At 43.7% G+C, this 72,089-nt stretch overlaps 1 non-coding gene across 1 annotated transcript; it reads right to left on the minus strand.

The window, feature by feature from the left end:
* Positions 1–43,600: 43,600 nt before the first annotated feature.
* Trnaf-gaa lies at positions 43,601–43,673 on the minus strand. Its single transcript has one exon. It is a non-coding gene; the product is annotated as a tRNA-Phe (tRNA).
* Between the last annotated feature and the right edge of the window lie 28,416 nt (positions 43,674–72,089).

Here is a 72,089-nt window from a genome sequence, read left to right on the forward strand (position 1 = left end):
GCTTAGATTTCCAATGGCCCTACTATCGCGGACACTGCTGGGTGTCACCCGCGATCGGTAGCTGTTTCGAAATTCTAGGTTTGCGCATTCGCGGGACTGGGAAGTCAATCACGCACGCGCACGATGGCGGTCTTGCTCTCTTCTAGAGTTTCAGTCACACTGCTCTAAGATCGCAGAAAACACTACGTTCCCTGTAGAAATGATGACAGACTGATCTGCGGATATGACTCGGGCATGTTCGAACAATGTCTGCTTCATATATATGCACATGCTACCAACATGTTTGCAGGCATTGTTTGCAGGACCAGTGTGAAAAGACCACGTACGAGGAAGAGACGCACACTGTCTTTTGTATGATGCATTAGCAGTGTGGCTGCGGCCTAAATTACAAACATCGCAACCACAAGACCAGAATGAGAGAAGACTGATAAACAACCGCACGGATTTATAGCTAAACTTATTGGTGCCGAAACTGGGTATAAATACTTCACATGTAAAAACCAAAAAAGTCAGGAAAAGAAAACGCAGGGAATATAGACGCAATATATACCTTAAGTCACTTGCGCGTGGTGTCCTTATCCGATCTACGATCAACATTTCTTACCCAAGAGTGATAGTGAAGGGACGCTGACGCATTCCGGGTCTAGCTGCCCGATCTCACGTGCTTCTAAGCAGGCGATATAGGGCAAAATTTGGGAAGGAGGCAACTATGCTTCGTTTCAACCTTAAGTCCAGACACAACCGACGCTACGACCTAATGGGAAAAATCGGGCAGCTTCAGAAACGCGAGTCACTGGGCATTTTGTGTTAATTACTTCTTCAGCGACAATAGAGCATGTAATGAAGCATGATGAATGCCGTGGTGGTGCGCTTTTCACGCTGTTCTAATGTTCAAATCAGCTTGTAGCGTCGCTCACATCTTGACTTCAGGAAAATCGAAGTATCGCTCTCCCAGTTAGCGACCGCACCCCCATCTGTTTTCTCCTTGGCGCAAAGCAGACAACGTCAAAGCGCTTGCCGTTGCTATAGCCAGCTGTGTGAACGACAGTGTCACTACATTATGCATTGTTATAGACCAACAGGTCATTTACGAAAAAACCCGCCTTCACCCACACCAGGTGTGCGCACTGCACGTGCACTGAAACCAGATACGCGTGGGACAAATCGTCTGCGCGTACACAATGCTGACCGCAGAGCCACCACACTGGCGTGACGTCATAGACTTGAGTTGGTGTATACCTCTCTGCGGATACCTATAGTAACGAAGAAATGTGGTCGGCGCAATTCCCGATATCAGAGGGCGGATTGGCGTTTCCTGGGGGTTGCCCTCCTTCCGACGAACGTCGGCTTTTCGTCTCCCTCTCAGCCACACTTGAGTGTCTACGCCACTCGCCCTCCGCAGTGCCTTATCGTTCACAACTGAGATGGGAAAGTGCTCAGAAACGAGTTCCGAGAAAACTGGTGTAGCCGGTGAAAGGCGAAGAAACTCTTTAACCCGGTCACCGAAGTAAACTGCAAAAGGGGCTGGCTGACGCGTTCCACCTGACGCAACACGGGGCACTGCCACTTGGGATCTAGCATTGAGCGTGCGTCATCACCGGGGAGGTGGAGAACTGATCAGTGCACAGTTTGATTATCTGGTGCTATTTTGCGACTTACAGTCAATGAGGTACAGCAACAAAGATGACGCAAAGACGACGCTCATGACGCACCAGCTGTGACGGCCTGAGATGGTTTAAATAAAGATTTCATATACGATAATTTAGAGCGTAGTCAAAGCGAGAATTCTTTAATACACCGACATGTCTACGAAATGTGCAAGGTTGTGGTGCATTCACTGTGCTTGATTGGACAGCCGACGACAGCATACACGCAGAAAAATAACGAACGCCGCAATATTACGCTCCTGACGCTGCTTCTTGATCCCATTCCTTTGCAGGGTCGGTTGCGCACTGAATGAAGCTGAAACTTAGTAACATAAATAGTGCTGCTTGAGATGTTTACATGCACGAGCACTTTTTGGGGGCTGCGCTGGCTTGATGGTTCAGGCTTTGGAAAGTAAGTTTAGGTGGGCATAGAGCAATTTCTTTATGTGGGAAATTGATAAAAAGATAAGTTATTACAACCTGGAGCTAATAAAAATAATATTGAAGCGATTACCGCAGCAGCAGGCAAGAGCAACCGCCAACTTGGCCCAAGTTGTCAATCTTAGGGTCTAACTTGGGTATAATAAGGTTTTCCTTCGAGGTGTTAATTAATATCAGAGGACATAATTCTTTTATATAATCCAATGTTTTTTTTGTTTTTTTTTCTGGTTTACCAAATAATTGCCAAAGTGACAGACACGAGACAAAGATGCCACCTATGGGTAGAACGAGCAGTGAAATCTAATTCTGTCACTCGTCTGTCAATTTAAGCCCTAGAATGAAAAAAAGAAAAGAAAACGAGCAAGCAGAGATGGAGCCTAATTCTGGCATTTACTCGTGAAGTAAAACCGAAAAGAGCAAAGTGGCAAGCAAAGAACCAGACAGTAAAGTCTACCTCTAAAGCTTATCTGGCAATTGGAGTCAAGATGGCCATACTCTGTCAAAAAAAGCAATATCATGTTGGGTTACACCCTGCCTTCCTGGGAATTCGTGGCCCTCAGGTGCGAGACAGAAATAAATGTTTGGTGCAAATGGCTCAGCTTCCTTAATCAAATAGGACGAGTTATATTTCCGGCTAAAATGTAAACGCCTTCTAGTGACCGATTGGTGATAGAAAAAAAACGCGATTTAAACCGAATACTGAAACTTCTGCTATTCAGGAATGTGACGATCAGGCAGATAAGGTTTATATTAGCAGAATGAACTTGAAGACGCTATGCACTGACTAGCACACAACAGGAACAGACAATCGCCAATGTTCGTTGAGATCTTAATTCGAGTGATGTCGTCTAAGACAGTAGTGTAGACTAATGTGGTAAAACTGGGCTCTAGTTTAAACAGAAACATTCGGTCTCAGCAGAAAATGTGAACAAGCGTAGTGTTCTTGCCCTTCGGCAAGAATTGTATTCCTCGACGGTTGTCTGAATAAAATTTTGATTTTATTTGATTTGATTTGTATCACGCAGTGTGGGTTTCACCGCAATGTGCTTCCTCATTCCTACAACTGCCATTACTTAGTAAATAACGGTGTACACTGTGAAACAATCAATAAACTTCGGTTTGAGTAGGCTTTGGCACTTTCATTTGGTGATATACTCTGGCATATATGGCGAATAACATGTAAATAACATGTATGACGAAGAGAATTCGTCAAGTTTCCTTGACGTTTTTCAGTATGCTGTGATTATATAAGCCGCCACCTCCTTTTTAAAGTCTGCGCTTTCGTATATCTGTGTGTGTAAAAAGCACTCCGCCCGTCCGAGATCTTCATGTTTGGAAGCTGTTTCGAATAGAGGTAATGTGTAGTTAACAGTGAAATAAAAAGCTAGTAAGCCTTTTGAGTATGTTTCTAGAAGTCAGCCCCGACGGGTGTCTTATTTTTCCGCTATAGACGAGAAATTTGACCGGACACCACCACAGCTAGCCTGGGGTTTTTAACGTGCGTCATGCAGAAGTGATGCACGTGTAAAGCATGTGCTGCAATGCAATAAATGTATGTTGTAACGATATTGAGTTTGACCCTGTTTCACATTCCATGAGCTTAGTAGCATTATGAGGACCCTTATATACTGGCACGCCTAGTCACTGATCAAATAAATTTCTTTTTGGTTGGGTGTGATTTGAAGGGTAGAAGCAATCGTTCTTTACTTAAAATTTTCCTTCGCAAAACAGGACGAAGCAGCTCGGCGGTCGCAGTGTTGGCATATTCACCCGACTGACAATATTTCAATGCGACTCAATTATACTGAGCATTGATTGAGCACTTGATTTGGGATGTCAATAATCAATAGCTGGACAAGAGTTTTTTAGTAGTTCTTGTCGAATCGCAGCAATGACGACAACAGCCGGCCCCTAAATATGTCTTGAATTGATCCCGTGTCATTTGCTTTGCCAACCCAAGAGCACGGCCATGATAAACATTGACCGAATCTGTAATGAGCTCCAGATCTCGTGGCCGTTTATTCTGTTTGCGAGTTGAGTTGCTGAACGCTGCCCATTTCTTTAAATATTTTTCTGCGACTACCAGTGCGTGAGGAGCATACCAATGAGTGGTTCATAGGTTATAAACGTGAGGGGTCAGTCTAAGCGGTATTTGCGCATAGAACAAAATAGTTGCATCACCCCTTTATCACATTAGTCAACTGATCTCCCCTTCTCATGTGACAACGTGTGACGACGAGTGATACACAACACGCGGGCCTCCCTATAGTTTGCTGGCCTGGCATTGCGGAAGGGGAACGTCTTCCCTCCTCTGTGCGTCTTAACCTTTCCTGTCAGCAAAATGGTGTAACTGTGCAACAGATGCTAGAATCCCGGCCGTAGTTTTATGATTTTTATGTCCCCCACTGGAGGCCAGCACGGAGCGTGGATGGGAGAAAAGTGGTTAGTCAGCGTTCGGTTGGGGCTCGACCTCAATCACTGATAACACGAACCCTATCAAAACAATGACGCAGCACTCGTGTTTCCCATGCTGGCGCGAAAACAAATGAGTATAACGGCTTTCTGACCAAGATTATGTTGATCTGCTCCTTCAATCTGGAGTCTGTCCAATCATCATACACCCTGCCGTTTCTTATATCCTATTTTAAGTGGCCTTTTAAAATCCGCCGTGATCTTTTCACCAATTCGTAGAGCGTCTTCCGCAACCTTGCTACTGCCTTCACATTTGACTGATAATATGAAACATAAAAAAAAATAAAGTATTTATTTTCCTAACGGCTTTGCCCTTACTGTCTTGCGTGAAAACAGAAACGTTTACTTATTTATTTTTTCAGCACTAAGCTAGTGGTACATCGTGGTATTCGGAAATTCGCTTGCATTCAACAAAGTCAAAGCCAATGTGATTTTATTTAACACCGACTTTTGATATACAGCGTATATCCAAGGGGGAGATGTTTTCAGAAAAAAAGGAATATTTAATGAATCCTGCTGTTATGTAGAAGCGAAGAGGAGTTTACAAGAAACTTCAATAGGAACGATAAATATTTTGAAAATATCAATGAAAACGGGAGAGGTATTGAGATATAGCGTTACTTAACTGATTGTCATTCACCTGCATAATAGCGCTGGATTTTCGGTATACTTTAAAACGGAACGCTCTCATTGGTCTCATATTATATCGTACCTTCCACACATGCACTGCCACGGGGCATGCAGGGACAGACAAATATCTGGGAGTTCGAACTTCCGTTATAAAGCATTCCATCCTCCTAAAAGTGTGATCTCTCCCTGCATGAAGGGGTTGCGACTGAGGAAAAGACGTGACTCAGACGGGTATTGGAAAGACTGCACGTGCCAGACTTCTCAGGACTATAGAAGGTGAAAGATGTACATTCATATTCAACCGGCGTTTATAAACGCACGGGTAGTGCTCATTTGGTTTCTGAACAGGAATAGGTCGTGGAAGAAAGCACGTCATAACCAAGCTATTGGTCAGGCGCGTTTCACAGGTCACGACAAGTTTATTTACCGCCAGCGCACGGAGGGCACCTGACCGTACGCAAATGGAATGTTGTTTTTCTGCGATAAAATTGTATTTGACGCATTGTTAATGAAGTGCGCACTAGGAGCAGGTAATCCACGTGCTGACGCAAAGTACACATGTGGTATACGTAGACACTTTCAAGGTTACTCAACTGACATACTGCCCCCAATGCAACGTGAGATTTGCTGGTGGCTAAGAAGGCTAAACATCATCGTTAGAAGCCAATTGAATGCAAAATATATATTTATATATACGCTAATTACAAAAAAATATGTTGGGGTAGAAGCTCGCCAGAGCTTCCCGTTGCATTTCCGAATGTCCAAGCCATTCTGTATCGCGCCGCTTGATGATTCCTGCGCGCCACACTATACAAACCACACTTCGTGATTTGAAGCGTGCTCTAACGGGGACGCCAGATCATCAATACTCCTGCCCGGTTTAAAGCCGAGTTTGCGTTTGCTCGTAATTCCAGTGAAGAGATATTCGTGAAATTCGGCAAACTGTTACCAAGTTCCGCGTACCGCACTACTGGAGCATTTAAAGCATGATTTGAAGCGCGCTCCATGGTGATACAGTCACCGCGGGGCGCGCGTTTAAAAGCATGCTTCGAAGGCTAGGGTAGTGCGGTGCGCGAAACACGGTAACGGTTCCCTAAAAGTCAATATTATCACTGAAACCCCGAGTGCAAAGTAGAGAGTCTTAACACGGTGTCTACAGAGCTAGAGTTCCTGTTTCGTTATGAACCCAAGTTATCCAACAGATACTCCACCTGGATTGCAAGTGTTCTGCGTCTAATAATGCTTGTTTGCACATACCCCGAGTGCAAAGTAGGGAGTCTTAACACGGTGTCTACAGAGCTAGAGTTCCTGTTTCGTTATGAACCCAAGTTATCCAACAGATACTCCACCTGGATTGCAAGTGTTCTGCGTCTAATAATGCTTGTTTGCACGTGTGGTCAAACCCTGGCGCAATGCCACGAGCGCTAGGAGACTTTACCATGTTCTTAACCCTTCGCCAACTATTAGCGACTTTGGCAAAACGGACTGCATGAAGCGAGAAAGTCACTGAACTGGCTCAACCAGATAATGGCCTCTAAATTTTTTCGAGCGCTCCACACCGGCCTCTTCAGACAGTCGACTGCCTAGCACAAAAAAAAAAAAAAAAAAAAGCGAGCCGGGGTAGTTCCTTAGATCCTCGCAAGCGGCGCTTATAACCAAACCAGAAACGGGCACGGAGTCGCCTCAGAGCACGCTGTCAAGTGTGCTTTTATTTTTCTCATCTGCCGAATAGACACAGGTATGTCGATCTGTGTTGATCCGTAATTTTATTCGCAGCTCCGGTTTTTGCGCTGTTTCGCTGGATGAAACTTGAGAATGCAATCTTTAGTGCCAGTCTAAATTTCTCTCCTGCGGATACTCTGTAGCCCGGCGGAACAGAAATAAACATATGTGTTTCGTTGTGCGTGAGAACAGCTTTCTGAATTTAACTTACGTGCACGGACATTTGTTTTACATAGGGATGGGCAGTATTTCAAAGACAAGTATTTGAAATACATATTTAAAATACTTTGTGTATTTTGCATTTGTATTTAATCACCAATTGGGTATTGTATTTGACGTGTGTATTTAGATACTAAAACGTGAGTATTTCAAATACAATTCTAATTAAATACAATTTTGTGGGCAAAAATACATCCCTCAAATTTATTGTCACTATCTAGAGCAGGAAGAGAAGTACGTTTTGTACCCAATGCAGTGTCTCTCAATCAAGCACAAGCGTTTAGTGACTGTGATTACGGTGCTAATCCAGGGCAAGAATAGTGACGAAATCGACGTTCACAGTGAGACTGGATAAAGAAGTGCCTGTGACAACTTGTAATGCTTTCCAGCCTGATTTTCATTCATATTTTTGCCTAGAACATTCTAAATGCGCGGGTCCTCTAGATTTTTGTAACTGGTGCGAGCTGCAACAATAAAAAAAATTCTCTAACTAGTGCTGCGCGTCTTGGTCGTCTCGGTTCGTTTTTGCTCTATACCAAAATGTAATCGACAAAAAAAGCTGCTTGAGGGTCGGTACTTTTTTCACCTCTTACGTCCAAGCTGATTACATTTTTTTGTGATAATATTTCTATTACGTTACTAGAGCCTCGCACACTAACTTCGGAGTGTGCGATGCAAAATTAAAATGATATACCCAGAAACCCGTTGCAGGTACCCTGAAGTCGCTGACACAAATTTTGAGGAATGTATTTGGAAAAGTATTTGGAGGAGACCAAATAAAGTTGGTTGTATTTGTATCTTGTACTTAAATGCTTTTTGGAAATGTAATTACATTTGTAATTAATTACATTTTTGATGAAGTATTTGGTATTTGTATTTCGATACATATTTGCATGTATTTTGCCCATCCCTGGACTTTTACACATATTGCGTTTTGAAAATATATACTTTCACACTTTGATCAAATTCGCACTTGCCAAATGTTTCTGTGTTGAGGCGAGACGCGTGGAGCTTCGCGTTGCTCTTACGTTTTCTTGACCGGCGATAATTGTGATGATAATAATTCGCTGCTATTTCGTTGCATTGTTTTGTTTGGTTGCGAGTGCTACCAAGCGCCTCACAATAACAGTCTGTACTGGGAAACGCAACGGCCTGAGGAGCATAGTTAGCGCAGGACAATTCTACTATTGCTTCCGACATTTTGGCGAGTAAAGCTTTTTTCGGGCCTTTTCAAACACTCGGCTTACCAGCAAAAGGAGCGGCGGCAGCCCGACCAAACGCATCGGCTATGCTACCGCCCGTACTCTTTCTAGATGTTGCGGCGTCATACGGTCTATGGTCATAAAGCCACATCAGCCCGACATCTCCACACCGCGCGTTGGCTGCGCAGCGCTTCAGCTGCTGCAACGACACCTACCATCCACGTTTTCCGTAAAACAGGAGACCCGCCGTGTTCGCGACCCCATTAACAGCGGCGGCTGTCCAATCAAGAGCTTCGGCTAAACTATCATAAGTATTGTTTACAGGTTGGCCGGTCCCTCTTTGAGCTAGCTGCACTTCCAATATTTTTCCCGCTGTCGCTGCTGCCATACTCTTTGTTTTATGTCTAGCGATGATGACGTTTCTGGTGCCCTCCGTAATTATGAATTTCCTGATGATGACCAAAATATGCTTTGCCTCAAGTTGAAATGTCTATGCCACCTGGAGGATAGCCTGGTCATCACTGTTGGAGGCTTGTAAATCTAGAGGCAACAGCTTTAAAAAGTCATGCAGGTGCCATGACTGCAGAAGAAAATAGTACGTGAGGAGCAGTAAAAAAGGCAAACAAAAAGGGAACCATGGCGCATCAGTCATCCTTAAGCGCGTAAATGCAAAACTGGTCAGCCTTATGACGCGGAAAGAAACTGTAGAGAGCATCAAATTTCCAACATGAATATGACGACACTCCGAAACAAGTAAGCCAACATAAAAACAAGAGTGGAACGCTATAAAAATATATATGAACCCATGCTCGTTCCCAAGCCGTACAAACGACTCTGCGTGGTCTGGTTGGTAACGTTTTTAGCTCGCAACCCAAGTGTCGTGGGTACAAACCCCCCTCACACTAAAATTTTTCAATTTTTTATTGCAAATGCTTTTTTTTTATAAACTGAAATTATATGACACATGCGGTGCCGTTTAATTTGCATTGCATTCCATGATTTATTAGTTTTTTTCCACGCTTGATGTCATGTTTCACGCTTGCGTTTTGGGTTTGAAGTTCCCCCACGAGGTCATGTGACTGACGTCATTACCCTATCGACCAATCAGGAATTTCCCGTCAGAACGACGCCTGTGCCGCTGACGCAGGCTTTACTGTGACATTTAGTTCCTCAAAAATATAGATTTAGAATGCCAGGCTTATACGGAGCGATTAGAACGCGTAGACAACTTAGAACGAAAGCAAGATTTGCAGTCAACAGTTATGACCTAGAATGGCGTAGTAGAGAACTTTGAAATTCACAGCATTGCTAAAACTGTGAATGAAGACCTTCTCGGCAAATTGAATGGGGTTGCAACAACCTCGCTAGAGCTACCACCCATTGATAGTATTGAAATATCCGAAATGCAGAGGCTCCCCTCGGAGCAGACAAAATTCCAGGTCTAATAATCCGCTTCGTCAGACGAAGCGTCAGAGAGCTATGGCTAAAGAAGAAAAAAAAGTGGAAAGGTGCGAAATCCAATGTATACATACTAGAACACATGACTAAGAGAAAACCAGGGGCTGCTGTCGGCAGCAAAGGAATGGATAAACTAAAATAGAAGTACAATTAAGTTTGGCACAGCAACGGAAACGTCCGTGTGAGGAAGACTGTTGGGGAACGAGAAATTGTTAATCAATGTGAAAACGACCTGATTAAGATTGCTTGAGTCTTTTTATTTTATTTTACAAATTTCTTTCAGAACAGCAGTGTTAGTCTATGACTAATCGGTGTTTTATAGCTCCCCAAGAACTAAACTTGTACGCTGATCATGAACGGTCTCTAAGCTATTGGCACGTGAACGCATAATTGCAAGGAATACAGAGCCATAAATTTAGTTTCGACTTTACCAGCTTGGCTTTGTGTTTGCATTGTAATACTAAGACATGGTAATCCGATGACGATAATGTAGCTTATCTGGCCTACCTACAGTACCCACTTCTTGAATCTTACTCTCGGCGTGAAGGGGGGGGAGGGGGTTGCTCTACTAACAGGAGAGCCTAAACTCACCAAGCAAAACGTTGGTGGCGTAAGTTTGCAGAGCGCGCTGTTTGGTTACCGACGACAAAAGCCCGAAGTCATCCTCGTGATAGTCCAATCGGTACGTTCCGCGAACTTAGGCCCCAACGTTTTGTTTGATGAACTCAGGGAACCAGGAAAGTTATGCATTGTGATTTTCTATCAGAAATTCAGACTGGGCGAGTTTGTTGCTCATGTTGGTTGACGTTGCAGGGCACTAAAAAAAAAGACTGTCACTCACGCTTTCACACACACAAGAAACAAAAGTCCCACAAAGTGCTCACTAACAACTTTGGAGTGCGAGTTTAATTTGTGCTTCTACCTCTACTTCAATTTGAGACAATTTTAAAATAGAAAAAGGCGAAAAATAAACGGCAAAAAAAATCCCTTCTGACGCTTTAATGACCGCCTTCGTTAACACAGTACAACATCGTAAACGCCGACTATGGCCGCTTAAAAATACACTGGCGGGATTGTGGGTGTGTCGCACATTTCAACAACACCGCCATGCTAGGCAAATGTGTCAACCTACAAGCGAGGAAATTTATCAAAGCCGAGAATATCATGCAACTAGAAGACAAATGTGTTGGTATGTACGCCGTCCGTAATATTGTATCAAAAAGAGATTGATTATTTAGCCGCAAATTCACCTAAGCATTAGAAGGAAATTTTTGTGCCTTTTATTTTTCGTATTTTTCAATTTTAAAGTCGTCTCAAATTGAAGTCGAATTAGAAGCAGACGTTAATCGTGCAATGCAAAGTAGTTATTGAGCGCTGTGTAAGGGTTTTATTCCTTGTGTGTGTGAAATCGTAAGAGATAGTTTTGTGAGTGTGCTGCAACATCGAACAAAATGTGATTTCCTAAACGATTTAGCCCTGCTATGAAAATGTTACGAGGTATTGTGCTTTCTCTGTAACCAGAATGTATATCCAATGTGTTATCGCTAGGGTGTGTACTTTCCGGTGTTTATTTGTGTGAAAAATCGGCGGATGTTTTTCGGTGTTTATTTATTTTCAAAACACCGGTGTATTTCGGTGGAACGTCTCACGACGAGGCTGAAATCGGTGATTATCGGTGAAAAAAAAGCGATTGATCACAGACAGAGAGTTCCAATTTGATTCACATAGTTCATACACTTCTTCTCCAGGAAGCAACTATTTCTTACACTTGGTTATTATAGTAGATGCAAGCACACTTTCATGCTTGCATCTACACGCAAGGAACGTGCTGCCGTCATGGCAGCACGTTCCTTGCGGTTCGCAACCCGCAATTATGAAAACGCACTCTCCTGTACGACACGGACGTTGGCAGTGTCTTCCAGGATCCACAGCAACCTCTGAATACGTGGCTTGCACCGACATCACTTGGCCAGACACAATGGGGAAAAGGCACGTGAGAGCCTACCCTCCATGCACTGTGTCAATTTTTCCACAAAAGGGGGCCATGGGAGACACAATAGGGGAAAGGCGTATGAGAGCTTAGCTTCCACAGCGTTCACCAGACGCTTTTGTCCCCCAGAAAGGAGGGCGGACTGACGCCACCTGCAAGCCATGTATAAACACTGGAAGAATGGAGGATCCACGAAATAACACGTTTGACGAACCTCTACGGGAAAAGGGTTTCGCTAGGTCGGAAACTAGCAACGACCGGTGTTTTTCGGTTTTAACCAGGGCGAAATATCCAACCACCGGTGTTTTTCGGTTTTAACCGATTTTACATTTTCGTCACCGACGGATGTTTATCGGCGTTTTTAGGTTAAAACCGGAAAATGCTCACCCTAGTTATCGCCCACCTGATGCCAATGTTGCGACTTTTTACGTCAAAAAAATCCGATCTTATTTGAGGTGGCGATTTTAATATTGCCACCCGCAGAGCCGAGAAGGCAACGCTCGGTCACGGTCTTCTAGAAGATTCCCGGTCATTCTCGCAGCAGACGTAACTTTCCCTCTGCTTTGTTATTCTCGAAAGTGCCAGTTCATCCTCGCCCCGAGCGCGCGACGCTCGAACCTTTCTTGCCGAACTTTCGAGATAGTGACGCACGGTAGATAAGCAACTGCCCGCGACCTTGTCGAGGCAGTCTAAGTCTCGCTAGCGCTCTGTAGTGCCGTCGAATCGCCGCCCGCTTTTCTGCTGCCTCGACGCTCTTTCGTTACTTATTTTTATTTTGCACAAGTTCGCCAATTAAACCGTTATCCTTCAGTTCACTGTTCGGCTTCTCGTCACATTAATTCGTGACATTTCTGGTGGATGTGCGGGGTACGCAGCACGGGTTTCATACGGTCTACTGCCGAAGAAGACCAACCAGCCGACGAAGCCGACCATGGACCCCCAGTCGTCGCAGACCCCGACCGTCGCCCCCGTCGTCTACCTGCCCGTCGCCCCTCGTACACCGACGTCCTTCCACGGCGAGATCTACGAAGACGTCGAAGATTGGTTGCAGCAATACGAACGGGTGGCGCTGCACAACCGATGGACTCCGGAACAGCGTCTGCAAAATGTCTATTTTTCCCTCGAGGGAACGGCGCGACACTGGTTCGAGAATCGTGAAACCTCGATTACGTCATGGGACCAGCTGAAAGGAGAGCTCCGAAGCACGTTCGCCAGTCAGCACCGAAGGGAGAAAGCCGAGGACCTCCTTCGGACGAGGACGCAAGGCCCCAACGAAAGCGTAACCAGCTTCGTTCAAGACGTCCTGCTACTGAGCGCGCGTGCCGACCCACAAGCCACCGATGACAAGAAGCTGCGTGTCCTCATGCGCGGGGTGAGAGACGACATCTTTGGGGGCCTCGTCCGCTACCCGCCGACCACCGTCGAAGCGTTTGTCACGGAAGCAACAAACATGGAGCGCGCCCTCCAAGCACGCGCCTCCTACTACCAACTACATCCCGGCGTCGTTGCCTCCACGATGCTTAATGACGACATCGGCGCCCGCACCCGGGACATCCGCGACGTTATCCGGGACGTCGTCCAAGAGGAGCTCCGAAAGCTGCTCCCCGCTGCTGAGCGTCCGGCGTCGCTGTCAGTCGCCGAGATCGTGCGCGATGAGGTACAGCGGGCCTTGCAGCCTGAAACTCCCGTCAACGTGCAAGCCCCTGATGAACCGAGGCTGACCTACGCCGCCATGGCCAGACGACCGCCGCAAGCTCCCCGCCAAGCTACGGTGCCACCACGACGTGAACCTCCAGCGCCACGGTACTCCCAACGTCGCGAAGAACGGCAGTACGTGCGCCCGGAAAAACCAGCACCCAGGAAAACCGACGTGTGGCGAACCGCCGACCGACGCCCGCTCTGCTACCATTGCGGGGAAGCCGACCATGTCTACCGCCGTTGCCCGTACCGGCAGCTGGGGCTACGCGGCTTCTACCCCGACGACCCGCGACCGCACTACGGAGAGCGACCTAGGGGCATCGACGAATGCCTCCGCCGTTCGCCATCACCAGGACCGTCTCCTCGCCGCGGTTTCCGATCGCCGTCACCGCAACGCTCTGCATCGCCTCATCGTAGGTCCCGCCGAGAGAGCCTGTCTCCCGTGTCCCGGCGGGAAAACTGAGTGCGGCAATACCGGGAGGTGGTATTGCCGATGACGAACGACGCCAATATCCTCTACAAACGTCGGAGGGCTCCCCCACTAGCGACGAGACTCATCAGAGCGAAGCTTCTGCGACGGTGTCCAATAACCTCGACGTAATTATCGACGGCCACGACGCGAAGGCGCTCATCGACACCGGAGCAGACTACTCGGTTTTAAGTGGGAAGCTCTCTCGCCGCCTTCGGAAGGTGGTGATGCCGTGGGATGGCCCGAAAATACGAACAGCTGGCGGACATCTCATCACACCAATGGGAAGGTGTACCGCGCGCGTGGCATCCACGGAGAGACCTGCCCCGTGAAGTTCGTCGTCCTCAAAGACTGTTCGAGAGACGTCATCCTTGGCATGGACTTCCTCTGCGAGTACGGTGCAGTGATCGACCTTGGAGCAAACAGGTTGACGCTGCGAAAGCCCGTGCTGCCTCCGGAGGGATCCAAACCGTCGCCAGCCGCCGTCCGAGCCATTGCGGACCACGTGAACCTGCCGCCACGGTCAAGTGTTCTTGTGCCCGTTGTTACCGACGCAGTTGCCAGCGGGAAAGTCCTTCTGGAAACCAACGTCCAACTGCTTCTCAGAAGAGGAATAGGCGTCGCAAGGGGCGTAGCAGAGCTGCAGGATGGACGTTGTGTGGTCCTCGTGACGAACTTTCGACCGGAGGCGCAGCATCTCACGAAAGGGGCCACTATAGGACACGTTGAGGAACTTCTGGCCGACGCCGAAATCGCCGCGATCTCCGACGAGCCCTCGCCATGTCAGCCGTCCAGTACAGTGCCGCCACAGCTCGACGCCAACCCCAAGCTCAGCGCCACGGAACGACGACAGCTGGGAGACCTCCTTGCCGAGTTCGGCGACTGCTTTGCGACGACGTCGAGGGTGCGCCAGACCACAGTTGCGATACACCGCATCATTACCAACGACGACGCGCTCCCTGTGCATCGGCCGCCGTATCGGGTCTCCCCAAAGGAACGAGAGGCCATTCATGAACAAGTACAGGAGATGCTCAACGACGACATCATTCAGCCTGCGAGCAGCCCGTGGGCCTCTCCAGTCGTGCTTGTGAAGAAGAAAGACGGAACGCTTCGATTCTGCGTTGACTACCGGCGGCTCAACGCGGTCACCAAGAAAGACGTGTATCCGCTCCCCCGCATCGACGACACGCTGGACCGGCTGCGCCACTCCCGATACTTTTCGTCGATGGATCTTAAGAGTGGCTACTGGCAGATCGAAGTCGACGAACGGGACCGAGAAAAGACTGCCTTCGTCACGCCCGACGGACTGTTTGAGTTTAAGGTAATGCCCTTCGGACTGTGCACGGCGCCGGCAACGTTCCAACGTGTCATGGACACCGTCCTGGCAGGCCTCAAGTGGCAGAGCTGTCTCGTTTACCTCGACGACGTCGTGGTATTCTCCGCCAACTTCGGCGAGCATTTGCGACGCCTTCGTGCCGTTTTTGAGGCAATCAAGACCGCAGGACTCACCCTCAAGCCGACGAAGTGCCGGTTTGCCTACGGCGAACTGAAGTTCCTGGGCCACGTTGTGAGCAACGAAGGCGTAAGTCCTGACCCTGAGAAAATACGCGCCGTAGCGGCCTTTTCACCGCCCACCGACAAAAAGGCCGTCCGAAGATTCCTTGGACATTGCGCATACTACCGGCGATTCTTTCAGGATTTCGCCAAGCTTTCTGCGCCGCTAACGCGCCTTACGAAAGACGCCGTGAACTTCGAATGGGGTGGAGAACAACAAAGGGCATTCGACGAACTAAAGCGACGGCTCCAGTCGCCACCGATTCTCGGCCACTTCGACCAATAAGCCGAAACGGAGGTCCACACGGACGCCAGTAATACAGGACTCGGAGCTGTAATGGTCCAACGACAAGACGGTGCGGAGCGCGTGATCGCATACGCTAGCCGGACGCTGTCAAACGCGGAAAGCAATTACACGACGACCGAGAAGGAATGTCTGGCCGTCGTCTGGGCCATCACGAAATTCCACCCATACTTGTACGGGACTCCTTTTCGGGTGGTCGCCGACCACCATTCGCTGTGTTGGTTAGCGAGCCTGAAGGACCCTTCGGGACGTCTCGCTCGGTGGAGCCTACGACTGCAAGAGTACGACGTGACCGTGGTCTACAAGTCTGGCCGAAAACACAGCGACGCCGACTGCCTGTCCAGAGCCCCTGTCGAGTCAGCTACCGGATGTGCCAAAGACGACGACGACTACGACCACTTTCTTGGCGCGGTGAGTATTCACGGCATGGCAGCGCTCCAGCGGGACGATCCTGCGTCGCGTGCACTGATCGACCACTTGGAGGGACGAGGGGGTACGATTCCCCGAGCCTTCTCGCGTGACCTGCCAAGATTCGCCGTCCGGAGAGGTCTCCTCTATAAAGAGAACTTCGGGGACAACAACTCGACGTGGCTCCTGGTCATTCCTGCTAGTCTTCGAGAAGAGATCTTCCAAGCCGGCCACGACGACCCAACATCTGGTCACCTTGGCTACAGTAGGACTCTTGCACGGATCCGAGAAACATACTACTGGCCCAAGCTCCCGAAGACTGTCCACCTCTACGTCCGTTCGTGCCACGAATGCCAACGACGCAAGAAACCACCGACGAAGCCGGCAGGTCTCCTGCAACCGATCGCGCCCCCGACTGCACCATTCCAGCAGGTTGGAATGGATCTTCTCGGACCTTTCCCACCGTCGACGCAGGGAAACCGGTGGATATTCGTGGCAACTGATTATCTCACCAGGTACGCCGAGACAAAAGCACTCCCGTCGGTGACCGCCGTGGAAGTAGCCAAGTTCTTCGTGGAGTCTATCCTCCTCCGACACGGCGCTCCCCAAGTCCTGATTACGGACCGAGGATCCTCGTTCATGGCGCAACTGACACAAGAGATACTCCGCCTGAGCCACACCGACCACCGCCGGACCACGGCATACCACCCGCAGACAAACGGGCTGACGGAGCGACTAAACAAGACCATCGCCGACATGATTTCGATGTACGTGAACGTGGAACACAAGACGTGGGATGAAGTGTTGCCCTGCGTCACGTTCGCGTACAACACGGCGATTCAAGAAACTACCGGCATTACACCCTTTCAGCTGGTGCACGGCAGAAAGGTGACGACGATGCTCGACGCCATGCTGCCCCACGACCCAACGGACGACGGCACTGACGACGCCCAGCTGGTCACCCAACGAGCAAAAGAAGTACGCCAGCTAGCCCGTCTTCGAATAAAAGACCAGCAACGTGTGGACGCTGGCCGGTACAACCTTCGCTGCCGCGACGTGGAGTTCCAGCCCGGAGACAGGGTATGGGTGTGGACGCCCATTCGCCGCCGCGGCCTCAGCGAGAAACTGTTAAAACGCTACTTCGGACCCTACAAGGTCATCCGCCGCCTTGGGGACTTGAACTACGAGGTGCTCCCCGACGGAACTCGCCCATCAGGACGCCGCCAGCCACGACCCGAAGTCGTCCACGTAGTTCGACTCAAGCCGGTCTACGCGTGTTAGGATTGTGAAACTGCATGTTTGTTTTGTTTCGCCGTAATTGTTTTAGCCATTTCCGTTTTCCTTTTGTTTTGCATCGGGGCGATGCACTTTTAAAGGGGGGATAATGCCACCCGCAGAGCCGAGAAGGCAACGCTCGGTCACGGTCTTCTAGAAGATTCCCGGTCATTCTCGGAGCAGACGTAACTTTCCCTCTGCTTTGTTATTCTCGAAAGTGCCAGTTCATCCTCGCCCCGAGCGCGCGACGCTCGAACCTTCCTCGCCGAACTTTCGAGATAGTGACGCACGGTAGATAAGCAACTGCCCGCGACCTTGTCGATGCAGTCTAAGTCTCGCTAGCGCTCTGTAGTGCCGTCGAATCGCCGCCCGCTTTTCTGCTGCCTCGACGCTCTTTCGTTACTTATTTTTATTTTGCACAAGTTCGTCAATTAAACCGTTATCCTTCAGTTCACTGTTCGGCTTCTCGTCACATTAATTCGTGACAATATATACATACTTGTCAACTCCACCGTCACCCCACAATCAAGGCAGAGTCTAACAGCTGTCATAGTAACAAGTATAAAACTGAAGCAGTAATTAAGCTACGACTTGAGCGATCGCCTGCCTATATTCCATTGTGTAGAGATGTTTCCTATATAACAAAACAATAAAAAACTATATTTTCGAAACATTACTTTAGAGAAACTATACGATATGCTACAATGTCTTCCCTCTACTCATTGGAATAAGAAATTTAGAAACAACAGCGTAGACAAGGCTTACGATAAATTCACATGACTTTTTTGTGTCCTGTATAATAATCACTTTCAAACAAAACCTTTGACAGTGTCTAAAAGTCCTGCAAATCATGAATAACACCTCATTTATTGTGTAAAATTAAAAGACAACAAAGTGTATTTTATAAACGTTTCTTTGAAGAAGAAAGAGCCAGAAAAGCTTAGGATTTTGAAAGCGTATCGCAGCAGCCTAACTAAAAAAACTTTCAGCTACAAGGGCGCTCTATTACACTACCATGCTTCAAGCATCTGGGGAATGTTCAGAAGTGACATGGATAAACCTAAATTGGGAGCTACCCCGAAACCGTCCGCTGGGCACTGTTGAGGAGTTTAACGTAGATGGCGTAAAGTTGGCTGGAAGTCCTTCAGCAAACGCGCTTCGTGTTTTTTTTTCTTTTTCTTTGTGTCAACCGAGGTGATATTGCAGTAGGCCAGAATTCCTGCACATACTTTGATGAAAGCAATGTTAGTTTAACATTCCTTGAGCCGGTTGTAACCCCGAAATAATATTCTTAACGATGAAATAAAAAAACAGTAGTGGTAAAAAACTTTGATAGTATTCAGGTTTGAGCGCTAAAATATCACTTAGGCCTCGATTTAATGCTAACACATATTTTAATAATGCTGTCAAGACATGTGTATTTCCAAAAATAAATCAATTATCTAAAGTTTTAGTCATTGATAAAAAGGGCTTAACGGATGGCGTAGGCAATCACCGTCCTATTTCTATACTACAAATCTTTACAAAATTTAAAAAAAAAATATTACATCAACGATTCGTTTTTTTTTTTTTTGTTAGTCATGGTCTGCTAAACGCGTTTCCACAATTAGGCTTCACAAAGCATCTTGCAAAAGAAGCAGCACTTTTAGTACAAAAATTATTTATTCTAGAAATCATTGAGATTATAAAGCAAGTTATAAGTGTATTTATAGATTTCACAACAGCCTTTGATTGTTGAAATCAAAATGTACTACAACCAAAAGTTATAGTTTTTGCGGCCGTGCGCTAACACTTTCGAGTTCGTACTTAAAACATACACAACATTATGTGCATTTTAATTATTTTTCTTTTATAGTCAAGCCAAGTATGTTTGGTGCTTCCTATGACAGCATATTGGGTGCGTTCCTGTTCAACATATACACGAATGGTATAGTTAACATAGATAAAGAAGTGAAACTCGTTAAAAAAATGCTTGTTACCGCTGACAAGCCAAATTTACTTATTAGTCTTGCAAATATAACATTAACCCAACTAAGTTCATGGGCAAATGAAAACTCACTCAAAACTAACACAAGAAAAAACGAAAGCCGTCACATTTCGTCTAACCAATAAACAAGTCTAAACTCTTTGAGCACAATCACTTACAATTCCATCCTGCTGATGGCTGCTTCCAAAAGACGCAACTTTTGCAACACTACTTCCTCTACAACGCAATCCATAGAGGAGTAATTTTTTTTTACAGGTTTTTTTATTACATACGCAATTACACCCCTGTTTTCACCTCAAGAAAAAGAGCACGTCTTCCGCATCGTTCATACGCCCCGCGAAGTAGTTCGTACACGACTTGGTTATCGGAGGAAGAAGCGATGCTTTTGGCGTTTGAAACGTGTACGCCTTGATACGATACCACATGTCTAATACAAAATGAGCCTACATATATGTTAATTCTCCACATAAATGGGAAAACTAGTAATGCTCCGCGAGGAGCCGGTCTCTTTTTACTGCTGACATTCTTTAGGTGAAAACGAGTATAGTACAATACCAGCCTTACCTCAAATACCATCTATATTAATATAGTGTGTGCGAGTGTTCTTTAAAATTTGGCGTTATTTTGTTTAGAGCATGTTGAAAGACCACCTCGTAAATCAGGGCACCAATAAGTTATCTAGCATTGTCGGGATAGTACACCGTTGCCGCTCTGTCTTACCTATTTTTCTATGATCACTTGCCTACAACACCCTTTTTTCCTGCTGTTTTAGTGTTTGTCACCTTTTATGGGGCACGATGGACGTGCACAATGTTTATAAAATATTTTTACTCCAAAATGAAATAATCAGAATTATATGTAACGCTTCGTATGACTCTCACTCAGCCTCTCGGTCTTACATAAGACATTTAAATGGGATTATCATGTTTACAATTTTACGTGCCTCCATAAAACCTTTAAATCGGATTCCTTTATTTGTAACATGACGTTCATCCATAAAACATTTCAATTGTATTCTCGTATCTACTATTTGACGTGGTCCATAAAACCTTTACATCATCTTCTCTAATCTATAATTTTACGGGCCTCCAGAAAATATTTAAATCGGATTTTCTTCTCTATAATTTTCCGTGCCCCATAAGACATTTAAGTCGGCCTCTATTATCTATATTTCTCATGTGTCCATAAAACATTTAAATCGGACTTTCTAATCTCTAATTACACGCGCCTCCATAGAATCTACAAATCAGGTTATCTTACTTCTAATTTTAATCCCCCCCATAAAAACTTCAATCGAATTCACTTATCTATAACTTACGTGCCTCCATTATCCATTCAAATCGAATTATCTTATCGATAAATTTGTGTCCTCTTGAAATATTTATATCAGAGTCTCTTATCTATAATTTTACGTTCCTCCATCAAAGATATAAACTGGATTCTCTGATCTATAAGTTTACGTGCCTCCATTAAACAACTAAATAGGATCCTCTTATCTAAAATTTTACGTGCCTCCATAATATATCTAAATCAGATTCTCTTATCTATAAATTCATGTGCCTCCATAAAACCATTTATTATCGATTATTTTATCTATAATTTGACGTGCCTCTATAAGGCATTGAGGTTCGATCTTTTTTTATTTAAAATATTTCGTTTCTCAATACAATATTCATATCGGATACTCTGATATAAAAGTTTTTGTTCCTTCTTAAAAACATTTCAATTGAATTACCGTAGATATAACCTTGCGTTTCTTTATAAAACATTTCAATTGAATTTTCTTTTATATAATTTTACATGCCTCCGTAAGACATCTAAGTTAAATCAGCCGGCGTCCAATCGGCGCCCTCCTCGAACATTCGGCTCCAACTCGCTCGAAACCTCGTAATAAACTTTGTTGTTGTGGTTTTCCATCAGTGCACTTCTTTTAGTTATGACTTCTCCCGGCCGAGTGCTTTAAAGTTACTTTATTTCGCGCCGATTGTACGCCTGAGAAAAAAGCGCGACGTCATCGTGGGGATAGTCCAGTTTGTGCGCTCCGTGCACTTCGGTCCCGATTTTGTGCTTGACGAATTTAGAGCCTCTGCACTTCTTCCTTGCCAGTCGGCAATCGGTGGCGTGTGTGGGGTGATGAGGGCCGGTGGTGGTTGCAGCTTTTGGACAGCGTGGTATCGGAGTCGAGTGGGGAGGGGCTGCTGGAAAAAATGGGTTAGACCTCGTCGAGACTTAGATCTTCGAGCGGGGGTGTTGCTGGGTCAGGCGCCCTTAACCTCTCGGGGCACAATCTCGACACGACGATGAGTGCCACTTCGACGTCGGCGGATGTTAGTGGCCGTGTTGTGGCCGATGCCTTGTCTTGTCTTTGGTGACGCTCTATGTAGAGGGCCGCGTATATGTGACCGTCGTCTGCGATCATGGGCAACTGGCACACGGCGAATAAGCCTGCGCGCTCCTTATCGGTGTAGATTGATGGTGTGTTTTGCGCGCACCGCTCATTCAGGGGGCTGCCCTGGAATGGTTCTGGGATGTGGGCCGGTGCCATTCCTTGAGAGACCTGTGGCTGTTGGTCCCAGCGCACCCAGGAAGCGATCCCCACGAGGACGTGGCGCTCCTTCATGAACTAGGTCACTGCCTCTTGGTTTGAGGGGCGTCGCCGTGGATGCTGAGAAGGCAGCCGATGGCCGCGACTGCGGCTGCCCGGGAAGCGAGACCGCTGGTGAGAATGCGGCTGGAGTGGTGGGTGGCGTGGCCGTGCCCATGATCGGCCTGCTTAAATGGCTGATGGTAGTCGAGGTCAAGAAGAAGCGCTATTAGAACAGATGGAGATCGTGTTTCTTAACTCTTAACACGCTTCGCCGCATTTATAACTCTCGGCACGCTCTGCCACCTTAAATAAACACCTTCAATAAAAGGTTTCAAGTCATTGATGTTAACAGGTCCAGTGGGTGCGCCGGTTATGGGGCACCGTATTCAATATGTGAAGCGTGTGATTCGCGTCTTGGCCTGAAATGGCCTATCTTATTGTTTAGTGAGTGAAGCAGAGAATCCTTGGCTGGCGTTTCTTGGTGAGTGATTTCGTCGGAGAACCAAATCTCCGACGAAAAGTTAGATGTCTCTCCAGCCTTCATTATATTGGGTTCGTCGTTGTGATCGCGCCGGCTGGGTCATCAGTCACGGCCCAGGTGACGCAAGAAATCCTTCGTCTCAGCCACACCAGACATCGCCGCATCACGTCCACGCCCGCGGCGGTCCTGTCAGCAACGCTCGTGGTCCCCCATCTAGCTCCTACTGTAGAGCATCACACTCTTAATCTTAAGGTGAGGGTTCCAGTTCCACGTTTGGCTCGAAATGTGGAGACTCAGAAAGGAATAACGGTTACCACGTTGCACAAGCTCCGCTTGCCCTGCGCGCGGTCCTGTCACCAGGTTCTCAGTTATCTTTATTATCTTCTTTTGGTTACACACAATACATGTACTTTAATGATATCCTCGGACTTAGGGGAAATATGCAGGTGACTCTACAGTACTAAACGGATGTTAATGAAGGTTAGAAAGCTTCCGAAAGATGACATTTTGCAGAACTGGCATTCGAAATCAGGGTCTTCCTATTATCGATGAACTATGCTAAACTCTGCACCTCCTTGCTTTTTTTTTCTCTCTATACCACCACGCCGTAGGCGTTTTTTCTTTGTTTAAACTAGAGATCATCAAAACATAATCTGTTCAACCAGGGGAATTCTGGAGGCCAATTCTGCCGCGTTCAACGACTTTTCGTGCCCGCAAACCGAGGAGGGAAATTCCCTTCAAAAATAAATTAGGTATAAATTACTCATCACTTTTCTAGAAAATACAAAAAATATAATTAAATTAGGTCACAAATTACTAATACAAAAACTGATAATGTTACATTACAATTACTTTCTAAAGTAACGACATTTCTTTTATATTACATTTCAGTACATTTTGGCAGTAATTTGTGCTAATGTTATTCACAGTAGAGTAGCCATTCCTTAGATCTCTTTGTTTACACCGCAACAGCATTATGCGCCTCAAATTGAACCGCAATGAAGAGTCGTCCCGTTGGCGAACATGACAAAAGTATTAAACATGATGTATAGGTTATTAGATCTGCCCCAAGGACAATCGAATTACAGTTCTCAATCACACAAAACGTAAATTAAATAAGGTAATTTAATTACAAGAATGTAATTACTGCCATCTGTTTGCAACGCGTTCTGACCTGCGTGTTTAAGGGGTTTAAATCTGGTCTTTCGATTTCCACCTGATGAGGCCATTCAGGTGCCATCTTGTCGCAGCGGAGGACTGAGGATTTATTTGGACCACCTGCGGAGTATAAACGGGCTTTACATGCTACATACACCATCTGTGTATTTAAAAAAAAAAAAAGACCTTACTGCCGAAACCCAGGATCGAACCAGGGACCTTTAGATCTTCAATTTAACGCTCTCTCAACTGAGCCATATCGGCTGCTTGCTTTATTGAAAAATGGCAGGAATACACCGGTTTCCCACGGTTTACGGATATATCGGTTATTTGGAGAAGCAACTCTTTATCGTCACGGTGGAAGGTCCAGACCACATGGCACCAAATTCTACTCGCATGTCTTTATTGAATTATTTATTTACATACCCTCAGGACCAATCCGCATGAAAGAGGGGAGTGGGAGTAACAAAATAAACCACACAAAGAAACAAGAGGGCAGAGAACATAAGGTATCATTGCGGCTCAAAACAGTAGAGAGTGTTTATAATATTTTTAAACATTTCAGTATCAACAATATAATTTATGGATGTCGGAAGGTGATTCACTTTCATAGAAGTTCTAGGGACGAATGACAGTAGAAATTCGTTGGTATTACATTCACGAGTTCCAACATTGAGGCGATCACCGATGTGAGGTGAAATGTAGAACCGTGGGATAAAAAGACGGTGGCTTTAAAGGGCAACTCCGCTTCTTTTTTAGTAGTGCAAAACTATACAGTTCTCTTTGTTATCATCTACAAACCCCCCATGGCAAATATTACGACGGAATTCCGCCTAGAAGTTCATTAAAATCGCTGTCAAAGTTTGACAAGCACGAATCCGCTGGTTTTGGATGAGACGTGCGGGCCAGACAACACTGCCCGGCTGCATTTCCGCTTCCTCCAAATTCCTTCTCCCGGCACGTCCGCGACGTCATCAAACATGCACAGCTTCTTTTTTTTTATTTTTTTTTTAATTTTGTTTTTTCTTCCCGGGGAGAGCACGGGTGGCGCCCGCGCCGTGAAAGACCTGAGTGACGCGCTCGGCCGGCCCGGCGCTCGACTATTGATACTACTGATAAGCCGATCGCCTCGTTGAGCGCGGCTTGTGTTACATCGCATACTTTTGAACACCAAGTAAGAGGAGGAGAGGGAAGCTGCTTTTGTAAGAATTTTGAGTGGCAGGTTAATCTTCTATAATCTTTTGGGAGGAGAATAGCGACGCCTGTGCTAATCCAGGAGGCACAAAGGAGGATCCTGATAAGAGGGGAGCTCCTTCTTCCCCTTGTATATCACTTGGGTGTACATGCTTAGTGATGCCGAATATACAATGTTGTCCGGCTTTGCCACCGTTTTGGTTTCGTTTTGTGATCATGGCTAGAGTAAAATTACACGAAAAATATTTTATTTTTCGCGATACAAAGGATTAGGGATTGTTTTTGAGTGCTTCAAAAAGCAAAATCGGCCACTATCTCAAAATTTTTGAAATTAAGCGGAGTTGCCCTTTAAGTACGGGTCTCATGATAGGTCTCGTGAAAATGACATAAACGAAAATTACGTCGGAAAGAGAGGTTAACCACTGACACGATGATTTTCATGGAACCTACACTTGCATTGCCGGTGATAGTTACCTAGAGTAAAACTAGCATAACGGTTTTGGCCCGCTTCCAGAACATCTATTAGATTATACTTACTAAGGTCCCAGATAGAAGAAGCATACTCTACTCTGGAGAGAATCAGCGATTAATGCAGTGCTAATTATAAGGCTGGCGGTTCGAGAGCAAAATTTCCTTTCAGGTAACCTAGCATGAGGTTAACTTTATTTATAACATATCCAATATGCAGTTTCCAGGAGAGGTTACAAGTAAAGTGAACACCCAAATATTTATAAGAAACAGAGGCCAAGGGGACGTTGTTAAAATGGTAGAAAGGCACATGTAATTTAGTACGCGAAATCCTCATAACTTTATTTTTAGTAAAGTTACGTTTCATATTCCAAAGTACATACCAGTGCTAAGCAGCATTGATATCTGCCTGAAGCTTTAAAACATCAGAGTTCTTAATGCTAGCATGCCAGCAACATATTGAAAAAAAATCATAAAATCTGCATTGCACAAGAAAACAGGCGCTACTTCCTTCTACCTTTCCTTTCCGTCCTTGATATTAATATCAAAGTAGAAATATAATTTGATTTAGATAGATGTGACTATATTTTAATTGCATATTAGCACCGGTTAATTGCATATTAACACCAGGCGAGATAATACAAGGTGTGTCGCTCAATGTATCTCTCCTCAAGTGCGGAAGCAGCCATATTAGCAAACTGCTCACCGGTTTTATTTAACTCCTCACCAGTTTGAAAAAACACGCGAGCTCTTTCAAACCTGTCTGCCACGCTGGTATGCGGTGTGAGCAGGCCCGAATATCGCTACGCTCAAACCTGAGAACAGTGTAACCAGGCCGATGAGCAGTTTTAATAAACCGGTGAGCGGTTTGGTTATACCGCTAGAAGCGGGTTCAAATAGCTTACCGGTATGATTGAACGGGCACAGGTATGCATCGTTTCAAGTTGCAAACTTTTTGTCGACAAGGGGGCTTGTTTTATATTTGTTGCTCCTTTGAGTTAATTCTAGGAACTGTGACATAATTGTAGGAGGATGATCACCATTTTCGCCTAGCATACAGCTGTTCAAAAGGCAATGGCGGCCCAAATCAATAAATAGTTTGTGCTTCACACCATATGAAATTTCATTTTATTTGCTGAAATCACTATACCTTTGATTTGATCGAATATTGACCTAAACCGGATATCATGGCTGTAGATTATAACATACCTGAGACTTTCTACCACCTTGATTAGTAACATCTAATCAGCCATGGTACAAAGAGACCAATATCCTGAAGCACAACTTGCAAAATGTGTTGTAATATAAGATTTAAAGGACGGGTATACCTATTTAGAGTGATGTAAAACTCTTTTTTTCCTTTTAGACCTCGCTGTTCCCTGAACTGCTATAAGTCTTAATTCGTAAAGTCGAGAAAAAAAAAAATAGTTGGAAAATGATAGCAATATTAATTCCATTCAAACAGAGTAAACAACCCAAAAATAAATTTTATATTTTACCAAAATGCAATTCAGGCGTGTATTTTTGTTTTTCACTAAACCCTGCATGCCCAGTTGCCCATAGCGTTTTCTGTATTCTAAAAGCGCGAGACACTGATATATTACTTGCGCACAGTAAATCTTCAGCCCCACCATTCCACGCTCGATTGTTGAATAAATAATTTAATGGTATTACTTAAGAAACGCACGATGACGTAGTCGCACACTAAATATTAGCAGTAATATTCAAATGCCGGACGTTTGCGACACTAAACTTCTGACAAATCCAATAAATATTTAAGAGCCATCATTGTTTATCTTGTTAATCGTTTGAACATGAAACCGAATTGACCAAGAAAACATTTATTTCACTTTTTTTTTTATTTTTTAAAAGCAAACACTATTCTGTTTGTTGACAGAAAGCTCGGAAATATCAACACTATTTATTAATCGTTGTTAAGACATGGCTGGTTCAAGCACGAAGCCCTGTCCCATTTACGAAAAGTCCATCAGGTTTCTTTGCCGGCCGCGACACATAGGAGTGCGTCGTCCAGCTCAGAGACGGCGCTCCTCAAGTAGAGCAGATTGCTTGCAGGCGCAGTTTCCCCAAGAGGGACGAAGTTTCCAGCGTCATCTTCACTCCCGTCCACCACTGCTACACCCCGGTGTAGCAGTGGTACTGCACTCGGTGATTTCCTCTTCTTCAGCGGAGACACTGGACGCAAATAAAACCTCAGTAACCTCGTGTAATTGAAAACAAAACAAAACAAAACAAAAATCATAACACAAAGCACATTTTAGGGATTAAAGTGAGGAAAGCTGTCTCTTTTTTGTGTCTATTTTCATCATTCTTGTCCAGCTCGCTTGCACCTTTGCATTTATTTGCATTATAATTACTCTATTAGGTGTTTGTAAAGACTGTATGTCTTGCGAATGCGTTATATACCACTTAGAAGAATACACGAATATCCTTCGAACAGTTTATATTTACTGAAGGTTTTAGCATATTTTTCCGAGGATCGATATTCATATATAAATATTGGTCGTTTTAAGTGCAATCTTACACAACACTAAAAACCCATTCAAAATGGCAACGCATGCGGCGGTCCTCAGGACGCGCTAGTAAAAGCACTGTAATTTAAAAGAGGAAAACGAGCAAGCATTATTTTTTACAAACCCACGCAATCTGTCCTGGGTCGAAGAGAGTAATCCTATTAATAAAAGGAGTTTTTCATATCGTCGAAGACTGTAGAAAAGTATATTCCGACAAGCATCTACAGGATGTTCTTTATGGGCTTAAAAAAAAAGTCGTGAAAGCTACATTATGATGTGTCCTAAGCAGGTGACTTGTGCGACCAGTGGGACACATTATAGGGGGATAATCGTCTCCATAACTCAGTCTATTAGCTAAAATTTGTGAATTAACTTTTCAATTATCGCAGACAAATAGATCTTCTGTCTTAAAAACGTGTAGATAATCACCGGGAATTAAAAAATCAGTAAGTTTAAACAGCATGGTGCGCTTGAAAAGCGCGCTGGGGTGCTAAAGTTACCGGTCATGGAACTGCCGCAACGCTGCAGCTGCGACAACGCACCCTTGCATTTTTTCGGTCTCTTATTATCTGCGTTTTCTTATCGACCCAATTGTGCCGGTTGCACTAGTAGTATCGTTATAACAAATTATTAAAAAAAATATCAATTTACTGCTTTTTAGTTATGCTTTTCAAGTTTGTAATTTAACTCGTATATTTATGCTCCATAATTAAAAAAAAAAGTAACAAATTTCAGCTAATCACCCAACGTATTGTGACAACCTTCTCCTGTATTCTCATGAATGAAATATGCTGAGGCAGGAAAAAACAAAAAACAAAAACAAAAAAAAAAAACACTAGACATTTAATGAACGCAAACTCGTGCCAGAAACAAAAAGAAAAACACCTCGAGAAAGCAGCAACGAGCGTCGGCGGCGGCAGAGGCAAGCGAAGGTACGTCGGCGTAACTAAAGTGCCTTCACACTCCTTTTACAACTAACGACAAAAAATACAAAGGACAAAGCACATTCCGCTGGAACAAAATGGCAACATTCAGATCAAACCTCCGCTGTGCGCCGCCCTAAACTTTGCACCGAAAGTCGTACACATCGTGCGCCTCAATCCCTACTACGCACGATAAAACTGTGGACTGTGATCTTGTGCAACGCTTGATAGGATTGTGTTTTGACAGCCTCCGTATTTTTCCATTCTATTGTTTGACTTGCTCTGTTTTGTTGACCTTCACGTGGCATCGAGATGATGCCTTTTTGAAAGGGGAGTAATGCCACGCCCCACGGAGAGCAAGCGCGTCCGTGGCCGAGTGGTTACCGCGCTTGACTCCGGTGCGGATGCCCCGGGTTCGATTCCTGGGAGCGACGCGTCCATTATTTATTCTTTCAATTAAATTTCCTGTAAACTAGAGAACCTCGTTGCTTGTTTGAGGTCCGAGTGCTCTACACGCCAAACCTTCTACGCCAACTGTTCCAGAAGCCCACGCGTGTACAGTACATGAGGGGCTCCGCGTGGCGAGCCGCAGTCGGTCTCGCCCCAGCGCTCGAATCCTGCTGTTTCGCCGACATCCGACGCCTACAAAACTAGCTTACTTCTATTTTGTTTTGCGCAAAATTCGCGCCAACAAACGTTTAGTTTTTTCCAGTCATTCTTCGCCTTATCATTTGTCATTCGTGACAGTATCGATGAAAGTCCACGTGTACTCACTTGGTTCCCAACGCCTGTGTAGGGCCGAAGCAGCGGAATTGTTTGGATTCTGCACGGACTGTTTAGCCATGCGCGTCTATCACATTGTTGCGTCAGAGACAGCAGCCATCGTGGAACAAATTCTATCCTTCTCGTGAATATCCTCGTGAGCGTGCGTCCCGTCGCAATCCTGTTCCGCTACCTGAAATGCCTTGGCTCGTAAACATGAAGAAAATATGACAAATAATATGTGAAAAAACCACCTGCGTACACTATTTCGTTGTCAAGATCTTAGCAGTTGAGGCGACGTGAATTCTAAACGCATCCTCATTGCTATTTCTTCGTGCGATCCGGTTGCTTTGGCGTGAGTGTGCTTCAAGACTATGATAAATACTGGGAAACAATTTATTTAGTTTTCATTATTATTCACTAATGATTTACAATTCTTACTATTTTTACTATTTTTCTGCTCATTTTGTTGCTTCTGCTTTGAATATTTTTAGTATCCTTCGTAGCCAGACCTGTTCGTCCTCACGAATGTGGCCATGAAGAAGGCATTTTAAACATCATCCCACCCTGAAGGAAACCAATCCCCGCTTGAAACATTGGAGGGGGTTTGGTGGCAGAGTAGGCTAGTGCACACTAGCTCGGAGCACGTGGAGCGAAAGCTCACGCTGCAGAACCCAGGGATCCTGGGTTCAATCCCCACTCATTCCGGTTTCGATCTGATGAGCATTGCACCGGCGTGCGGTCGTGTATCACTATTGCGTGGTGCACGTTGAAGAGCCCAGGATAGCGGCTGTACTGCAGTAACCAAATTTCTCCTCTAGAGCTAACTAGACTCCCGCCGAAACATGCAAATTAATGCGGTTGTTGTGGTTGTATCACCGAAGGTCCTTTATCATCTATATTGAGAAATATATATATATATATGAATATATATATATATATATACAGGTTTTTTTTTTATTCTTACACATTTGTTTCAAAAAAAACTGCAAGATACACTAATGCGGTTTTTGCAGGTGGGTTATACGGCCAAGCGGATATTATATGAGTGGCTAATATTTGCGATAAGTGGGCTAATTAATAAAAAATCTATAATGAACTGTTTTAATTACTGAAAAAATACAAATGGTTTCAATTAGAAACTTGTAGAGCATCATCGAAAACCACTAAATCAACAATTTTTGAAAGATATAACATCGGGGAAGCATTTTAAGGCGTTCTCCAAAAGTGTTCCATTTGGACGCGTTCCTAGATTTCGGTTTCTTATCGGAGCGCATCTCCGCGCCAGCGGTACTGCTCCCCAGTGGCTGAGACGCTCAACACAAGTGCGCCCGATTTCTCTTCACTATACAAGGGAGGCGAGGCGTGTCTTCGCGCCGCGACCACCGGGGAGCAAGACCGCGGGCGCAAAGATGCGCTTCGATAAGAAACCGAAATCTAGAAACGTGTCCAAATGAAGCGTTTTTACAGAACGCTGTAAAATGCTGCTCCGGCGTTATATCCTGCTAAAAATAGTTGATTTAGGGGTTTTCGATGATGCTCAGCACGTTTTTAATTAGAAATTCATGTCTATTTTCAATAATTAAAAAAATTAATTAACGAATTTTAATTAATTCGCCGACTTAAGGCAAAGATTAGCCACCCACATAATGTCCGCCTTACCGTATAACCCACCGGCACAAACCGCATTAGTCTAGGTTTCACGGTTTTTTTAAACAAATGTGCAAGAATACGAAAAAACGCCCTATATTTATATATATATATATATAAATATATATATATATAATTGGGAAGGGGAAAAAAAAACCTGGTGTAAATAGCAACAACGGACGATTTATTCTTCGTCGTTTCGGCCGGGTACCTGCCTTCGTCAGGAGCAATTTTGCAGATGACCGCGGGTGGTATTCATATTATGCTACAGTCGAGTCCGAGTTTCAAAAACGGCGGGATGACGGTTGGAGTTTCCGGGCGGCGGAGAAAAGCTCACCGGAGAAAAGCTCATCGGAGATAAGCTCACCGGAGAAAAGCTCACCGCAAAACCGGCGGATGCAGAAAAATGCTCACCGGCCTTTGAGCGAATGCGGAGAAAAGCTCACCATTTTTTTTCTTAACTTAGCGGATTCTGCATTAAACGGGGCAATTTAGAACGATTCGCATTTATCACTTCATTAAAAATAAATCATCTATTTTATAATATTCTTGAAGTTCATTGTGCATATTTACTAATTCCTCAAAAATTAGTAATCTCCCATTCTGTTTATTAATGAAGCCGCAAGGGTATAAAATCAGAACATCGTACATCGGTAAAAGAAACAACAATTTATTGACAGCTGACAGTGCGCCGTCGGTAGCTCTGTCAGATAAAGAGGTTCCTTTTTTGCGAGCTAGTATGAATAGCGGTGTGTGAACCGTTTCATCTCCAAATATTGTGTAGTGCCTGATATATAAGTAGGTGTTTGTTGATGTAATCAGTGGTGGTTACGCTGTTCTCTTTCTGTTAATTTGACTAACAAACCTTTAGTTTGGAGAACAGCTTCGTCCTGTCGTGTTTGTTGTCTTCACTCCGTCATCGTCGTTTGAGCGGTTTTCATCATGAATAACGCTTAACAACTCGCCATATTCGCTACCTTACAAAAGACTACTTCTTATATAGGTCACTAGTAACAACGGTGCCAGTGTGCAGTTCTGAAGGTCATGGGTGGTTCGCTGTAGAAGGGCACTATCACAGAAAGGCAACGTCTGGAAACACTAGCACGAACGGCTTGAAAACGTTCATGTCCGTGGAAGAAAGAAGCCTCGATATCCTACTGACTCTTTTATCCTATTTTTAAAGGTTAACAAAAGCTTCAAAGAGAATTTCATGCACAGCGCTGTTGCGCATGGACTTTCGAATTTTGGGCATTAACAGTTTTGATTTTTAGGTCTTAGGCAGACATTATTAAGCTTTCGAACTTTTTCCTGTTCTTCAAGTTTATAAAGTTTTCAGTTAGGCTTTAGTTGCCAAGAAAGTAAGCCAAAGAAAACACTTGCCCGCAATTATTAATTTGGGAGCAGTATACCCAAAAAGTTCAACAAATATTATAGAAAATGACATTTTCTTTGTTACAAAGCTGACGAATTTTAATGACAATAAATTGATATATGTTACGCATAATCACAGAGCCTCCATTTAAAAAAGAAGAAAAAAATATCGGTGAGCTTTCCTCCGCATACGCTCAATGGCCGGTGAGCTTTTCTCGGCATCCGCCGGTTTTCCGGTGAGCTTATCTCTGGTGAGCTTTTCTCCGGTGAGCTTTTCTCCGGTGAGCTTTCGTCCGGGATTCGGAGTTTCCAAAGAGGCGTATGAAGAGTTCCAGATGGGCAAGGGTTTATACAATGCTACGATCGGGTCCGAATTTCGGCGGAGTGACCGTTGGAGCTTTCGTGAGAGGGAAGCGTAGCGCAGATCTTATCCGGGTGAAGAAGCTTGACGATCGAGGCCAAGTTTCAAGGACGGTGGGCTGACTGTTGTGGCTTCTTGAGAGGGGGCGCAGGGTGACTTTGTGTCGGGCGGCGGAGAAATGCTCACCAGAGAAAAGCTCACCGGAGAAAAGCTCACCGGAGATAAGCTCACCGGAGAAAAGCTCACCGCATAACCGGCAAATGCGGAGAAAAGCTCAACGGCCTTTCAGCGGATGCGGAGAAAAGCTCACCGATATTTTTTTAGCTTGGCTTGATTCTGCGTCAGACTTGGCAATTTAACACAATTCACATTCGTGACTTCATTAAAAATATATCCTCTTTTTGTAATATTCTTGAAGTTCATTGGGCATAATTACTAATCCCTCAGAAATTAGTAATCACCCATTCTGTAAATTAATGAAGCCGCAAGTATAAAATCAGAACATCGTACACCGGTAAAAAGGCAACAATTTATTGACAGCTGAGGGTGCGCCGTCGGTAGCTCTGTCAGATAAAGAGGTGTGTTTTTTGCGAGCTAATATGAATAGCGGTGAGTGAATCGCCTGAGGTCCAAATATTGTGTAGTGCCTAATAGGTAAGTAGATGTTTGTTAATGGAATCAGTGTCGGCTACGCTGTTTTCTTTCTGTTAATTTCACTAACAAAACATTAGTTGCGAGAACAGCTTCGTCGTGGAGTGTTTGTTGTCTTCACTCCGTCTTCGTCTTTTGAGCTGTTTTAATCATGTATAACGTTTACCAACTCGCCCCATTCGCTACCTACCTTACGAAAGACTAGTTCTTATATAGGTCACGAGTAACAACGGTGACAGTGTGCAGCTCTTTAGGTCATGGGTGGCTCACCGTAGAAGGCACTATCACAAAAAGGGAACACGTGGAAACACCAGCACGAACGGCTGGAAAACGTGCATGTCCGTGAAAGAAAGAAGCCTTGATATCCTATTGACTGTTTTATCCTGTTTGCAAATGTTAACAAAAGCTTCAAAGAGAATTTCAGGCACCGCGTTGTTGCGCATGCACTTTTGGATTTTCGGCATTTACACCTTTGATGTTTAGGTTTTAAGAAATCATCATTACGTTTTTTTTTGTTTTTTGTTTTTTACTTTTTTTTGTTCTTCAAGTTCATAAAGATTTTAGTTTGGATTTCGTTGCCTAGAGAGTAAGCCACAAGAAACACTCGCCTGCAATTATTAATTTGGGAGCAATATACTCAATAAGCTTAACAGATATTAGAAAAGAGGACATATTATTTTTTACAAAGCTGACGAATTTTAATGATAATAAATTGATATATGTTACGCACGGTCTAACAGCCTCCATATAAAAAGAAGAAAAAATATCGGTGAGCTTTTCTCCGCATACGCTCAATGGCCGTTTAGCTTTTCTCCACATCCGCCGGTTTTGCGGTGAGCTTTTTTCCGGCGAGCTTATCTCCGGTGAGCTTTTCTCCGGTGAGCTTTTCTCCGGTGAGCTTCTCTCCGGTGAGCTTTTCTCCGGGATTCCTTTGTGTCCGGGCGGGCAGGGGTGACCTGGACGATAGTGTACAATAGACGAAAGTTACACGCGCAAAATAAAGTGCTGTCCCACTTGTGTTGTTTTGTCGGGCATGCATGAGTCAGACCTGGAAAGGGACAATGTTAGAAATAGAAATAAAAAAAAATGAATATAAAAACCTGGAAATAAGAGAAAAGTTGATGGTCCAGTTCCGGCCATAAACACAGTACCACTGCTAACAATAAGGTCTGGGACCTGAAAAGATGTCCCCTGATCGCTGCTGCTATTCGTCTGTTAGCATTTTAATCGATGTCAAAGTACCGGGGCTTTCATTTATTCCTTGTTTAATAGCGTTGAATTGGTAAATTAGGTAGGATTAACGCTGTTCACGTTCGCGATTCGATTTAAATCGAGATTCTAGGAGCGTCACTGACAATTTATCCAATGAATGTTTTGGGACAGCGAGATGTTTGGATAGAGGCAGTGTCGGAGGATTTATGCCGTGAGGTTTGTGACTATTAAAGCGAAATCTAAATGTCGTTCTAGTCTGCCCTATGTATTGCATTTTGCATACCGTACACTCGAATAAGTACACGACACTTGACGAGGCACATGTTAAGTGCTCTTTAATTTCGATCGAGAACGGCGAGTGCGTGCTGTTGGCCGTGTTTGTGTGCTGCATCTGTTTACAGATCAGACATCCTGGGTACATGCAAGGCCTACATTCGTTAGGTGGTGGCGATGAATTTATCCGAGAGTTTACTAGCGCGTCTTTGAGGTTACGCGATCGTGTGTGGAATACCCCAGGGGCGAATCGAAACGCGCGTTTAAGGCGCTCGCTTTGTTCGAGAATGTTATAATGTCGTCTTAAGATATTATTTACATAAGGATGGTTCATGCTATAAGTTAGATATAGATTTGTTCGTTGTGTGTCGGTTTGCGTGGGACGCGGGCTGATAAGGTCTGCTCGGTTCAGTTGCTTGGCTTTTCTGATTGCATTGTCGATTATACGGGGTGGATACTTTTGTTTCTCTAGCACTGACTTTAAATTTTGGCTGCTCGCATCAAACTCTGTCTCTTAGGAACAAATTCGTTTGAAACGATGAACTTGGATATAGAGAACGCTGTTCTTGCAATGGTGTGGGCGGTCGCTTTGATTTTGCAGGTATTGCTGTCGATCTGTTGGCTTACGGCACAGACTCGTGGCGAGCTTACCTTTGTCTAGTTTAACGTTGATGTCTAAAAAGTTTATTTCGGTTTGAGAGTACGAATGTGTAAAGCGGATGCTCGGATCAGCAGCGTTGCATCGACCTATGAAGTTCACCAGCTCCTCCTCAGTGTGCGACCGGACAATAAATATTTAATCTATAAACCTTTTGTATATTGGCGGCTTCACGGGACATTCAGAAAGGAACTGAGAAGCCCCAGTACTCTGGCATCGCTTAAAATGCTAACAGACGAAGAGCAACAGCGATCAGGGGACATGTTTTTAGGTCCCAGACCCTATTGTTAGCGGTGGTAGTGGGTTTGTGGCCGGAACAGGACCATCAACTTTTCCCTTTTATTTACAGGTTTTGATATTCATGTTAATTCTTTTTATTTCTAGGTTTAACATTCTTCTCTTCCAGGTCTGACTCATGCATTTCCTAAAAGACAACACAAATACCCATGAAGTTTTTTGTTTTTTTCTGGAGACATCACTTTAGTTTGCGCGTGTAACTTTTGTCAATTGTACACTATCGTCCTGGTCACCCGTGCCCGCCCCGACACAAGGTCACCCTGCGCCCCCTCTCAAGAAGCTACAACCGACACCCCACCGTCCTTCAAACTTGGCCCCGACCGTCAAGCTTCTCCACCCGGATACGAACTGCCCTACGCTTCCCTTTCACGAAAGCACCCCGCCGAAATTTGGACCCGACCGTAGCATTGTATAAACGTTTGCCCATCCGAAACTCTCCCTACGCTTCTTTGGAAACTCCACCCGGCATCCCGCCGTTTTTGAAACTTGGACTCGACCGTAGCATTGTATGAATACCACCTGCGTTCATCTGCAAAAATCTGAAGAATTCGCCGTAGAAGCAGCACGTGTCAACTTCGAGCCATCCGAGTTTTCGTCTTCTGGAGGAGTACCACGACTCTTCATGTCTCCGTTGGACGCGTTCATCCTGCAGTCTTCCGGTTGCCGGTGCTAGACAGGAGACGGTTAGCATCCCGTATTCTGCCTTTCCGTTTGGCGATCGGTGGTGTACCTGCGTGATCAGGGCCAGTGGTGGCTGGAGGTTTTGGACAGCGGATTATCGTGTTCGAGAGGGGAGCAGCTCCTGGAGGGTGGATTAGACCTCGTCAAGACATAAATCTTCGAGCGCGGGTGTTGCCCGTTCAGCAACCCCGCTTTCTCTGGGCACAACCTTGACATTATGATGAGTGTCGCCTCGATTTCGGCAGATATTAGCGGCGGAGCTGCTGCCGATGCATTGACCTGTTGCCTTTAGCGACGCTCTGTGTGGAGGGCCCCGTGTAGATGACCGTCCTCCGCGATCATGGGCACATGGCACAGGGAGTATTCTTTGGCGCATTCCTCGTCGGTGTAGATTGACGGTGTGTTTTGGCGCTCCACTCATTGAGGCGGCAGCCATGGAATGGTGCTCAGATGTCAGCCGGCGCCACTCCTTGAGATACCTGCGGCTGTTAGTTCCAGCGCACCCGAGAAGCGAGCCCCACGAGGGTGTGATGCTCCATGATGCACCACATTACAGCCCCATTGTTTGGGGGGCGTCGCAGTGGGTGCTGAGAAGCCAGCCGATGGCCGCGATTGCGGCTACCCCGGGGGAGCTCGACCGCTCGTGGGAGGACCGCCGCTGGAGATACCGCGGTACTCCTCCAGTAGACGAAAACGTCTACCGACCATGGTTGGCCTTGTGGCATGGCTGCAGGTAGTCGAGGTCAAAAAGAGGCACAATTAGAACAGATGTGTACGTTGTTACTTAACTCTCAACACTCTTCGCCGTTTTCATAACTCTCAGCACTCTCTGCGACGTTCAATGAAATGTTTCAAGACATGAATGTTAACTGGTCCGATAAGTGTGCCGATTATAGGGCCCCGTATTCGATATGTGAGGCGTTTAATTCACGCCTGGACCTCAAACGGCCCATCACATTGTTTAAGGGCTGAAGCTGAAAACTCTTCGCTGGCGCCGCTGAGTGGGCGAGACGTCGGAGAACCAGATTTCCGACGGAAAATTTGATGTTTCACCGGCATTTATTACATAGGGTTCGTTGTCGTGAGGGGGTTACAGCTACACCACCCACCCTCGTGGTGGTCCTCTGCCCCATTGTTGTGCTCCTCCGTTAGCTCGTTCGATAGAGCACGCTACTTTTAATCTCAGGGTCGTGGTACAAGCCCTATATTCGGCGTAAAATGTGGAGACTCAGAAAAGAAAACTGACTCTCAGTGTGTTTCAGCTTTGACTGCCCTCGTGCCCGCCCATCACCATGTTCCTAGACATGTTCATTTTTTCCTTTCGTTCCCAACAATATATATAGTATATTGATATCCTCAGATATAGTAGAAATATTCAGGGGACTGAAAAGGAATGATTGAATGTTATTGAAATTAGAAAGCCGCCGAAAGACGAGATTTTGCAGAGCCGGGATTTCAACTGAGAGTCTTACTACTGGTGAGGTATTCTAAACACTACACCACCTGGCTTTTTTTTCTGTTTCTATCTCTGTCTCTGTCTTTTTTTAAATTATAGAAGCACCGGAACAGAATGCAGCTAATAAGAGGACCTCTGGAGTCATCCTGCTCCAGAGGTCCTCCTATTAGACACCACTTGTAGGCACCACACTCCGAGAAAAAGTGAGCACCCCCCCCCCCCCCCCCTCCTAGTCATCATGCGTTTTGACGGTTGTAACTACCCCACAGGCTTACTTAACTACTCACTGGGCTCGAGCTATTGAGCGTTACCACCCTGTTGGAAGGTAACAAGCATAGATTAGTCACGTTTTATAAACGCTTGAATTGAACATTCAAGAGCATGCAGTCGTTCAATAGTAAAAGTCACTTCAAAAATCTAAAAAAAAAGTACTTGAAACTTGTTTTCTTTGTGCGCTGGTTACCATTTATTCAAATTTGAACCGGTCGAAACATGCGTGTGACTGAGTTTGCCTAAACTGGCAGAGAACAAACGTTGCCAAAGAGTACAGGCAACCTAGGTAGACACCTACTAAAACCCGAGGCAGATAAAAAGTATCGCGGTTGTCTTTTTTGGTTCCGTCGCGCTGCTAGTAAACGTAGTAAACAGCTGGCAGCTGTCGTCGTGCTCGAGGAATTTAACCAAATCTCTAGAAAAGCACAGGAAGCTAAGCGCAGGCGTGAGTTGACTGGAATGTTCGCCGGACGAGATACTCTTGTCGTCTTTTATTATGCGGTTCAGTAAAGAGCGTGCTCTCATTAAAGGTGTGATCGGTCAGTTCTGCGTGCTGATCAGTTGCAAATGGCCTCCGCTCTTCGGTTCTGCCGAACTTGCACGCCTTTCATATCACTTTATTTTATTTTTTTTGCTTTCAACAGCAGTGAAGTATTAAGTGTTGAACACCACGACTGAGGCCGGACAGGACGAACGTACAAAGATATCTGGGATCATACCCGTGTATTTCAGTATTTCTCTTTCTTGGGATGTATGATTCGCCTTCACTGGCTCATCTGGCGCATCTCATCGAGCATACTAGATAAAAAATGCTTCAAACATAAATGCTTCAAACAAGTGTGTGTCATCCAAGGCGGAGTACTTTGAAGGGGACTAAGGTTTCAGGCCTTTCGACACGCGTTCCTTTTACCTGTATAAATGATTCCAAGTAAATTTCCAAAAATAAGGCGTTGGCAAATATACACGTGCTATTTGGTTTAGATTTTTTTTTTTCTTTAGAAAAACTACTGCTGGGGAAGCCATCAGCTGCACCGCAGAGAACTACGTTCTCGGCGATCTTTGATGCTTGAGGCCGGTTCAGACACTTGCGTTCGAATGCTTTTGACAGCGTTGCGTCGAGAACCGAAAGCGACTCACCGCACATCTCTGCTCTATATGAAGCGTGGAATCCAATTCAAGGAATCGTCTTGGCACGCGATATAAGTAGAAGGGATGTCCTGGTTTCTCGCTGCCGCAACGCAGTCAAACGCAACTGTCTGAACCAGGCTTTAGATAATTTAGCATACGTATTTCGCGTTCGCTGTAGGTGAAGGCACGGGTCTGAAAACGGCAATTCTGCACTGTCCTCTTGGCGAGAAGGCGAGCGCATAGAACGCATATTTGAAAGACACGCGCTTGAGCACAAACAATTGTAGCGAAAAGAAGAAAGCTGAAACAACGCTTCGGGAAGGACCGGCAGACGGGCTTCGCTAGAATCACCTGTACTCAACATAAATTTACTCCACTGTGATTTACTTAACCGCCACTGAAGTCATCGGATACGTAAAAAGAGAAAAGAAAATGCATCAGAGTGCTCAGAAAGCTGTGATTTCAGAAGTTGTTTTCGATAATTAATACAATTAATTAAACAGGCTTCTGTATCCCAAGTAGCATACTTTCTAGGCCTAGGCTTGGGCCAGACTTGGGCAAACTATACTTCGTTTCAGCTTTGGTCCGAGCGCGGCCGATGTTGTGCGCCGAAGGGCCAATCGAGGAGTGCAAAAAGTGCAGCGTCATGGCGTGCTCTCTGCGCTTGATAGGACTAGCCGGCGGAGGAGCGCGCAGAGAGACGGCGAATACCTGCTGGTCCTATCAGCTGCAGAGAGCACGCCATGACGTTGTGCCTCTTTTGCTGTTTGATTGGCCCTTCGGCTCATAACATCGGCCGCGCTCGGACCGAAGCTGAAACGAAGTATAGCGCTAAATTGGCTGAAACTTGGCACTAGCTTGCGCCAAACTGACCCAAGTATGAGCCAGGCAAGTGTGCTGTTAGGGTATACTTGAAGTGTAGGCAAGCGAAAAAACGAAACTGATCAAAACGTGACCTGTAGCGACTATTCGATTTGATTCATAACCTGCAGTTCACTTTTGCAATGGATTACATTAGAGATACGAGCGCTTTCCTAAGGGCAGTAGAGGAAAATATTATATACGGATAAATCTTGGACAGTCTTTTCGTATTTATGCAAAATATGACACTGGTCACCATCCTAATCATTCACAGAAAATACAGCAGTATATACGCCGGTGGCGTCGACTAGTCGCGTATATGTCAATATCTCATGTTGTACCTTGTGCTGTTTGTGAACGCGTTCATGTATAATATTCGATGGTGTCTGTATGTCGCGTAGGTGTGAAGTGTGGTGTGAGGTATGTACGTGCGTGCATGTCTGGCGAGACGCTCAGAGGAGAGACTGTTGGTTTCTTTTTTCTTAGTTTGAGCGCTGTCCGTTAGGTGGCGCGTGTCGCCGCCCGATTCAAGGAGTCGCGCATTTACGTGTCGACTTATTTGAGTGAAAAACATGGAGGCGTTTTATGGCTCCACGGAGCAGCCACAAAGGGTTCGGTTCTCGGCTTCTCGTCCCAGTACGATCAGTCCCATAGCCAGTTGAGTGGGTGCGGTCAATAGTTCGTGCACAGACGCGGTGGGGATTACCAGGGACTTGAAAGTGGATAACGAATGCTAACAGGTTAGCAGGAGCGTTGAACGATCGAAACCGACGCCGCTTGAATCGGTGATGCCTCGCCTCGCCGCTGTCAACCGAAAACGCCGGATCACTTGCGGCAAGCACAGAAGCAGATTCTCTGTTCAATAAAGACACAATTTCATGTGTCGCTATACGATTCCTTCTTTGAATGTTTTCTGGCCGCGAAGTAAATGCAGCCGGCCGCGCGAAAGAAGTCGCAAACAAACCCCCTCGAATGCCCCCCCCCCCCCTCACATCGCAGCCCCTACTGGGAATAGGTGCGGTGCCGCTGCTTCGAGGCGCGTTTTGGAGTGCTTTAGTGCGCACGGAAGACAGCGAACGGGCGTACGCACTTGAGAATCGCATATTAGCAAAATGCCGTCCAGCTCGCTAGGCCTTACTTGAATTGCTCCACTGTCGCTTGCCAGCCGCCATGTTGCTTTTGGGGGTGGTCACTGTGACTACCTGTTGATTGCACGCCGTGTGACTACCCATGGGGTCGTTAGTTTTACTAAGGGGGGGGGGGGGAGGGTAGCGAAATGTGCGACGGCTTCTGACTACCCCAAATGTAGTACCCTACGATTACCCTTTTGTTTAAAATGCACACTGGCGTTGAGCGCGACATCCTGCCGCGCTCAACGCCAGTGTGGTGCCTACAACCAGGGATGGCAAAATTACTTTTAAAAATAATAAATTACACTGTCGTTACTTTTATAGAAACTTTGAAAATATCATTAAATTACATTACGATTTACCTGGAATAAAAATATAGAATTACATTACAATTACTTTCCAAATGTGTTGACATTTATTTGAAAGTACCTTTCAATGCCTGGAGGCGGTAATTTGTGTTCATTTTACTTGCAGTATATATACCAGAGCTTTGGTCTTTCTGTTTACACAGCAATAGCATTATGCACCTCAAATTGAACCACAATGGAGAGTCGATCGGTTGGCGCACACTGCAGGAGTATTAAACCTGATGAAATACTTCTTCACATGTGACTCAAAGACAGGCGAATTACATTAATCATTACCACGAAACGTAATTTAGTTATCGTAAATTTATTGCTGTAATGTAAATATTGTCATCTCTGCTTGAAACGCGGTGAGACTTGCGCGTTTACCGCGTCGTCAAAAGTAATCTTTCAATTTCCGCCTGATGAGGCCATTCAGGTGCCATCTTGTCGCCGGCCAGAATCCTGGAGGTGTCACAGCACCAAAGGCGGACGCGCGGCCAACACCTGTTCTGCTACAGGTCTTCATCTCCCTTTACATTTAACGGAAGCTTGGGCAGTGAGTAGTTGGGTCTTCGCGACGACAACGACATCAGAGTTCGCCACTAGTTTTGCCGGAATTTTGAGCACCAACCTCCAGGATCGCGACATCCGACAACATGACACTGCAGTTGTGACGTCATTTGACGCAAATTCGGACTATTCTAATGCGGTTAAGTAATAACACGGCGAGCATGCCACTTAGAGGCGTTCCAGGTACAATGGACAAAAAGTACGACATTTTCTGGCACGTAAATTTATGCTTGAAAGCCTAGGAATATTTTTTTTATTTGATAGTGTTTGATTTGACACTCTCACTCTGAAGGATCTGTATTCTGCAGAGTAATACAGTCGACACACAATTTTTTATTAGTAAAGATGCTGTGGAGGGCACCATCTCTGCAACCATCCAAAGTGACCTTTACACACTTCAACATTTAGCTCGCCCTTTCAAAGAAGATTAAGGCACTGGGATCACCTATACCTTTACAAGTTTCGGTCATGACGTCACAAATATAAACCGTATGGTGGCATATTACATGAGCATGTTCCCAGTGTTCCGCGATGACCGCCGTTAAGACGTGTTTTTGTTTCCTGATTGAATGATTTTTTTTAATAATCAATGCGTCCCATTGGCCGTCTTGTCGGTGCAAAAGCATACATCATAAGAGTTGAGTTTTCTTAAGATGTGATGACAAATGCTTTTTTATTATTATCACTAATATGTTGATCGCACGCTGAATATATAAATTGTATCTAAATAATGCAGACAAAGCCGAGAAACTCAGTGAGCAGCGTGTTTTGAGCCTGCTGGACGTGGTTTTTTATGGAGTTTTCTCATCCCGAGAAGCAACACTAAATTCCACTAGGAGACTTACCGCATAATTAAGCTGGACACGTTCCCTCGCTCGCTATTGTGCGAAAACCTGAATTAGAGCAATTTCATTGCAATTCAATTTCCCGGTTAAAGTCCGCTGGGAACCTGTTTGCGCTAAATATAGCAGGAAGTAGAACAAAGTTTTCTTTTTTTTTTTTTTTTTCGTGCTTTACTTCCGCAGTACACTTTAGTGCGACTTTGTTTTAATTCCAAACATATGCATTTCCTTGTAAAAAAAAAAAAAAAATTGTTTCTCAATGCCGAAACCCGGGATCGAACCAGGGACCTTTAGATCTTCAGTCTAACGCTCTCCCAACTGAGCTATTTCGGCTTCGCACTTTACTGAAAGAAGGGCATAAATACGCCAGCGTCGGACCGTTTACATATTCATCGATTGTTTGGAGGGCTACCACTGCATCATCATGAAGGAAGCTCCACTTTTCAATTGTAACTACCTCTAATTGCAACCACTCTCGAACGAATCTACAAAATATCCGCCCCCCCCCCCCCCCCCCCGCCCCGCTCCCCACGAAAAACAAAACAAAATCTTGCACTGATATTTCGGTAATCTAGCCTTAGCTTCATGGGTAGCTCTTACCCTCACCGTAGATCCCAAAAAGTTCCAAAAAAATCCGATTGCGTCACTCATTTGGCGAACGTGTAAACACGCACACACGCACATATACAGCATCGCGCCCGTATGCCTCCTCTTGCGATAGACGTCGTACGTGACTCGACCTCTAAAGTCGCTGTAAATCCGCTGAAGCCATTAACTCAGCAATTTCACAAAGGCTACGGGAGACGGATGACGTTATGTGTATATGGCAGGGCAACCACGTCAGTAAAAGAGAAAAGAAGCCGCGAGGCAAGAGTATGTTTTTTAGTGCTTTCGAACGACAAAAACAATAAAACGTCCCGTTCTTTACGGTCATTAAACAACGGTTAATTTTGTGACACTAGCTACATCGCGTAGAAAAGCAATAAAACTTTTCACTCCCCCCCCCAAAAAAAAAACACAACGGCTATTTGGTCTTGTCACCAGCATGCTTTGGCGTTAATTATAGGGCTAACTAAAATGGCCGCTAAGTGGGAGTAATCCTTCCGACTACAAAGTGGATGATGACGACGCGGTGTCTGCTACGTACTCGGCAAAATACCTCCTAGATAAGAGGGCCTACTGCTATATTTTTCACTTCGCTGACCTAAGGCCATCGCAGAGCATGGTTTGGACAAGGACGATGCGTTCGGTAGCAACTGTGTTCATTCGAAGAGAATCCGATTACTAGCCGAACGCGGACGCGGCGCTCGTGTGCCGACTGGGCTCCACGCTAACCTCCTCGAGCAAGGTTCGGCACTATCGCGAGCCCTATACTACTTTAGCAATTATTTTTTTTGTATTAATATGTCTTTATCGCAACATACGTTTGCAATGAGTTTCTATATGTCGGTATTGGTGTACATTTCCCGTGCATTCTTTGTATCGCGATGCAATCATGGGCCAACGTATCTTGCGGCTATTGTTGAAGAATGAACGACCTCCACGTGAAAGCTAAAACCACTGTTTTCTTTTTGTTTTATTTGTTTCAAGGGAGCGACGGGTAAAGAGACCTCAAAGCTTTGCCATCGAGCAGATCATGGTTTGTTCTGGATATCAAGTTCGCGAGATTCGTGACTCCTTCCCTACACTGCAAAGATTACTTATTTCTGCCGGGGTGCTTCAGTTGGTCCACTATTGTCTAGTTTCAGACCGTTAAAGGCAATGTGGGCTCGAGCTTCGCAAGCGTGCGTTAAACTTCCCGTACCCATTACTTTGATAGGGTTAAAAATCTGCCTTTAGAATGCCAAATACAAAGACCAGTTCATTCCAAGGCGTTACTACAGAAAAAATGCGTCAGGATCAGAGTAGGGAATGCTGTCCTGTCTGGGTGCAAGTTGTCTAAAAAAAAACGCGGCTCCATTGACAACGTAAAGTTCAACCTAGTGATGTCTCGCTTGGTTCCCAAAGCTCTGTTAAAAGAAAAAGGCAATTTTTATGCTTAAACTTATTTCGGGCTCGATAAAGCTCATTTTATATTTCAAGTTACATCCCACAAACAAAATGTGTTTTTTTGTTTTGTTTTTGGGCTATTCGATCGTGGAATTTGAATCGAAAACTTTGTTGATCCAATCTACCTGCTACCACCTCCGACCCAAAGCCTTTATTTACCTAGAAGTATAAAGGAATGGCTTTTTCACGCTTTAAACGTTTTCCATTTTGAAGACTGTCCTTGCTCGTTTCAATAGAAAGCCTTGTCCGCCGGCGCCTGTGGGAAGCTTAATATAATTGGCTAACATGACGTTCTTCTAAAATCGGCAGTGGTGAACCAACAAGCTATTGGAAAAACTCCTCCTCCTCAAATCTAATTAAATGCCGCGGTATAGTCGTAAGCTTATTTTTGTTTTGTGCTAATAATCTATCAAGTTAAGTAGGTAGCAGAAGGTAAACCTTTTTTTTATAAACCTATTACCGTTTGTACAAATTTTGACATCTGAAATGGATTGGTTCTTTTTTTTAACAATATGTATTTTAGTTTTTTGCCCCGGTAAAATGTATTCCTGCATTTGTATTTCCAGACAGATTCAGATGTTTCAAATGCATTTCTGGAACCTATTGCGATACCTTTATATTAATCAATTTTCAGCATGAGTATTGTAGCTGTTTTTTCATGTACACCAGAATTTATATATCCGAACATATTTTAGAGTATTTCTCTCCAACCTGCTCCTCAGGAAGATCACGTAGAAAAACTAGCGTTATAGGCAACAACCTGCAATCCTGTTTTGTTTGGCGCTATCTAGAAGCTGAAGCAAGGAATATTGGGTATCCCTGTGAGTGGCGGCTCCATTGTTCAAACGTGAGCTATTAGTCTGCTGGCGCCGCTTAGCCTAGTGTCTGAGTCAAGACATACTGGGTATCCCAGGTAGCCGTGATCGCGCAACATGCCAGTACAGCGGAAGCTATAGCCCTGGCGGGCAAATGGGAATGTGATTGCGTATCACCGAAGCGCGCCTGTGCTCCGAAGAAGTATCAGGCCTTTTCGCTGCGTCATCCTCCAATATATGTGCGTTGCGCTCCTATATATCGCGCATTTCACGCAATCTGAGGCTTATTATCCACCCTTTGCCTAGTTACAACGAGACATTGTATGACCATGGGCTTTCACTCTGCCGGCGCCGCCTGGCTGTTGCCGGCTGGCTAAAGACATGACGAAAATAATCCCTGGAGAAGGGGAACAAGAAGAAAAAAGGACAAGCCCACATTTCCAAACACAGCTAGATGACTGGTGCGCGACCGAAAAAATCCGCCAGGTCCGGGTATCGAACCCGGGACCTCTCCATTTCCAGTGGACCGCTCCACCAACTGAGCTCATTTTTTTCGGTCGCACATCAGTCACCTAGCTGTGTTTTTGCGTATGTGCTTTGCGTATGTGCTTTGTGCTTTGTCCCCCTTGTTTTCCGTCTTCAGGGAATATTTTCATTATTCTTGTCCAGCGCGTTTGGACCTTTGCATTTAATTGCATTTTAGTTATTGACATGTTTTCTGAAGAGTATTGACTCCTCAGAGTTGACATTCATGGGTGAAATATAAACGACGGCACAGCGTGTGCCTTAGGGATATAGATTTATTATAATGTAGGTTAAAGTTTCTGCTGGCGCTGGTGTGCGGTTTCAAGAAAAAACAACTAGTACCAGTCTAAATCTGAACTCCGGTAATGCATTTATATAGTAAAAGGTGGGTGCATTTCCTTTCTGAATCTGAAATTTAAAGCAAATATTACGAAGCCATATTATGAAATAGATAGCTTTAAACATTTATAAGTGGAGTAGATAAAAATATTGGATACTTACAGATAATTTTCTTTCAAATTGATGGCTTTAAACACCGTGTCAAGATAGTTTCGGGCAGGTATTTATGCACACTGTCCTACACTGTTGGCACGAACACGTGTCGAAAAAATGGTAGACAGGTTGAAAATAAAGAAAGACGTCATTAACTACTCACTAACACTGAATTAGTACCTACCTGTGCATGTAGACGATCTATATAGAGTGAAAAGCAAATAATGAGTGCGACTTGCAATAAATAAAATTCGATTTACTAACTCTGCTCACGTATTTTGAAAGCTTTTCTAGCCCTCAGAACATTACATCTGCAAGCCAGAAATCCCTTATCACCCGATAAATTGAGCAGAAAAATAAAATGCAATCCTTTTATTGTCTGGGTACTTTTACTCTTTTACGCGTTTTAACCGCTTGTAAATACTGCCATTTAGGAGCATGCACCTCTGGCAGATTATCAATATTAGCGTTAGAGGGTTGTTGGCACTCCATGAGAAAGCCCTAAATATTTTTTCAACGGATATTCTTGCTTACATTCGTCTCTTGCCCTCACACACTCTGTCAAGCATCGAATCGGCCCCGGCATATTGGAACGTTAAACATCGCTCATTGATCAGAAAAACAATGAAACCAAAGCAATTGCAGTTATGTAGTATTAATATAGGTGCCTGCTGTCTTCTACGACCCAAGTAATTGTTATTGTTTTGTTTGGTTATTTCAAATTTTAGCCACTACAGAATTACCTTGTAGCTGAGGCAAAAGGCGACAGCAAATGTAGCTTTACTGTGCCCCTAGCACCAGACTGCTCTTGTAATACAAAAAGCACTAGAACAGAGAATTAGAAATAATACATGAAAACTACAAATCCACTAGTATATCCAAACATACAGCCGAACAAACAATACTTAAAATAAAAGCCATTAAAGCAATTAGACCAACCCCATTAAAAGCCATAAACATGATTTGGGGAAAAATATTAGATTGTTTTCTAAAGCTCTGCGGAAAAGAAATATGTCATATCATATCCATTAAGTTAGGGCAAATATTCAGGAGGTTTGGAATATTGCACTTTAATATTTGTGCCATAGTTAGTTCTGGTTCTAGTTTTAAAGAACTGTCAGTCTAAAATTGTAGTGTGTATCAGGGCTTTTAATGAAAAAAAAAACGCACTTTCGGCTATTAATCTAAAAGAATGCTTCAGACAGTCGTTGGTTGTATAAGGCTTCAAAAGTCTGTATATGGTATAATACAAAGTGGGAAAAAAGATAATCGAAATTCAATAAGTTTTGAGTATACTGAACGCCTTTTTTTCAGCATTATGTACGAACTTTTATATTAGATTGAGATGTAACTCCCCAGACAAGTGAATAGTAATGTAGTCACGTATGAACACCAGCGAAATAAGGGTGACGTTTTAGTCTCATTAGACGTAATGTTCGAAATACATTCAGCATGCCTACAGATTGCGCGATACTGTGTTTGTTTGTAAAGTCCAACCAATGTGTTTATGAAACTGTACTCCTAAATACTTGTATTGAGAAACGCATTTTAATAATGGGTAATAACACGATTAACCTAACAAATATAATTGCTGTTATTATCTGGCGAATAGGCCAAATGCACGAGCATTTCGTCATAAAAATGCACAGTAGCACCACAAATGTACGCTGTCTGTTGTATGCTTCAATTCGAAAATGTAACTCCTATAGCCACTAGCTCCAGTTTAACTTCTACACTCGTTTTCAACTCAAGACGAAAAGGAAATTTTGCAGATTATTCATTGGCCGCGCGAAGGAGATCTTAGATGATTTGGTTGTGTGAGGATGGAACAACGTGTATGGCGTTTGAAGCGTGGTCGTCTCAATAAAAAAAAAATATATATAAAATTTAAAATTCACCAACATATATTTTAATCTCTTGATGAGGGGGAATATTAGTAATGCTCCTTCAGGAGCAGGACTTTTTTTTTTACTACTGTGCTTGAGGTGAGAACGAGTATAGCGTACTTTGTAAAAAATATATGACCTTCAGAACGCAGCTAATGGATTCCAAAGGAAATCACTCCGAGCTCTCCAAGTCTGAAATGTTTAGACATCCTGATTTATTACCTGCTGACGATGAGCCTTTTTTTTTTCTACGCTATGACCGCTATTTTTAGAAAGGGACCTTTTTAAAGATTCGTTTCGCTCGCTTATTTATTTAAATCATGAAACATTTTAGATTACCTCGCTTGAAACATTTAATCAATTGAATGGTATAACATTCCCTCCCAAAAGTCATTAAAGCAATCATTATTTAAATACACATATAAATACGGATCATGGATTGTAATAGTAATACGTGCCCCATAAAAGAGCGTCCATAGAATCAAAATTTCTTATTGAAATTAGCTCTGAATTCAAGTTCTAAAGATATCTAATTCCAAAGCTTTAATTTTTTAGGTGGGAAGAACCATAATTGCAAACAGACGACTCATTTTCGGTCATGTATCCATGACTTTTGATAACTTCCCTAGGTACTCCCCAACATACACCATGTCAGCTCCCTGACGCCACGTAACTGCTGCGGGACTGTTCCTTGCACTGCGCATAAACAGATGATTCATCGAACGCGGATCTGTGTTTTGCGCGAGCGCAGTACCCACACATTGTGTGGGCAAGCGCGGACTTAATTGTTGGTAAACAGTGATGTGGTATGTAGAGAGAGCCAAAAGAACCGAACACACTTACAAGCATCTGTCGCAATCGGCCGTTTTAAATGCACGCCTAGTTGTGAAACGAAGCTTTCCTGAGTACTTCCTTTGCATGCGCGTGTAAAAGCGTATTTATAAATTTTTTTTTTACATATTTCGCCTGTAGCTTTATCTTCCGGCTGCTACTATGCTTCGGTTATAACTTCCGTTGCAGAAAAGTGGGACGTCAGGATTGAACACCAAGGTTCCTGGTAATAAACGTCGTTTCCTGGTAGTGTCTAGGACTTCCCGACAAAATTCCAACTATATAAGACGACGGAGAATTTTCGAGGAAATAGTTGAATTCGATAATACGTGTTGGCTCGCTAAATTTGCAGAGCTTCCTTCACAGACATTCTAATTTAGCTTGAGATCAATATGTATATAGTGCCGTGGCGAGCTAATCATTAGGTGTAGCGGGTGTGATATATGTTTTATTTATATATTGACAGAATAACTTATTTGGGAAATTTGTGACACATATACGTCTTTCCGTCGCAGTACGACGGTCAGATGTACAGAACCTGAAATACTGCCGATGAGAATAGAAAAAAAAAAAGTTGATGTTGGTTTGATAATTTGTGATTTCAGAAAGTAAATAATTCATGACGTAAAGAAACAGGCCAGGTATCGATTATGTTTTGCAGTCGTTCGTTTTTGTGTGTGTGTTCTGAGCTAACAAGGATAATAGGGACTTGAACGTTTCGCTGCTATAATATACGAAGCGCCAGATTCAGCCTGAGCGCAGATACATCCCCACAATTCCCCGCGTCACATGTTGGAATGCAGGGTTGCCGCTTGGGTTTCCAAGGATTTCTGTAGATATAGTTCAATTTCTGTCATACTTAGAGAACATTTATTAGTGCAAGCCAATAATTCAATTAAAACAGGCTAAGGCGGACATGAGTTAGTCAACGTCACACGCATAAATTTGGTTTTTGCCACAAAAGATTACCGACAAAACGCGTCGCTTGGTTACACGCTAAAGCTATTTGACACCAAACACTAAACCTTTTTTTAGATGTATCGGTAGAACATTATGATATAAAGTGCTAACTTTAATTTCTGGAATTCATTCTTCGAAATCGAGTAAATTGCTCCCATATTTTTTATGAAAGTGCCGCACTTGTTTATATACACCCTGAAACATTTGGAGAGTCTACTTTATTACAAAGCACTTGGATCCAATCACTGCAACTTAAGGAAGAAGTTCGGCGATAGACGATATAAAAACAAATATATATATATATATATATATATATATATATATATATATATATATATATATATATATATATATATATATATATTAACACTACAAAGCAGTCTGCGCGGGGGCACTGATTTTCTCGTGCCATCATGGCAGTGTCCGAATTTAGGCTATTTTCTATCTTTATTAGAAGAGCTCACATCTTAGATTTTAGTGATTGCCTCACCCAAGATCTTTGCGGGGAAGTACACGCTTAAAGTTTCTTAGGGTGTAGAGTCTTATAGATCTGTGAGACGGACACTTAAAATGACCTTTACGCCAAAGGCAGTTAGGATTTTCGAACGACCTTTACGTTCTGCCGTGCCAGGCAGCGGAAGTAAATCTCATTTAGACGATATTTGCAGCGACTGAAGTCACGTAACTCGTTCAAACGGACAAATCACGTTCGCGCCAGAAGAGTAATATTTTGGTGGTGTAAATATTGCTTAAAGTTTTTCTTAGGGAAACAAAATATAAAAAAGACAAAATGATGAGTTCAGACGAGTGATTACCACAAAGTCCATTTTAAGCCAAAGCGAAGCGGTTTTTTTTGGCAATTAGCTGCAACCCTGAGAGTCTCCCGCTCATTCGGTCATAACATTGCTCAGTGCTTTCACTCGTTTCCGTGCTTCCGCTACGCTTGTGCCCTGTTCGGTTTAGCGTCGTGCTCGCGCTTGAGTTCCATAGCACAAGTCGGAGGCTCTCCTGCCAATCCTCCCATAGTCGTATCAGCGGCCAGGTCGCCTCAACGCTCCAATGGAAGCTCAGCGACGCCTTCCTACTCGTGGCCGCTCCTCCGTCGTTCGACGTATCGCGCGACGCGAGGTCGAGATACGCAAATATGTGCGTAAAAAAAATGAAATACACACAATACAGTTAGCAATGCACTATTAAATGATGATAAAATATAGAGTAGAGAATCAAATAAAGATAACTCTGGTTGTAAAGAAAGTCGAGAGGAGGGAAACCAAGTGCGAATTAGACGCTGTGAGCCGGAGAGCAGCGGTACGACAAGACCTACTGGATGGCTGGGGCGGTGAGCACAGAAAACTATTATTAGAGCGAGGTCTGTACAAAATATATGCGAAACACGCTCTTTTTCAATAAGGAACGTACGAAAACATTGATTTTAGATATAGGTACGCTCTTCTATCCCAATTCACTTCTCTAGTGTACACCGGCGCTCACGAGACTCGAAAGTACGCCTTTAGCAGCCGTAAAGGAGTTGCGGGAACTGAGGTTCCAAAAAGGACCTTTACGCTCAATGCCATTTGAGTTGCTATGTGGCACTGTTTAAATGACATTTACACTAAACGTCCTTGGGTGTAAATATTCGTTTAGGTGCCCGTCTGACAGGGGTATTAGTCGTTCTTGGCATTTTTTTTATCCAGCATATGATTTCAAAGGGAATGATCGGCATTATTATGTTACACCTCAAGAGGTCGTAGATGACCGTTATTATCTGCATTTTTTTTAATTTGAAATCCAGCACGTGTGTCAGGGTACGCACTTTCATATGCAAAAAGAAATTATATGTTATAGCACCATTTCTGCAAAAAAACAACCGCAAGATTTTTTTTAACATTTTCTTTTTAATTTTTTTTTTCACTAAAATTTGACCGTCGAGCAAAGTGAATGCTACGTTTATGGCGCTTGATTGTTTTACCCAGTTTTGTTGGTTATTGCAAATAAGTCAAAACGGAAACAATGGAAGTAATTTTTGTTGTTAATCCATGACACATGGTGTACTTAAGTATCTTTAAATTAAACGGCTTTGGCATATTGAAAGCCAGAAATAAAAGATGCCAAACATCGCATCTTTGATGTTTTTTGTGACTCATTTGGAGCCATTTATCTTAGAATTTTTTACACATCTTGCGTATAACATACTATGTGCCTGTTGACATGGACACATGGAATACATGGACTATTGGCAGGTACATTTTTAGCTTTATATATTTGCTCGAGATAATTTTTTGCAAAATTTAGTTTTCATCGAAACGCAGAGTTAGACATAAGTTGAGCCTTCATTCTTAAAAACAAACATGTTTAGTGCATATTTTTTATATTGCATCCAATGATGTCAACTTTCGGCGTGCGCAATCAAATCTGCCACTTTTTGTGTTCTATCGTCTTAGACGCTCTTAAACACACGTAATGCACCAGAATCGGCAAAATGGAAGTTTCGGAAGTTTGCTTTACTGCAAAGTTTTTAGCATTAAAATTCTAAGGGAAGGAGGGTTGGACGTGTTCGGGAGAGGGGGACGACGGAAAGAGGCAATGGAGGGTGGGGAGAGGAAAGAGTTGTGTAGCTGTGTAAACGTGCTCCCAATTCAGAAATTCTACATGCGGTGCGTTATTTTCTCTTTTCCTTCGTTTTTTTTTCTTTTTTTTTGTTTGGAGGTTTGGGGGGGGGGGGGGAGGGGGAGTTCATTAGGTCGCTTGAGTCGGGCTACATGTGTTTCTTTATCTCTGCTTGTATCTCTGTTTATCTCACCAGGTCTGTATTTCGTTGCTGTTAAGAGCATGAGACGAGGTCTGCGTCCCGCAATGTTCGTGTTGCCGCTATCATTCCATCTATCTCCTCAACATGTCTGCATTGGAATTTTTTTTTACATTCGAAGTCTATATTCTATATAATATTCAAAACGTGTTATAAACCTTAAGATACCAGGGTACAAATATGGCACCAGAACGTCAAATATGAGATGTTCGAAATTTTAATTTCTACCATTGAATATGCCAAAGCGTTCAGTAAAACCAAGGGAAAAAAATAAGTCATGCGTCAAACATTAGCTGGAAAAATTACTGTAAATTATTTTATTTCTATCCATTCATAGCAGCTGACAAAATTGGGTACACAATTCAAGCCATCTAAGCGTAGCATTTCAACCAAGCCCGCTTCAAAAGTCTTATGGAGAAAAATATTTTTTCCTCAAGTAAATTAAAATATGTTTGTCTTCATTGCTGAAATGAGGCACTAATAAATCATTTTTAAAGAGAGTCAAAGTAGCCAACCCGACACGCGTGTTCAGTTTCAAATGAAAACATTCATCTGCAATGAAACTCGGGTGTCTTAACAGTTTAACACACCAGCAACTAATGGGAAAGCTCACGCGCAGACTGATTTATGCATTGTAGTACCTCAACTCGTGATTCCATATCAAGAGACACTATGCCGCTCTGCATCAATGTACTAAGCAGTGCATGCGCACGTTAAGAGGATACTTAATTCATACCCATAAATAAGAGATTTCTTCGATTGCCTCGATAACACACGTACACTGTGCGACACTATTAGAGCGAACACGAGTATGGATTTTTTTTTTTCACGCGTTAATTGCAAAGGGTACTGGCGAGCGTCAAAATTCACCACTTAAGTTTGGTGACATTTCGGCATATTAAATACCAGAAATGAAAGATGCCACAACATCGCATCTCTGACATTTTCGTGACATATTTAGAGCCGTGTATTTTAGGATGCATTACACATTCTGCGTATTACATATACTACGTTCATGCAGAACTATACAGGGTTACTGGCTGGTACGACATAAGTTTTATTTCATTTTATTTATAAAAACTACAGAGGTGATGGAAAGTGGGCGAGCTGAGCCCTTTCTATAACTACTAGTTATGATGACAGTACGATAATAATAAGAGAAAAACAGAAAACTAGCGACGAGGTTGTTCGCGATAACAGCGTTGCAGAGTCTGCGTTACAAAATAAACTCCCCTCATAAAAAAAAAAAGAAATATTTACATCGCTTGAAGCATTTGTCATAAAAGTGATTATAAAACATGCTCTTAATTCGGACGTTGAGTCCGAATTGAAAGTATGTTAATACTCAAGATCATTATCCTGCCGGAAACATGGTGGCAAAATAATTTTTCTTTTCTTTTCAGCGAAGTTTATTTTATTGCATGCATGTGTTGCCTAGGTACTTAAAACAATGGTCTATAGACGTTCGGTGCCCTTTTAAATGACCCTGAATCGCAGTCGTGCTGCAGGGACCAAATTGGTATCTAGAGCGAGATCAACGTAAACGACATTTAAACGGCAGACTACTTAGCCGATCATGAAGGCGAAACTGCCTCCTTGATTGTTTCTGCAGTTAGCGAGCCGGTTTGTTGACCTTTAAACGATTTGGGAAGTCCCAACACAAAAAAAAAGTGTTGACAATTACGTCCACTTAAGAATATATATATATATATATATATATATATATATATATATATATATATATATATATATATATACTTATTGCTAGGGAGGAGAAGAGAAAAATAGGTCTGTGCAATCTGAAACTACATAAGTTGGCGGCAGGTCTCGAGCTTTTACGCCACCTACGGGACGCCAGCTCTAGGCACTGATTGTTCAGGAGTGGTGCACTCGAGTTAAAGTGCAACTCGTTCTCAATCACTGAGCTACACCTATTCATCCAGAACGGCTGCGCAGCCTCCTGTAGGTGCCGTCAAAAAAAAAGAAAAAACAGGAAGAAAACAGTTCGTTCTTTTTTTAAATTTTGGAGTGGTTGGAAGAGATGTCTATAATCCTAGCTTGAGAAAGTTAACAGAAACGGCGCCGGTGTTCTGCATATCCATCTGCTTCTACGTACGAACTGACGCACAAAGTTTGGCATTTTGTCGTCTTTTGATATATTCACAATTGAGGTAGGGGCATTACCTCAATTATAATTGATAAGGTGGCGACGGAGTTCCCAAGCCGGAGGCATCTGGAAACACGCCCCTACTGCTTGTGGAGACGTTGGCTGTTTTCCAGAGTCCGATAATTAGACGCAGTAAGCTTATCAATAGCTTTCGTGTCTGCGAGCTCCGATTTGATCAGGCCACCTAGCAGTGTTACTTCAACACGGTAGTAGAATAAGCACGGACCGGAGAGGGGGAGGGGGAGGCGGGGGTGGTATTTCACGAGTAGGAGCGGGTTGCTTTTTTATGAGGCTTGAGTTAGGCGGCGCAAACTGTCGCCCTTATAATTGTACAGCCAACACCCATTTATTCACTTATACACGTCCCTGTTGTGACATATCTCGTCTGCTGCGAGGTGCGGAACCATATAAGGAGCAAAACGGGGCCGCTAGAAAAAATTAAAGTCGTATTCTTAAAAATTACAACGGCAAACAATAATAAGGATTGCAAGAAAGATACTACGAGATTATCGTAACCACTTGTAGCGAAGATCCTGCTGCCATATTTGGAGGATAAATTTTGCTAAACAAAATTGTCATCCGCTTATACCCGGTGCTTGATAGACGGCTTCGACTGAGCCCCCCCCCCCTCTTCTCCTCCCCTGGGAGAGGAGGGGGCTCAGGCCCCTGGGGAAGGTGGGAGATCCACCAACGATGATGTCACGAAAGGGCCGTGTCATCTGAATGGCATTGCTCCAGCAACATAGTTGCGAAATAGGGCACGCGAATTTCGAGGCATATATGACGTCGCCATGCCAATTAGGGGAAACGAACCATGTTTGTTTTGCGTCATGTAAATTAGAAAGAATCCGTCAGCGCTTGTTCTGAAAATAAAATTTTCAAAGAACTTCCGTCTAACGCCTAGGGCACCCGACATTTCTGGCATTTAGCGAAGCGGTATTTTTGTCGGCGAAGCCTCATGTACTGTCCGATAGGTTACCAAATACTATATACCTGCTATGACTATAGCGTCTACTGCCATTCCTTCTTGGTTAGAACTTTAGTTTGCAAAAAAAAAAAAAAGAATTGGGCCATACTTACGCTTTTGTGCAAGACGAATATTGAGATTGACGGTCATGGACCGTTAACGTTGTCCGTAATACCAGTATACCCTTTTCAAAAGTGGGTGCCATTTAGTAACAGCTGCGCGAATTGCTCGCCATTTCTTATTTCCACATTCTAAGCATGTATTGGACACGAAGGTCTGTGTCAATATTCGGCGTGAGCTCCGTAGAGCTCATGCGAAAAACGAGTACTACGTGAGCGCCTCACGAGAATTTGTTCTCAAGAAAGGGCGACCGCCAATGCTGCTTGATGTTTTTCAAAGGGTCTATTAAAGACGGAAACCGCCTAGAAAACTGGATCAACTCCAGTCTGCCAGCATTTATAATACGAAACTATTCGTAAAAAATGCCCCTAAAATAAGGTTGGTTTGTGTGTATTTAATATACTTTCACTTAATACTACATCGTCCTTGGGGGCACGCTATTCTACTTTTATTTCACCTTGCTTGTTCTTTTCAAGGAAAATACAGGAGTTAAACTTTCTTGGAAATTAGTCGCTTCTGAAATGCTGCCTCTTACGCTTGGTTGATTATTTCGTCTTAAAACAAAGACTGAATTTTTTTTTTTTATTTGCTAGTATGCCTTCAGTATTATATATGGTGAATAAATTTGTGTTGAGTTAATACTTCGTAGAAACGTCAGAGCACGACATTTATCAGATACAAACTACATCATACTTCGTTTTAAATTGAGTGGTGTATGTGTTATTTCACCTTGAGTGCTGTCGACTTGAACCAAAGCACGGACTTGTTTAATGTTTATTTTGTTTGAAGCACTTTCATATTGTGGGATTATACAAAATATAAAATATTTTACGCAATGTATTGTTTGTGTACCACTAGCATGCACCCTACAGAGATTAGTAGGATATATTGATCCAAGTGACATAAATTCATGCCTCTTTTCTTCAGTTACCGGCAACCTGGGCATCTATCAGGCAAAAGTAAATTGGAAACAAAAAACGGAGAAAGGTATCTACAGCTCCGCTGTCTGAGGGCGTACAGTTTACGTCATACTTCGTGGAACGTCCTGAAATGTCTATGAACTCCTGGTTTGTACATACTCATTGCGAAATGAGTATGTACAAAACGTTGTATTATATTCGTGATTCAGTTACCTTCCACAAAGCGACGGCAAAGCACCCGACCTTGTGAGTGTTGCGTCTAAGAAAGTTACGGTGACGTCAAAGGAAAGTTAACTAAAGAATGACAATTAGAAAGGTGTATACGAAGCAAAAATGCTGACGAAGTCAATTAAGCAGACATTCAAACTGTCCATTGTTAGACGCGCAATGGAAGAGTTCCAGTCGCGACGTGATATGAATTTACTAGCTACTTTCATATCATTCTTTTATGGTTTCTACATTCGCATTCCTCACAGAGTTGAATAATTTCAAGCATTAGGCAATAATACGTTTTCGCTTGAAATCATTCTATTTCTGAAGAACTATACTTTCGTAGGTGTTCCCCTGCGTACTCCAGTTTCTAAAGCTGTATTCGACACCGATATTAAATTTCTCCACAATATAGCCGTCGCAGTACGATAGTACGTTGAATGCTGTGTGTTTCAACGGAAAGTGCAATACATCCTAGACACAACATTCTGGCTTAGAAATTAAGTCTCATGGAAGACTCGTAGTGATCTATCGACTATAAGGATCGTGGTCTGTTCAAGGCTTTAAAAAAATTCTTCCTTAAGCTATTCCAACCAAATATGAAGGCTTTGAGAAAACCATGGCAGTTTGCAAAGTAGAGTATTTAGAATCAAAATCATTTGCTAAAAATTAATATTTTGTAGCTCTATTATATATCAGGCGTATAAGAGATAACAATAAATTTCATCATTATTGTGGGAAATCCGAACAAGGATATATTATGCACCAGGAATATCATTACTAGCGAAATGCATAAATGATTCTTCCCATCGTTATCGCTGGGGAAGATTCACCTTCAGCATTTTTCATACTCGTGCGAGATTTTCTGGTCCCTCTTTGTTTATCGCGCTTGATTGAAAATTCCGATGAAGTTCGCGCCAGGACAAACTTGTCTTTAAACACAAAAAAAACTTATCGCGCGATAAAACAAAACAATAAAAGTTTCCATAGAGAAACGGAAATACGGCGCGGCCGCTGAGTTAAATCCCCAGAAAAATCAAGATCAATCTAAGTAATATTCCTGTCTCGTCTGCCAGGAAATTCCGGAAGAGACTACGCTGTTTTGACTTTCTATGCGTCAGGCACTGCTTCTGAAACACGCTGCGACGCCAAGTACCTGCATGCCGGTGTCTTCATCGAGCTTTGCGTGGTTTTGTGGATTTTTTTTCTGACGTTCTTGGGAACAGCGAAGAGGGCAGGAAACAATTCCTGCGATATGTGTTCTATTTCCGCTGCAACAGGAAAATTCCGGTTTTCTCGGCACCCATCAAACCCAAACCGGTCTTGCCTGGGGACACTTGCAGCGACACGCATAAATCATTTGGGCCGCTGTCAACCGAGAAGCAGATGGTTTTGAGAACTTGACATGCCTTTCACGTTTAGGTGAGCCATCTGTTACGAATGAATTGCTGATGATAGATTGCGGCCTCGTCTAGCGCTTCGAGGGAAACCGCTTCCTCCCTGCTTTCTCGACACTGCTTCCTGCAAAGCACTAACGATTTAGCGTTCCAGTAGTCTTTATAAAATACATACACTTTGAGTTAAGCATTCCTCAGAACTCCCTCAGATGTCTAAGGTCAATGCACAGCAGTTCGACAGCACATGGGGCAAATGTTTGGGCTCCAAACGCCGTCTCAGTGGGTTCACATCCCGGTTTCGCCAGTTTGGGTTCGAATGGATGTTTTCCGGCATGCAGGTTCCATTGGTACAATCGCGTTGTGTACGAAGCGCGGCACTGCTCACGCGAAGAAGCGATTGCTTGAGGTCAGACGACATGTAGTCTTGATATCCATTGCACCGACTAAAGGCGAAGAGGTTTGCCTTGCTGACTTGCTGACGTTGCCTTGCTGATGTTTTAGTAATTGCATGACAAATCAAAGAAGAACTTTGACAGGCCCAGTCTGTACAGCTCCAGCTGTTCAGCCCAAAATGTTTATCGTACTGCCAAGATACCATTCATAAGAGGCCTACACTTTTCATAAGCACCCGTTCTGTAAGCGTGCTGAAAACTTTGCCAGGCTATTGAGTCCACCCCCCGCGAATTGGTAGACTAGGACTTTCCTTAGTAATAATAGATCGTTAAGAAACGTTGGTTTGCAAAACCCTACGTGTTTTACAAACCCACTACGGAAATGTGCCGAGCTTGTTGATTATTATATATCACGGGTGGAACCAGCTGAATGAGGAAGGAAGCAGAAGCAGAAAAGTCAGACGATCGCTGGACTATACAGCTACTTTAATAAATCGTTACCGTTCTTCTAGTTTTTATACAATTCCATATGCTTCTGTCTTTCTTGAAGTAAAAGGAAGGGGGCAACATTATTCATGATAAACAAAGGAAAAAAGCAGAAGCAAAGGGATACGCATTAGGACTAGTAGAAGAGGACGGCGATTTAATAGAATAGTTTGTAGGCCAGCGGTCAGTTGTATTTTCTCTTTTCCCATTCGTTCCTTGATCAGCGTGTTCCGCCGGTCATTTACAGACCCGGTATTTTTTTCTTTTCTTTTTTCGGGGTGCAGATGTTGAAAGTGCTTTTTCACAAGCTTGAGTAATTAACCGACACGCATTTGTCAATCTGCGTTTCCTATATCTTATTCGTTACCGTCGAGAAGAAAACAATGACCTGCATTTCAAATATTTCACATTCAACCAAGATGCTGCAATGGTTTCGTCGCTGGCAAAGGCAGCTGTTGAAGTTGATTCAGACTGGCGTTCGAATTGCAACCGCGAAATGGATCCGCTAGTCTTCATCATCAAATGCGCGTGCAATTTCATCGGATATTTAAGAAAGGCGTTCACAAGCGCTCTGAGAACGCGGTTCAATCCCTAGAGTGAATACGGCGTTAGGGAGTTCTCGTAGATCGTACACTGCAGATTGATGTTCCCGCGGGCGCCTTATCAAATCGCGCTCAAGTTGGTGGCTCAAGATTCCGCTAGCATTGCAAGGCCTAATGCGTACTATATAATATAATTCATATTATGTTGCGTTCGACATGCTGCCTGAATGTTTGAACTTTTGCTACATTCATTTTGAATTATCTTTTTTTTATATACACAGGCTGTCTAACTTTTGTTTCCAACACGTATCTTAAAAAAAATAGATCTACATTATCACAGTCTGTCCAGTTCAGTTACACGGCCTTAGGGACATAATTTGGTGAGCTCATCGTCAAAATAGGTCAGTTAATTGCTTCCATTTGTTAACTGACATTTTATTCAGGGAAAATAAACATATTATTGAAATTGCAGCATTGGTTAGCGTCGTAAAAAGCACCAAATCAGTAAAATTTACAAATATTTGAAACAGGTGGGAAGCGCGATAGTGCCCTGAATTACCACGCGTGCAACAGATGCGAGGCTCACGTTCAGGAAAAGTGGATGTTAATATAATCTTCCGCGCTTTCGCGCGTCTAGCCTTACGTCTGTTGCACGAGTAAGGACTTTATCGCACTCATTAGCTTTCCACGGGCTTTAGGTATTCATGAAATTGGCTAAGTGGTTTTTGTGACGTACGGCAACTTTCTAATTAGAATCGTCTTTTAACGCTATGTCGCCAAAGGAACTCTTGTCGCAGAAATGCCTTCGTCGGTGGCGTCGTGAAGGGAGAAGCCTGATTGCCGGATAGGTTCATGACGTCGCAGCCGCATAACCTCGCGCGGTAGTTTAAAACAACCTGCAACGCTCAACGCCAGACGTGGAATGAAAGTGATTAAAAAGCATGACATGAAAGACAAATTAAATGTAGCAGGACGTTTCAAATGACTCTACATTATACAGTAATTAATTTGACATAAAGAACAATTTGAAGAATTTTCAGGCGGGATTCAAAACCTCTACCCTTTGGTTGCAAGCTAGACACAACTGACTAGCCCATGTCCGCTGCACCTCCTGCTCCCGGGAAGGAAGATCCTGAGCGAATGAGAAGGCGATGCGAACGGGTCGAGATAGCGCTATCGCGTTCTACTCTTCAAGGCGAACATTAAGCGCTCTTGAATTCTTACTTTACTAAATAAAATAGCGCTAAACCAATTTCGGTTGATTATTTGACTTATCGTGCCGATCAGTTCCCTGTAATATGTGCCCCTGCACATATAACTCTCCTGTAGAAACGGTATTACTTTACCGTTTATGTTTGCGTATTCTTACTAAATCTGTTTGAATTAAAATTAAGTACCCTGTATACAAAACATCCAAAGTGTGAAGATCGAATATAATTTGATTGGTGGCAAAACAAAATAAATCTAGCCGATATTATGCTTCTTCTCATTATGAATATGAACGCGATAGTAGGTTGTGAAGCACACAACTGCGGTCATGCGTGCTTTAAGCTCAAAGTTTGAGACATTCATGGTAGTGTTAATGGTAAGGCGTCACTATAACGGATTTACTAGTAACACGTTCTTTCTTCGCTGACGTATTAACCTACTCGTCACATTTGAGCACGGCAATAGATAACATAATTGCATTACCTATTTCGACTAACGGGTAACGTAGTTTCGTTACTTGTTACATCGTCAATAAAGCTTTGGTTGTTCATAATTGATTTTAAAATGCGATGCCAGAAAGACAAAACGTGAGACAAGGAAATAGCGACATGAACCCGAGAGCCGGAAACTAAGAACTGTTTATTTCCTTTCATCCCACAGTTGTTAGTTTCCGCTTCTCGTGCTTGTGCCGTTATTCCCTTATCTCAGTTTTTTTTCCTTGCTTTACTGGCAGCGCAGTGTGAAATAAATGATATTACATCTTTTTCTCAAGACTAAGAAAATTGAACGTCCTTTTTTTTCAGAATTTTTTGGCCATTTTCGCGTTTTTTAAATTTTTTTTATATACAATTTGAACTATAAATATAAGCTAATTTTGTTAAGCTTCTGCATTGGCATAATTTTCTTTTTTTTTTAATTTGGCGCTTATGTATATCAGTAACGTCAAAACAGTTCTAGAAACAAAAGTAATGACAAAGTAACTTCCGTTTCTTTTGATTGGTAACGATAATTGAAACGCGTTCCTTTTGTTTCGACGTAATGTGGGTCAGTAACCCGTAACGAGTGACGTATTTTGTTACTTTTTGGTAAAGCCTACAACACTGATCCAAGGACACGGAAGGACAGCGGATCTAGACAAGCTTCCGATTGGAAGCGTTTCGTCTGATGTCCTCGGCACAACATTTTGTATAGTAAAGTTCAAGGGCACTTGAATATTTCAGCTAGATTAAAGAGCTTTAGCAAAATGGCGAACGCCGTGACGTCGTACCTTTAACGCAGTCTGGTTGGTCCCATAGTCACGTACTGTAGGCTGTGCATTGACGGAGTGAGAAAAAAGTACAAGTTATACTTGGTATGGAGATTACAAAATATGTAATTCTAAACAATGTACCTCGTATCGTTCATCGTTCGTATTTTAATGGCCCGCATAAATCGGTCGTTCCCTGATAATTTTTTATGTTAATCATATCATAAATGAAATAAGCTTCCGCCTTTTCAGTAAAAAATGACGAAGGTTCAGGATAGAATTTGCAAAAAAAATCACTAATATATATATATATATATATATATATATATATATATATATATATATATATATATATATATATATATATTTAGAATTTTTACAAGTGAAACTGTGGCGTTTATTTCTAAACGATGAGAGATACACTTTAAGGCCTTATTTATTTGTTTCTTTATCTTGCGCTCGTTTTTGTCTTGTCGCAATAATCGCTGTAAAAAAAATTAAACGTTTCTTTTATGATTTAAAAAGAAAAAGGGCTTAGCAGGAAATTCATTCATGATAAATATTTTTTACTGATGTTAGCATATAACTATATATTTTAATATATAACTTCACTACCTTCGGGCAATTCTGTAGAAAAGTATAAAGCGATACGTGAATAAACTGCTTTATATTGTGTCCCGAAAGGGTCCAGGTGTCGTCTGATCTCTGCTCTAATTTCTGTCAACAGGTTGTACAGACAAATGGTTTGCAGATATGTGAAGAATACAATTTTACGAGTGTATCTAAACATAGACGTGAAACACTTTAACTAGTATAGGTAATTGCAAACTATATTCGACATTTCAGAAAAGTATTCAAATAGAAGCAAACAAATAAATAAGAGGTATATCTAAATTTTTTTTAAACTTTACTAAATGCATTTATAAAACAGTGTACGCTCATAGTCAATGGGTGAGTCCATTTTAATGTAAAGCATGTCCCCCCTTCCCCCTAAAAATAAAAACAAATAAATATATTTTTCTATATCCAGTACTTTTTTTGCAGTAAAAATAAACTACGCACCGCCGAGCGCTGATTTTCCTTCCGAAGTATGGCGCTAGAGGTTCTAACCGGATGCCAAAGTTTCAGGGCTAACCCCTGTGCTATTCAAAAGTTAGATGTGATTTTCTAAAATTTTCTTTGGAAAAACGGGGTTCATTTTTTCCCGTTTTTTGTAGCTGGCCTTATAGCGTTCCATATGCTTTCCAGAGCTCCGTCGGCCGCCATTGTCGCATGGAAAATGTGAGAACATCACTTCTCAATTTTTTAATAAGGTAACGGTTTGTGCTAAAACGGTGGCATCTGGTTTCGGTTTGCTAGCGATGCAGTTGGGCAGAGAATGATCGATCGGCGGTGCATAGTTTATTTTTGCGTTGAGAAAATGCTGAAGTTATTTGGAGACACCCTGTACTTGTAAAAACGGAATAGCACCTTTAGATAAAAAATTTCTGTGACATACGACAGGCACGTACATTATTAAAAACAAATGTACTCCTAGTATGCATGTGCAGCGCGAGTTAATTAAAAAGTCCAGTACACCTACTGCTCCTGTTTAATCAACAAAGCCTTCTCAAACAATATGTCGGTAATTGTACACCATTTACGACAGAAAATAAAATGGCCCAATTCAAGCAGTCTTTAGCTCTACCTCTACCCCACCTCTACAGATCTAATTTATTTCTTTTCTTTTAATGTATGTATGGCTGAATTTCTTGTTAGAGTCATGCCGTTTTAAAAGGCTCACATCGTAACTAAGGGCCTTCAAAATTTATTTGATCGCAATTCCGCACAAACTACACTAATTGTCCGTATTTAAATACATCATACAACCACGTACACTAATATCTGATTAAGTACAAACCGCCGAATTCAGAAACCTCACTCAAAATGAAGGGCCCCTCCACTTCCTCGAGGAAGGCGCAAGGGCCGGCGCTGGCCAATCGCGACGGCGGATCCGTCCTCGCGATTGGCCAGCGCCGGCCCTCGCGCCTTCCTCGAGGAAGTGGAGGGGCCCTTCAGCTTGAGTGTAGTTTGAGTGAGGTTTCTGAATTCGGCGGTAAATGCAAGAAAGTCATAGTCTTTAAGGGAGCAATGAACCGAATTTTGGACTGAGATAAATTAAATTAGATATGTGTTTCCTTCTTTAGTGGGCCACTTGAAAGAAGGTAGAAAGTGAAAACCCTGATTTTGGATAAGAAAATTTGAAAATAAAGCGGACTATTTTGTATCTCCTTCCCTTCGGAAGCTCTCTGCCGTTTCACTGTGATACATGCGATGTACCAAAGCACGTCACCGGGCCCCAACGCACGTCGTTCGACACAGGAACTCCCTATATTTCCTTCACCCCTAAGCAGACAGTGCGGTGGGAGCTACGCGCTTGGCGGACCGATCGGCCGCCTCCCTCTTATTACCTGACCCCATTTTCTGCTCGTGGGTATGCGTTACGGAGCGGGTCACGTGGCAGAGCATGAAGTGTGGCTGGCCCATCGAGCGCACGTAGCTTCCACAACGTGCACTGTCAGCTGTGGGGTGAACGGGGTGGGGAAACTAACTTTTGTCCGAACTTTGAGGGACGGGCTATTCTTTAAGGGGGAGAAGGTCCATGTCCATAGACACAAACGAGAGTCAGAGCAAGAGAGGTGTTCCTCCCTTCCTTCTTCTCGAACTGTTCGGAACGCTGCGCGATTTCTGAGTTCAGAAAGAAAGCCAAGAAGGAAAAAGTTGAAAAATTGTTCCATGGCCCCTTTAAAATACACAATTTTAAGCGCGAGATGATTACGCTGCGTTTTTGATCATATTTTTTTTGCTTTCTATCGCATTTGTTAGGCGTTCGCTTTTCCTTGACAAGAGTCCTTGCAGATGGTGATGAATCACGGAGGTGAAATGGAAGGCCAAGGTCAACCCCGCAGGACTGATGCCCGGGATTGGCCACGGGAATTCCCGGATAATCAGCATCTAAGCGCATAATCGGAAGGAGATCGGGACGAAACGGAATTTCGTACTCGGGGACACTTTTCGCTACAGCCCGTATCATCACGTGAAATCATCATGCCCTGCCCCGTGTTTTCCCCCCGGCCACATCATACGTTGTCTACACACTAAACATTATAACACCCATAATCGTGTAAAAAGGGTGTAAGTTAGGAAAAACACCCTTCTTACACTTCATTTACACGATATTTGAATATCGGTGGGTGTAAAAAGGGTGTGCTGATGTTTTTCATCCCTTCCACACCCTTTTTACGACCTCGCTTATTGCGATGGCGTCTGAAATCGTTTAAAAAGGGTGTATGGGCGAATTATACGCCCTGTATTAACACGGTGTGAAAGGGGCGTTATGGTGATGCCAGTCTAATACACCCATGATTTCATATCCGTTAATGCTTATTGCTTTGCTGAAACTGTTGCTGATGTACGGTGGTATAAACATCCAGTATAATTAATCGCTACACGAAGTCGCGTATGGTTAGGAAGTGATGGAGTATAGTTTTTGCAACTCCGATCGAACTCTTCGTCCGAGAGGAGCCGAAAATTACGTGTCGCGTGTGCGTCAGTTTCATCAGTTCAACTTCGACTTAAAAACAAAACATCTCCACTCGCAAAAGATGAACGAAGACGTGTCAATATACAACCCAAACAGCACGCAGCATTGCGCCGATAAAGGATCAAATATGAAAAATTGCGCCGTTACCATTTTGGTCCAGCCAATATCTGTGAAAAAAAGGATGGGTCGCGGCGACGCCATCCTGACATACCGTAGGCGATGCCGTTTTTGGATGAGCGTCAAGATTCCCGCATGAATGGCCTATGCCGGCGAGGTATGTCTATTTCTTAACCGCCTAAAATCCGACGTTAAAAAAGAAAAGAAAAACAAGATGAAGCAAAACGGAATCTGCTTACTTTTAACCAGAGAAAGACCTCCTGCGCTGAACCACTGAACAAACTATGGGCCGTGGCGCCCTATTTCGTGTATTACAAACTCACCTGACTGGCCCTCGCACAACTTATAGCACCTTCACTGAGATTTTATTTTTGTGTGTAGTTCTAACGAAATAATTCCGCAAGACAATCGAAAGTGCCGAATTTATGACACCCCGGCTATAGTACGCGATCCTTAGTTGACACCAAAATATCTAGCCTCCCGACACTTTTTTTTTCCTTTTTTTTTTCTTTTTTCTTACGGGTGAAATTGCATCTCTTGTTTCACGCGTTCGAATTTGTTTTGTGTTATTTATTTCGTGATTTCGCGGTCGGAATCAGAGCACGCACGCCACTGCGTGAAGCAAGTCCTGACGTGTCCCATTTTGCGACCCTCCTTGGGCAGCCCAGGTGGCTTATACTAAGCCGCAGAGGGAGATTAGCTGCTTTGTCCACCCCTCTTTGACCTCGTCTTCTGATAAGCCTCCACACCTTCTTTTGTGTCTTCGTGTGGCTGTGAGCGAGTGCGAAGGCCGCTTCTAGCAAATCAGAGAGGTAGTGTGTAAAACGTGACCGTTCTCCGTGGGACAGGGACGCTTGGACTATAATATGTCCCGTGACTCGCTCCGACGCGCTGATGGGCTCACTGGGGCCGAAGTCTTTGCCGTATTCCAAATTACGGTGAGTGTAGGGGCCACGTAGGTCCGGTTTCTAAAAAGCTTCCGTCAGGCGTCAGTGTTCTTCTGTATTTCGTGCGTTGCAGTCGCAGCCGTGGTTTTTCGTCTTGAACGGCCGGAATACGTTCATACTAATTTTTTGGTAATATTTGTGAATTTCGTCGGAGTCCATAGAATTATTGTGCTGTGTTTGTTGGACGCGTTTCGACAAAGAACTAACTGCTCGTCGGCGCTCGTGAGACTTCCGCTGATTGTGATCGACCGCCTTCATCCTCGACATTGTGTTTGCGTAGTTTTGTGCTGCCCTAGTCGGATTGTGCATCTATCACGACAGAGAGCTGCTCATCGGCGACGGCGAGAGTTCCGTTGAATGTGAGCAACCGCCTTCATCCTGGACGTTGTGTTTGCGAATTTTTCTGTGGTGCCCGAACCGGATTATGCAACTATCACGGATTACATGAGATCGGTGTTTTATTTGTAAGTACTCTGCAAGCATGCTTCTGGTAGTAGTCCTGCTTCCGTTTCAATAGACCATTTTGCTGTTTACAAGCATGAACTGCTGCTTACGCCTCAATCAACTCCCGGTCGTTCCGTCTCTGCGAGCCTGTCGAGTTTTGCCTACGTCAGCAGAGCTAGAAAGCTTTAAAGTAGGTTTAGGCGAAGGAAAGGCTTATTTAAAGTTTGAGTGCATTTATTTTAAGCCTCTAAGAATTTTGTAGCTTTGTCACAAAAACTTAACACTAGGTCACAAATGCCAGCATTTGAGGTTTGACATGGGTTTCTCGCGAATGCGCGAAAGAAGATGAGGTCCATGCACGTTTTTTCTGGATTCAAAAAATAAAGTGTTCCACATGTTTCAATTTGTTAGCAATCATTTCTCCGTAAATACTTTTTGATGAAGTGCTGTGTTACACATTTAGTATAACTTCTTGTAGCTGAATGAAGTGAGAGTTACTGCGGAGGCGAGCTGGTGAAGGATCATGGTGAAAAAACTCAAGACTAGGACAAAAAATCGGGACAGCACAACACGTCTCAAGACATTTTGAGGCAGTATTGTGTTTTCCCAATTTTTTTGTCACTAGTCTCGGGGTTTACCCACCATGCTCTTCTAGCTGCAGTACACGTTTTTGGTAGGGTGTACTGCTGCCATCACACCCTAATAAATAGGTGTAGAGCAGAATCACTCCTTTCTGTGTAGGGTGTAAGGGATTACACCGGTTTGTGAGGGTGTGAGAAATAACACCATTTTTCTAGGGCGTTTTTGTACACCAATAAGGGGGTGAGTTGTGACCCATGCCATTTACACCAATAAGGGCGTGAAAATGTTTAGTGTGTAGGCTAAGAACGAGCTGGGGCGAAACCCTTCACAGCACAAGTTTGTCAACGCCATTATAGTAGGGGGCACATTCACCCAAACCTGCAATGTCTACACTCTGTTTCACTTTCTTAAGTCCGACGGCAGCCCACGCGGCGACCCGATAGACCCAAAATTACCGCGACGAAAGTCCATCGTCACGGCCCTCGGCGTCTTTATGCGTGAGCCATTCCCAGCTAAACCAACGTTATTAAATTATCTCTGTTGTGGAACTCCCGCGGAGGGGGGTACCCCCCCCCCCCCCCCCCTCACTCACTTCAATCCGCCGAGCGTCGTTCGAAGCGCCACCTATATTTTCGTTTCGTAACTACGCGTTCCGAAGAGCCCAGCTGAAGCGCCAAATGGCGATCACAACGCCGCCATTTACCCTGCAGCGGTAACTCGAGGAACCGCACCTAACATCTATTTTAGCTTCAATCGGTCATTTCAGAGCCGAAACAGATACAGTGGAAAGGGTTACAGAGATGCCACCCCCGTCTCCCCAGCGGACGCGCCGCGAATTCACCGTGAAGTTAAAGGGATACTACAACGAAATTTCGGCGCTCATTTTTTGGTCTATATGTGTTCAAAACAGCAGTATCACATGGAACATACCAATATCTTGTTAAAAAAGTCTCGAAAAGGAATTTTAAAACGAATTAAACGATTGGCAAAGAGCACCTGGTGAATGTCGCTAACGCCTCGTTTGTAATGCTCGTCTAGGAACCTTGACAGCTAGTGACGGAGGTTGTCTCGTCTCCGGCCACGACAAGAGATGGGGGGAAGGAGGAACTCCCCTCTTCCCGAGAATCCCTTTTGTGTGTCGCAGAAGTCGCTATTGTCCCCCTAGAAGATTATAGAAGATTAACCCGTCACTCAAAATTCGTACAAAAGCAGCCGCTTCGGTGGCTGGAACGACTAGGCCATCCTCTCGACGTCAGCCTCGCCGTAGCTTTGCTCGTCTTGAGACGACCTACGTCACGATTGCGTTGGATGTCACGTGCTCTAAGCTGGGCCTTCTCCGAGTGCTTGACAGAGTGGGCCGTTTATAACGAAAAATACAGCGACCAGGATCAAAATACAAACGTGCGATTGTCATTTACGGATATTGTGGATCATATTCAACCTATTTTTGAACACGACGGGAATAATTCAAATTTCGTTGAAGTATCCCTTTAAGATGAGCATAGGTCAGGGCGCGCTAGCTGAAATTACCGCTGAGGCATGGTTGTATGAAAAATATATTATTGTGCCGCAAAACCTAGCAAACTAAAGATTTTAGAAATCATCACACGCCCCCCATTTTGTATTAAACTTCAATTAAAGTTACTACAAAAAGAGTTTTTTTTTCCGTTGGTTTTTGCGTTTCTAGTAACGTTAAAACGTACGTATGATGATTCAGTTACCAAAGCAGCCGTCTGGCGGCGCTTCGAGTGACGCTTGGCGGGACGCGGTGAGTGAGGGGGGGGGGGGGGGGGGGTTACTGTTCGGGCATGCGGCGTCTATGAGCAGTTCCTAACTGAGCTGATCTAATAATGTTGGCTAAATCAATCATGCACTGTGAATGACGTCACAATCTGATGCAGCCAGCCAAGCAGCAAAAACAATGCATCGTCACGGCCCATGGCGTCACTATGCGTGAGCCATTTCCGGCTCCACCAGACATGCACTGTGAATGACGTCACGATCCGATGGAGCCAATCTAGCCGCGACAAGTGTGTATCGTCAAGGCCCTCATAGTCTTTATGCGTGATCCATTCCCGGCTAAAGCCAATATGCACATTCGATGCGCCGCAATCCTGTGCTTTTTTCTGTCGAAGATTGGTTTAGACGGTGATGAGACACTCGCATAAAAAACGAGCGGCGTGGCGCTGCACTTTTTGACTCTGTTTGATTGGCTTGATCGGGTCGTGTCGTCTGCTTCGACTATGACCAACTATGACGATGAAAAAAATACCAATTCGAATTATGACTGAAATCTCGACTGAATTATTGCATCGTTTAGTTTTCTAGCTATTTGTACTTTTTTTTCTTTATCTGAGCGTTAGACAGGCTTTTACTAAATTCGGCACAGGCGACCAAATATATTATAACCCGTTAAATGTTGAAGTAATTTCGTTGGAGTTTATAGCCCTTAAAGAAGTAAGCACTCACAAAGGAAGAATGGTCAAAATGTTTAAGGCAAACCGTCTATCACAAGCAGTACTATCCTACGATAAACATTTCTTAAAATACCGCGTTTTTACGAAAACACTTTTAAGAATGAGGATTGAAAAAAAAATTGCGTTACATAAATGTAATGCTGGATATTGAGACCGAACAAATACATGTATTATGATGTGCTCTGATGTTGTGACAGCTCCATTTTCATCTGTATGGAATAAATCTTTAACTGTCGAACTGAATAAACGTAACAATATATTTATTTATATTAGGAGTAAATATTAAAAGATTACCGCAGGGTAAGAAGCTGCAGTTGAAAAAACCGTAAGAAACATGCGATGAAGCCAACATTTTAATTCAGTCAAATTTTTGATTCTTGCTGAAGTTGAGAAATCTAAAATAATAAAACTGTCTTGTGCTCATTACCCCAAAAATAATCGATTAAACTAGTATTACTCTTTGTTAAACACTATTCAATTATAATTTTTTATTACTCGAAAGGAAAATAATTGAACGATACTTAAAAAAGTAACCATTGCTTGTTCGATTACTTCAGATTTTCAAGGCAGCATATCTCT

The sequence above is a fragment of the Ixodes scapularis genome, unplaced genomic scaffold (assembly GCF_016920785.2).
Source record: "Ixodes scapularis isolate PalLabHiFi unplaced genomic scaffold, ASM1692078v2 PGA_scaffold6__148_contigs__length_123643588, whole genome shotgun sequence".
NCBI classification, from domain to species: domain Eukaryota; kingdom Metazoa; phylum Arthropoda; class Arachnida; order Ixodida; family Ixodidae; genus Ixodes; species Ixodes scapularis.